Genomic DNA, 62,931 nt, shown 5'->3' with positions numbered 1-62,931 from the left:
TACAATACTAAATAAAGCGTATGTTGTCTTATTAAAAATTTAAAAATATTTAAAATTCTCATACATATTTGAACGTTATGGATGCGTATAAACTTGTAATGGAGATATGAGTATCACCAATAATCTAAGAGGACATAGGGACATCTAGATCGCTATATGAACCGCTTATGGAGGGTATATTCTATATTCTATTTTCCTATTAGATTGTGATAGGATTTAAGCATGAGACATATTTGTATTGGCTTAAACTTACATGAGATCATCAAATGGGAATGTCATGCACACATCTTAAAGTACACACAATATAAGATCTTAGAGGAGACATATCTCCATCCTATATATCCCTAACCCTCTATTTTCTAGGAGTTATATGAGACATTTATCTTTGAGGGGGTAAATTAATTTACCTATATCATTTTTTATGTTGTTCTTTGGGATAAAGGGATATACCATTCTAGTACCCTCATCATTAAGAGGGCTTCCCATTGCTACCTTAACCCCCGTAGTTTGTATGCTCGTTGTCTCTACCAAGGATATAATAACAAATGTACCCATCTCAAGAACTATGTCACTAGGCATGTGCTCCTCGTGTGGGATTGAAACCAGCATCAAGGCCAACGATACCATCGTCTTCTTCTACTTTGGTGGGTAAGGGTTCTTGAGCCTTTTTTGACTCAATTATTATTAGTTGTCCCTGATCCGATCCATAGGCTATGAAGGTGACATTCCTTAAATCAATTCTAATAATGGTCGATATTTCTTACTCTCACAAGTTACTTAGTCATTGAGGAACCATATCAGGGTTACCCCCCATCCAACTCCCCATCTTCCTCGGACACGAAGAAAGCTTGTTAGACATGATATCTAAATAGAATAAAACATAATTCGAGATAAATATTATAGTCAATTTAGAAATGTATTATCAAATAAATATTACAGTCAGATTAGAAACGTTTACTTGCTAATTAGACATGACAACTAAATAGAATATTTATTTTATCGAAATGTTTATTCTATTCTAAATTATCGAAACTCATTCTGAACTCTGAAGAAGATCTTTTCACCTGATGTAACATATTAAATTGAGCATTAGAGTTGAACATATTAAATTGAGCACCTACGCTATACGTTTTGTAAGGATCACTCTAATGAATATTGGACAATCAAATCTCTCTTAAACATGTGAGAATTTTACCATCAATCATGTCATCTCATGAGTTCGTGTCGAAGCTTCCTAAGATGACAATTTTTCTTGGTCAAACATAAGCTTCTGAATTAGTCTTGCACATCACAGTTCATTTAAAAATGAACATTAACTTCATAATTCCAAGCATGCCAAGGTTTCGAGAAATGAGTCAGATTAGATTAAATCTATCATGTCAAATTAATGTTTTGACATTTGATCGATAGTTAATGGATTTTGTCAATAAATTGTCAACTAACAAATGGTCCATGTAGCTTAGCTATTGAAGAAATTAACAATCAATAATAAGAGAAAATAATAGTAAGTCCTCACAATAGGATAAAAGAAAATACTAAATTCATCTCCTGAAAACAAGTGAACACTAGTTTTTATTTTTTTCATGGATAGTTCAACTATTTTTATTATTTTTTCCATAGCTTAACAAATGGATCGCAAACAATTCAAATAAAAAATATATATATACTGATACCACGTTTTTGAGCTCGAGTGTGATTATAAAAATGATTATCAGGGATAAAAAATCGTATCCTTAAATATATTATTTTTCTAGTGCTTAATGGCAATAAAAAATCGATCCTAAATTATGACTTATTATTGTCGTAAAGAAAATATATCCTATAGATATTTCCTTCCAACTAAGATGGGAATGAGCAATTTCTCTCTTCTCATCAACGTATATGACAATATATATATATATATATATATATATATATATATATATATATATAAACAAGAGTGTTTTAGAAAATCTAGTGCAACTTTCCTTAATTTTTGACCTATGATTTTGGATCAATTCAATGTATTATTACATTTGATAAAAGTATAAAAATATAATATTAAATAAACAATTAAAAATATAACAAAGTTTTATAAAATGAAATAAATAACACAGAATAATCATACAGATGATCATAATAATAATATAATGTGTATTTTAAAATCAATTTGATAAAATGTAAGATTAATTAAACACGAATGTGATTATAGTGATATATCAAATAATAAAATAATAATATTTTAGTCAATATATTTATAAAATAATTTAAAACTTTACATAGTAGAAATAAGAAATAATAGTATAAATATTTTAACTTAAAAAATATTAAAGAGCAATTTACCTTAGAAAGGCCTCCACCATGAAAACAAAGACGCTCGTCCTTTATTACTGATTTTAGCCATCCAATTTGAAGGAGTATGTCATAAGGAATCAAATCGAATTAGTTAAACTCAATCTTCTCCCTCATAGATCACTTTTTACCTTTTATTATTATTGTTGGTGTAAACAACTTCAAGCCGTGGTCTCGAGGCCGTCGTGGCTTGGTTCAGGTCTGGATGATAGAGAATCTTCCTGGGACGTTTCCCGAGACTACTAAGGTGGCCGATTGCGTTGGTCCGATCGGGATAGGGTCGTCGTTTCCATCGGGAGAGGACCCCCCGCCTGCGCCTTTAGTGGATGACCTCCGCCTTCGCACTTGCACAAAGATCAGGTCGGGGAGCTCGACCCGACCCCTCCGACGATCAAGTTAGTGGATAATCATAGGGGGTTTCTTTAGCTAAGTTCTGTGTGTTCCTCTCCTCCTCTCTCCCCTCGGAGCATAAGGGTTTTTATAGTGAGAATTATTGTTGCCTAATGTGCTGGCCCGTAGGGAGCAGGACCGTACTTTTGGTAGCGTCTGACGTTACCGTTGGCATGGCGTGAGGGATCGAACCTGAACAGGACGTTAATGTGCCTTGGTAGGCGTTTCGGTCCACGTTGACCAGGTGCCTCATAAAGTCAACAGAGGCGTGATGCGTCATCTTGTGCAGCAGCTGATGTCACGTGAGTCTTATCGTAATTATTATTATTATTATTATTATTATTATTATTATTATTAATTTTTGACTCATCCATACGTGAGGAGAAAGAACGATCGATTAAAAAAAAAATAAAATTAATAATTTAAATACGAAGAGAGAATTGAGATTAATAAAAAAAATCTACATTAATTTCTCAATTGAGAATGCCATCCGATATATAAAAAAACTAATTATGGAAGATTTTTTCGATAAATCGCAGAAGATTGAACAGAAGGAACATAATTAATGAGGCAACAATGCATGCATGTCATTGTCAGGCATCTCAATCGCCTTCACCGACCTGCGTGAGGATAATAAAAGCCTTTCCACAATGTCCATGATGTGGACTCGAATGGACTCCCGCGAATCAATTCCATTTATTCGCATCAAACGCCACCTTTCTCATCCCTCTTTGGGTTGTCAGAATTCGAGTTGGGATTTAAGTAGAGTCCGGCTCGCCTGTCTCGGACTCACCACCCACCAGGGAATTTAAGAGGGTGAACGAGTGGCCAATGAGAAGCCGAGGGCGGAAGCCTGTGGAGACTTTCCCTGTACCCTGAATCCCTCGACGCAGGAAATCCTACCCTCCGCACGCTACGAGGTTGGTACAGTGGACGGTCTATTTTTTATTCATCAATTTTCGTACGCCCTGCGGCATTATAATGTTATCATATTTCTTTATTGTTTCCGCCACTTCTCGCTCTTGTTTCGCTTCTTTCCCAATCTTTCGGCCACCCCCTTCTTAGGGCGTAAGCAACGAAAGGAAAGAAGATCCAAGCCTAGCCTATCTCTGCGGTTCCCCGGTCGCCCGATCCGCGTCCAAGGTGCCATTCGATGTTCAAACCCATGCTTTCTCTTTTGATCCGACCCGTCCTCGATCTCATCGGCTATTTCTATGTTATCTTTCGATCTTCGCATTCTGTATTGGGTTCGACCGTTGTTCTTGCTTCCTGCGGTGCCTGCTTTTGTAGGGATTGCGCAAGAGCTGGCAGCTTGGTTAATCACCTTTTCAAAATGTCATCTTGTTTCGAGTTTCTGGATTGTTTTATTATTGATGCGATCTGGTATATAGGTTGAATCTTTCTGTGCTAAATGGCAGATGGGATACATCGGCCACCATGGGGTGGCGACGTTGCACAAGTACAAGTACAGCGGCGTGGACCACTCGCTAGTCGCTAAGTACATCTTGCAGCCGTTCTGGAGCCGCAGCGTCACGCTTTTCCCTCTTTGGATGCCGTATGTTCTCTTCGCCAACTCTAATTAGTTCTCTCGGGCTGCTGCTCATTTTATTTATATGCATATACCTTAACTGGTCTGTGAGTGTTCCTCGGTTAGTATATCAAGAACTATGCATGTTTTCGTTGTATCTTTTGGAATTGTGTTGTCCATCCGATGTGTTAGGAGTTGTTATTGGATCGAACAGAAGTTTCCCTCTTTTGTGATGTGATGCCATTGCCATCAAGGTACCATTTTAAGTCTGCTTTACACCTTTAGTAACCTTGGGCCTGTCTTGCTAAACTTTATTTGCTTGGTAAGTTTTTATATCTTAAATACAAAATCCAGCAAGATAGATGCACTTTGTTGTGATATTCTGATGAAACCTCGTCTCTAGATGCCTTGGTTCGTTGGATATTATTCGATATTTTGTTCTATTACTGTTTGAATAGCAACTCCATCTTACTAGAACATCGGGTTAAAATATAAGCAACTAACTAAACAGCAGTAGCATGTGGAATGGATATTACTGGTAAAGAGCCAAAACCTGTGCATGCTTTGCAATAATATTCATATTGTTCAAACATATAGCAGAATATTGTCCAGTAGAGGTTGTTTCTCTTAGTTTAAAGGATGGCATGCATCTTACTAGATTATTGTACATTTCTTGCTAACTCACAAGTGACACATGTTATTGCATCGTTGCAATTGTTATGCATCTTTTCTAGGATACCACTGACACATTTTCTTTTATTTTTACCTTTGCATGTTGATATGCATTTCCAGACCAAACATGGTAAGAAGACAGTCACTCTGCTTTTTTTTGTCACCTTCTTTGTGATCGTCTCATCATTGTCGAAGGGCTGCAATGCTGTTGCTTGTTCTGCAGATCACTCTTACAGGATTTATGTTTCTGATGGTATCCGCATATCTTGGCTATGTAAGTAGTTGTATCGGAACTTGCCTCGGATTTTTCTGTGCTTTATGTTCCTTGAATCTTTTAGCTTCCACCAGCTGTTCTTATTCTTTTTCGACTTTGCTATGAGATATTGCCCTCAGTGGAATCTAGTAATCTAAACCATGACGTGTGATGTTGCAATGAAGAAATCAGGGTATGAACCGGTTACAACAGGACAAAGATTAAAGGTTTTTCTTTTTCTTACAGATACTGAATACCTAATTGGAATTTAGGTCGCTTTACTACTTGTTCAACACAGGTCTCTGTTATGCTTGTCTAAACAGGACTGAGGTTCAAAACACACCAACGAGTTCACGTTCACAGAGAGACTGTTTACTACGTGTTATTTGCAAAAGAATAAGATGGTGGTCATTTTGACAAGTTCAGATGTTTCATGAGTTGGAAAGAAACTAGAGAAATGACACATTGATTAGACCTGGAAAATCTTAGCATTTTGGCTCAGTTCGTTTCATTTTAGTTTGTTTTGCTTCTGAAAGTTCTCACTTGCTTCTTGAAATTTTGCAAATTTAGTTAATTGGATCAATGGTATCCACAACACTCGATCAAAATTCAGTCATGTTCATGTGTCATGTGAACACAGAAGAAAACTTAACCTATTATAGTACTCTTGTCAGATACTAAGACGATAAGTGTTTCTTTCTTTGCCATTCAACAAGACTGTTGAACATCAGTATGTTGTGTAATAAAAGTTGTGATCGATTTAGCACAACAAGTTTTCTGAAAAATGAGGTTGTTAATTGGACTATTCATTATCTCGTTACGTACTTCGGCAACTTTAAGATAAGGGTGAAACAGTTAGAACATTCTAGGTTCTAGCTTCAAGCTGACAGCAAAAGTTTGGATTTATATTGTTATTAAGATTTTCCATATGGAACTTCCGAGTGCTGATTTTGCATCTCATTTCTTATATTACTAGTTTGTCGATTGGTTTACCTTGCTGAGTAGAGAGAGTAGTTTTTCATTTGGGGATTCTAATTGGTTTCTTCTTAAATCTGTTCATCTTTATCACGGATGACATTTGGCTTTGTGCATTATCTGGTAGCTGCACTGTATATAGCCATTTATTGCTTACTAGCATCCGATTCTGTTGTCCACAGAAACATGCTTCAATATTGAATTATGCTATATGTTTTGCTTGTAACACATGCTCTGGATGTTAACATAGATCTTTTGCCTTATTCAGCTTACACATCGTTTATGATTGTTTGTAGATCAATATCTTTTCCTTTTAAATTTTGCATCTTTTACATGTTTGCGTCTATTCTTCACAGGTATATTCGCCCCATCTTGATACAGCTCCACCAAGATGGGTCCACCTTGCTCATGGATTGCTTCTCTTTTTATACCAGGTTTGTTCAAGAATTTCTCAACCTTTTTCTAAAATGTGTATGCATTTCTCGAATTCTGCTATTGCTTAGTAGAAAATAAGAAATGTCAGTTAATAAGCTGGTTTGAAGTATTTGGTCTTCAAATTTTACTGGTGATTCGATGAGTAGAATTGGATTAAAATGTTAGTGTGCCGAAATGTTTAACATACTCATCCTTGAATTCAACATATATGAATATGAATTTCTTTATTTTCCTTTTATATGAGACATCTTTCATATGAGACACATTGCATTAGGTGTGCCAGAGCAACCAAGCGAAAAAAATGGGGATGATTGAAAGTAGAATTATAATTGAGAAAAAGATGGATTTCTGTGACATCTCCATTGTATTCATCCAGAAACTATCCCATGGTCACATACGTTACATTTGGCTGGCTTGGTTTACCAATTTGCTTGATGGTTCGGCCCAAAAAATTGGATACAAGTTGGTTCCAAAAAACTGGTTGAGAATTTTCTATACTGGGCCTTGGGAAGGTTGAAAATTCAGATCTTTCGTGGAGTTTTCTCACTTTGATAATTGGAGGATTTCTTTTTCTTTTTTTACGAATGTTTCTTTTTCTGTGTTGTATCTTCATTTTGTATTGGATGTTGAATTTGTATGTGCCTGTACCCTTTATCTTGGGAAGGTTGTCACCTTTGATTGCACTTTTGGTTTTTTGAGATTTGTATAACTTGACAATCGCGAAGCTCCAGATATTGCCATATTGCTCATTGCAAAATGACTAATATATGTTTTTGAACTTTTCAATGTTGGAATGGTTTGCCACTTGATTGTACAGTCAATTAATAAATTAAGCACTTCTAAAAAATAATTGGTGGTAAAAGAAAAATTAAGCTTATCAGGTGCAGGTTTCCAACCCTTTCTCAGTTGATGCCAATTTGTTGGCCATCAGTAACTTATGAAAGGGGCCTGCAGTGAGAACTAAAATGCCACTTCAGGTATATAGGACTTTTATTATCAAAATATCTGCAATTAACATGCTTCAGTGAATTGTGAAACCCACCGTCTATGGTTGTCTGCAATAGTCATTTTTCAACTAGTGCCAATGGTCTTTTTTGGTTTCTGTCTGTTCATGCATTGGTTATAGTGGAAACTTGACGTCATATAGTATAAACAAGTTAGGTGAAACTTTTACATCTATAGGCAAATCTCTTTCTTAAAATAATAACTTACTTGATTTAACTAATGCCTCCTGATTCAATGATGTGTTCTCCAGACTTTTGATGCTGTTGATGGTAAACAAGCTAGGCGTACGAATTCATCCAGTCCTTTGGGTGAACTTTTCGATCATGGTAATTTTTTTTTCTTAAGAATCTACCTTTGTCCTTGTTTATAAGTTATACTCATCTCCTGATACCTGAGACTCTGTGATCACAGGATGCGATGCGCTTGCATGTGCTGTATGTCCACTCATCTTGTCCTCTTTTATTGCCTTGTTTTCCTGATACTTTGTTGTTACTTATGATATTGGTTTCCTACTTTTAATCAGTTCGAAGCCATGGCCTTTGGGAGCACTGCACTGTGTGGTAGGAACACTTTTTGGTTTTGGGTAATTGCAGCAATTCCATTTTACCTTGCAACGTGGGAACAGTAAGTTCTTCAAAGGTTCTCATATTCGTCATTGGACTTTAACTATTTCCTTTTGCTTTATATAATAAGTAAGCTTTTATATAGTACATTTGAGAAAAAAGGCTTCTAGCTTGATCCCCATCTGGATTCTTGTAATGTTTTTCCACGGTCAATTATTCCTATGGTGGGAGCATGCCTTAGAAAGCGGATCTAGATGTTGTTGCCAATGTTTTTCCCTCCCTCCTTTTTCTAGTACTTTCTGGGGCAGCTTATCATTTGATTCTCTATGCTTCTATTTACGGAAGGCTTTACCATGATATAGCAGCCATATTGAATGATGCACACCAGTCTGGTTATGGACTGCCAGGTTTTTAAGAGTATCGCTTAATATTAGTTGATTGATATAAACTATAGAGATTTTGGTCCGAACTGTATTAATATATCAACTAGTTTCAGTTGAAAACTGTGGTTCCTGGCTCTTAATGCATTGGACTGGTTCAAAGATTGGCTGATCCCTGCTCAATAATTTAAAGCCTGAGATAAGTAATCTTGTATCCCTAATTATTTGACCTTCCTTGTCTCAAGCTCGATGTGACAGCTGAAAAAAGCAGATGAATAGTAAGAGAAGGCTGGTGGCAATTTTTAAACAATTAATGGAAAAAAGGAAGCACAATAAGAAAAGGAAGAGGAAAATCACTATATTTTCTAACCATTTTCCCTCTTCAACCTGTTTCTAACAGCAGCCAGTATCATTCACCATAGAGAGAATACCAGCTTTGAATGTTTGTAACTTATAGATCAGGTATATAGGGGACCGATTTATCTGTTGTAATAAGTTACTGTTGGTCTTCGCTGACCATATTTAAACTAAAAGTTTTAATTCTTTATTTCTAACTACTTTTTGGAATGTTGTTCCCCATAACTGTTGATATTTTCTTCTATTCTTTACTGGAACAATAGTTTAATAGGTTTAACTTTGGTAGTTCTATTTGCATTTATTAACACTTCTTGTAACTTTTCCAGCTTCTTTACCAATACACTTATTCTTCCAATAATTAATGGACCTACAGAAGGCCTCATGCTAATCTATGTTTGTCACTGGCTGACATTCTTTTTGGGTATGTGAACTTTGAGTTCCTTTTACATATAATTGAAAGAAATGATTTTTCTTTTTTCCTTTTTTCAGTTTATTGTCAAATATTTTTAATATGGTGTACATATTTCTTTCTCTAAAGACTCTAAACTGATGTGTTTTTTGTGTTCTTTATCCAGGAGCTGAATGGTGGGCACAGGATTTCAGGAAGTCAATCCCTTTTTTAGGTTGGGTGCCATTAATTCCTGGTAATGTAGTCTGACACTAAGACTTCTTAAAAGCTGTTGTTTTTGGCATTTTGATAACAAAATGCCATGCCTTGAATCCTGCACTTTATAAACTGACATTGCCACTGTTGAACAATTGAGTTTATGGTTCTACTGCCATTTGGATACATCTTTCTATTTCTAGTTACCGTAATGCTTCATTGACTATTGTACATGTAATGGACCCTGTTGAGTTACTTCGAAGTTTTACTCCAGTTCTTTTCATTACTCAGTTTGTATAGACTGGAACAAGGGTTTACGTACACTGAATAATGATGCATTAAGGCAAAGATTGAGAATTGGATGGAGGAATAAATAAATGGCTTTTCATGAAAGGACCTATAGTTTCAGCAATCAATCAATAAAATTTGATTGTCATAGCTGAGGCTAAGGCCTTGCAGTAGCTGTGCTAAACTAATGTGATATAAACCAGAGTTAATAATCTCTCAGCTAATATTTGTGATAAATCATTTGAATTCAGCGATTATCCCATGATCACATAGATTGAGGATAAGACAAATGTATAATAGGTCTAGTCAGTTATACTTAAAATGACTGTTAAATAGGAATCGGTAACAAGAATAACTATAGTATCTAATGAAAAAAATGTCAGTGTCGGAAATTAGAGACAAACTGATATACAATCTGAGAGAACAAGACCTTTGTTTCTTCCTGTCTCCAGTTCTGTTCCATGTTTTCCATTTTTTTGTTAATTAATGCTGAGGCCTACTTGCTCCTTTTTGAGTCTTTGCAGTAGGATATCTACGCATACAATTTAGTCATTTGAAGATTCAACCACCAAATATTTCAACCTTCAATCAATTGAAGACTATGGCTGAAACAAAAATAAGCTACCATTGGGAAATATTCCCAACTATTCGGTATCCTTTGTGTTTGCAGCATTAGACACCTATAGAATGAACAACCATCAATAAGAGCAGGATGCTTTAGATTTGTCAACACCACCTTACTATTGGAAGGCGGGTAGAGCATGTGCTATCTTTAACATCTACTGATGTTTGCGAGCAGTTCGATGAGAAAAGGGTAACAAGGTTGAGATAGGAAACTCAATCTATCTCTTTATTCTAAGCATCTTAGTCTTTAATATCCACTTCATTCTTTTTTTCCAATCAATCCAGTCAATTTTTGGTGCTTTATGTATATATCATGGCATGCAGAATTGCCCAGTGTGAATTAATATTTTTTCGTTATTTATTGATTTTACCAGAGATCCCAGTATATAGTGTTGTGCTATTTATGATGATTGCTTTTGGTGTGATTCCAACTATTGCTTCCAAGTAAGTTTTCTTTTTATCATTCCTTTCTCAGTTTTTCAGTCTGGTTTTCTGCTTGTAGCTGAGTTTAGTTGCATGTACAAAAGCAGACTTAATTTAGGGTCTGTATTAAGGCTGATTTTAGCTGTTAGTGTGGTTTCTTGAGGTCTCTTAATTGAATCAGCTTATTCGTTTTACAGAAAATAATGCAGACGGGAACAGTTGCTTAACCTTCTTTTTTTTTAATCTAAATAAGAATCTAAATATGATAAGAAAACTCTTTTTTTTTCCTCTTCTTTTTTGTCCTTTTGTTTTTATTGTTGACAAAACCTACAGTCCATCAGATAATAACAGATCCTGTGTTGGAGATGAGCTTTCGGGCCTGTATGGGCCACTAACCTGGTGTCTTGAGAATTCTGGTGAAATAGCCCAATCCTAGAGTGCTGAATTGTGTCCTGAGCTGCAGCAGTTATCTGAGACCCTATGTCACAGTTGAATAGCACCATAAGTGAGATGTAAATTCGTGAAACAATAAAAGATATCTGCATTGTAATTTACCAAAAAGAAATGGTAAATTACTGGCTTGCGGCTGGGGTGTAATTTACCAAAAAGAAATGAAACAATAAATGTTTGCATTCATGAACATTAAGGTAGTTTAGATGGATTGAGGAAAATCTGTTTTAGATTCTTTGAACATGTCTAAAGGTGAATTTTAATTTAAATGCATCTTTAAGACAAGATGAGCCAATTTGGACCAGAGGTATAGGAGAGGTGAAGGAAGAGAGATACACTGACCTGTAAAACAAGATAAATCAATTTTCATTAGTGGTGTGAGGACAAAGCTTCATAAAACAATATAAGTATATATATGATGACTCTTAATTTCACTAGTAATATTGTCTTCAGCATAGCTCAAATGCCAAAAATGATTAACATGTAGCTGGTCCTATATAGTTGGTGGTTTTGAAGTCTTTTGGTTATCTGCTTGTATTTTCAATAGATAAATCTACTGAAAGAACTGTTTCTCAATTCTTTTATCTTTTTTCATGCTCCTTATTCCATACTTGGTGGAGGCCTTTTCTCTTCCAGTATCCCTCAAAATATTTTGCTAATATGATGTATTCTTGTGAATTTAAAATAAGCTGCTTTTGTACCTTGTGCTAATATGATGTATCCTTACTCCAAAGATTCTGCTTTTGTGGCCTCTTGTGCTGTTTAACGGCTGTAACATTAATAAGATGCCTCATTTGCAGCATCAGCAATGTCCACAAGGTTGTCAAAGCGAGAAGAGGAAGCATGATATTGGCATTAGCAATGGTAAGTCATATAATGTCAAATCTACATATATGTTGCAAGATTTCTCAAAACGAACATTCTCATTTTTGCAGCTATTTCCTTTTGGCGTGCTTTTGGCTGGAGTTCTTATCTGGTTTGTGTTTAAAAATAATTGCTTGCACACTTTGTTTTCATGATGTAGTAGTTGACTTGAAAAGAACATTTTTGTAAAGTATCATTCTATCGTTGCAGGTCATATCTATCTCCTTCAGACATTATGCACAGTCACCCTCATTTGCTTATAATTGGAACTGGATTTGCATTTGGGTTTCTTGTTGTAAGCTCGCTAACCTTTTGCATATCTAGAAGTGTCTTGTATTTTTGTTTCTGTACAAATATCAATAGATTATGAGCAGTTCGTTAATTATCTTTTATGATATTTATAAGTTCTATATTAGAGTTTTGTTTAATCAGTCGTTTTCTTTGTGACCCCTTTCTGATGAGTTCACATGGATGCTTGATTATCTCAGTCCAGCTTTTGTTGGTCGCTCTTTTTCTTAAAATAAAATTAGATATATAATCTTTGTTGCTTCTGAAATTTCCTAGAGAAAAAGTTTCACAGTAGGATTAGGTTCTTCTCTGAGCTGATTGCAACCTTTTTATGTTGATTCATGTGAGCTTTGGATCTTACTTTCTGATTGTATTCTTTCTTTGTCCATACGAATATGTCAAAAAAATATCATGTGTGCATCTAATCTGTGTAGTCTATTCTTAACAACATGGCTATGGTGAGTCATTTACTTGGTTCATTTATTGAAAAGCAGAACTATCAAAGCGGCATGCTTCTAGTTACTTTTTGCTTCATTTATCTATTCTCAACTTATCTTCAGAATAGTGATTACCAGGGTTTGTCTCTTTTTCTTCTTGAGGGAAGTGGCAATTGAGTGAAAACATCTTTTTCCTTGTTGGAACTTGTATTGTTAGTTTCTTTTTTTGGTTATTGTATTTTATTGGAGAAATGAGGATGATAGTTAGTCTCGTGTATTGCATGCAAATGAGATGACCAGTGTGCTTCAATTCTACAGGTGCAAATGTGTATATTCAGTTTCTTGTATGCCTGTCCCACTCAATGCAGAAGATTCAAGATAATTGGTGATTTTTTTGACATTTAGTTGCCATGGTCAATCAGTCATTAGGGAGAACCTCATCATGGTAAAAGATGGAAATGTGTGTTTCTAATGTGTCATTGGAGGACTATAGTTTCACAAGGGTACCTCGTGTTGACTGGTTGCTGGCACGATACCTTGTCAAGCAGTGGTGCACTTTCTGGCACTATGCAAGAAGAAAAACAAAGGAAATAAATATGAGATGAAGAGGGGAAGAAACAGAATGGTTAGCTTTAGCAACATGATGGAAAGAATTTACACAAATGTTGAAGTCTTTTTTTTTCTTAGGTGAAATTTCTATATGAATATAGAATTTGCAACAGGAAACAACATGGAACCATTTCATGACACAACGTTTTCCATTTTATAATAAAGTGATTTCTCTAGTGGTGCAACTGGTCAAGATAGTATTGTTATTTTCCCTTTAACCATCATATCTACTGCTCAATGCAAAGTGTTAGGACAATACAATTTCGATACAAATGCATCTCCACCATTTCTTTTTTCTATGTTAGTATAATTTGTGCTGTAGAAATTCTTGTTCATGTTTTAAATGGTTCTTGACTTGTGTCTTATACAGACTTCCATGAATTTTGCAATTTTTTTCCTCTGCAATTTCTGGTATCGCAAAGCTTTGCTCCTGTTTGTATTTAAAGCATGAAGTTCTAATAAATTCTTTGACAGGGAAGGATGATTCTCGCGCACCTCTGCGATGAACCCAAGGGTTTAAAAACTGGAATGTGCATGGTATTTATCTTACATGTGAATCGATGTTGCTGCATCTTAGCTATCATTTTGGTCTTCATTTTCCTGTTTCATATATCATGCACCTCATTTCTTCTATGATCGTTGTAATTCTGATAACAATTCCTGGAATTGTACTTAACTATCTGCAAGTAGATTTTTTTTAAAACTTATTTGCATGTGCTTGGAAAATATCATGGAAATATTGACATGGTATGTCTCTTTCAACAGTCTCTATTGTTTCTTCCCCTTGCCATTGCGAATGCTCTCACTGCCAGACTTAATGATGGGTATGTTTATCCTTGAGAAAATTTAAATTTTGAACATTTATTTGCTTGATGTTAGAAACAGCCAAATAGTTTCCTTCTGGCCTGAGATTATCATTCTGTCTTGTCTTTTGCTGCAGAGTTCCTCTTATTGATGAGCGTCTAATTCTCATTCTGTATTGTCTATTCACAGGTAATTTGGTTTGTGTTTTTCTTACTTGTTAATGACTTTTATAGAGTTGAGCAGCTGTTCATCTTCTCTTTGCTTCCTGCTTTGTTTCTTGGTTTATGAAGAAAAATGAAAAACTTCTTTTTTGCTGTGCTATTGAATATGTTTGTCTTCCATCAAGTGATGAGCATGTAATAACTGGGGTCTCTACTGTTACCGGTTACATATATGACTTTTTGTCTTATGTTCAGTTAATATTTTCAGATGTCGTAAATTGGTGCTATTTAATTCTTCTGACTATTCAGCCTCATGCATTTCTTTTTTGAACAGTGTTGCTTTATCTGCATTTTGCAACATCCGTCATCCATGAGATCACAAATGCACTGGGCATTTACTGCTTCAGGTTTGATACACTTCCCTCTTGATGATACTTGTGCATTAATAGTTCTCAAAACAGACTTTTTATTGTGTATCATTGGACAACAGGATAACCAGGAAAGAAGCTTAAAGAATTTCTCACATGCTGTTTGGGGTACATGTTCAACGTATTCGACAATGTTTTACTTTACATAATTTACATCATGATATTTCCCTTCTCACGTTTCATCTTCTTTGCTGGGATTTTAGGTGAAAGCAAAGCAATATGATTAGGTACAATTCAAAAACACTATCACTGTTATCAAGTTTGCCAACAGAACATGGAGTTTTATCAGATGATGATCACCAGCAATTGCACGCTCATCAATCGAGAATGCGGATGTTATTCTGACAACATTTGGAGTAGGAAAACAGATATATTGAAAGGGCAAAGAGATCTGATGCAGATGCAAAGCAAGATTTTTTGGTCAATGATGCCTTGCTGTACTTAAAGAATACATGGATTGAGTTTCTTGCTGATTGAACACAGATTGATGTGGCCCTATTGTTAAGGATTTGGTGTGAGAAGTTTTGTTGGTTAAAGTTGAAATATGGTCAAAATGGGCAATGTTGTTTACTTTGGCAGACATGTTATTTTTCCAGTGGAATTTTGACCATCTGAACTTATGCTGAATGGTGAATTGGTCGACAGCAGGCTTTGTTTAGGTATATTTCTTGTTTTCTAGAACTGGTAAAAAAAATATTCTATCATAATTTTGATAGTTGTAACAAAATGTTTTTTTTTTTGGGAATTTTGAACACTATCTTTAATGTCAAAAACTATTGTCGGATTCTATAAGTTCCCTAATGTTCTGAAAGCATGGCTTGTGGGTCCCACACAAAATCAAAGCTCATCGAGACAACACATCACCCCGGCAAGCTTCACGGGCGATCCGGTCGTGGACGATTGCGAACACTTCCACGTATGCGTAGTTCGACTTCGTCCTGTGCGGGTTGAGAGCACGGACCGGCGTCATTCGATCTCGTTTTGGTCACAGAAAGCGGGAGCGGAAAGAAAGAGGGGATGATCCAGAGACTAGCCTGTTACGACGACGAAGGTACTATCTATCCCCTCTTCTCCATGCTTTCCGCGTTTCTTCCTTGTCCTGCATCGATCTTGATTCCGTAACCTATATGACGATAAATGCCATCAACATCGGTCCTTTCTCGAGAAAACGAAGAGGAGAGTGCCCAATTAAAACTCGAATTGGGAGGAACGGGAAAGGGGCATCTGCGGCGGAATCGAGATCGAGGAGCACTTGCTTCGGGCGAAAGCTAGGGTTTTTGGAGGCCGAGCAGAGGAATGGGGGGCGGAGTCTTCTCGGAGACCGGGGAGACGCCGTCACGACCCCGCCAAAGCCTGGAGAATATATCGGAGCCGACATAGGATGATTATATAACGCTCGGACGGTTATTTCGGTTATATTATCAACCCTTTATTGAATTTTAGGAGTAAAATGCTGATAATTACGTGAACACAATTAATTCAATTTAACGGACCATAAAATTGATCGTTGGCCAAAAAAGACATACAATAACAAGTACTAATAGTTTTAAGCAATTTGGACTAGTTTGATAGGATCAGAGTCCGGATCGTATAAAGATGTTATCAATTATTCGATTTCATGAAAAAACCACCCAATAACTTTATATGAATATTTTTATATTATATAACATATAATTAAAGATATATGAGTAAATGTTGTATGTATTCTCAATATTTTTTCCCGTCGATTTTTTGTATTGATTATGACATTATCTTTCTTATCATTAGCACCATTTTATTATATTCGGAAAAAATGATTATTTAAATAGTGATGAAGCTGATTGGTCATAATTCTTATTTTTTAATCAAGGAATTGAATTTCACATTCCATCTCTGAACAATTCCTCTCAATTCCGTCTAATATATCAATCAGCTATAATATAAAAAAAAGTATAAAAAATAATTAAAATGTTAATGATATGCCTCAATATAATATGACTAAAATATGAGTATTGCGTGTTGGTAATCGATTGGACAGCTATAAAACATTGTATACATCATGATAATTATATCCATGATTCTTATAATGTCACAACTACCGTCATCACGACAGTTGGCTTACATACGATGTAACGATTTCAAACAACATTATATATATATTATATATTATATTATAGCAAACATCAAACTTTTTATTATGATTGAGAAAATAGTATGATGTTAGAAGAGAGAAAAATGGCTTGGTGGAATGACCCAAGATGGCTGGAGCAGATGAGTCGAGGTGTTACAAGTAGAGTCACATCAGGGGAGCCACATAAAGATGAACACAGCAACACAGTCAGATAAAAGTTCATTTCACATCTCCTCCCCTGTGGTAGTAGCACTCCCATCTTCTTGCGGAAGTGGGCATGTCCTTGTTTGGGTTGCTTCAGTTCTTGCAGAGGCAGTCACTGTGTGCATGAGAGCATCCATGGAAGCTTTGGAGTGCTGTGTGTCTGACTGAGAGATCTTGTTGTTGGGTTGAACTTTTGACTGCACAGACAGAAACATCCAAGTGGATGAGTCCAAAAGCTCTTTGTGATAGCATCCATCTGTGTTGCTTCCACCCTGTTTTAGTCTGCAGTGATTGATTGATACATGGTCTTTTATGAAGCATTGGAAGTGGACAACTGCGAGACTGATGTCAAGAAATCACATGAAAGACGAAGCTTCGCTTCAAATTTTGATATATTTTTTAACCTCAAATGAAGCCGGTCAAAGAAAGAAAAATGTTTGACTGATCAAATTCTTACAAATCAATTTGGATCTTTATAAGATTAAATTTGAGGGTATTAAGTTCAAAATTAGGTCAACTTTGATAAGAGACTTGTTAACTCGTTTTAGAACTAGACAGTATAAGGTTTTTAAGTTCAAATAAATTATGATTTACCATATACACCAAGTGTTACGAAATTTATTTGATTGGATTATAAGATATTTGAAAAAGTATAAATCATAGATGGTGTCTCACATATGGATTTAAATTTTTGGATACAATAGCGATGAAAAAAAAAAATAAAAGAATTATATATATATATATATATATATATATATATATATCCCCAATCAATTCAAATGAAAGCTGGAGGTTTCCACCGAGTCAACTCCAGTTCCCGCGAGTCAATGTATTCCACGTCAGCTGCGCCAGGTAAGCTGTTCCGTGGACCCACGGCCAGCCTCAAAAGGCCTTTCCTTTGACCTTCGCCTTGATGGTGCTATTCCGAGGCGAGATCTACTCAGTCGTATGAGTCAAACCTTCGTCTCCTCTAAGTAGTATCAGTCAAACCTGAATCGACTCTAATCTTCACCGTTGCTCGTCGCCTGTGACAGTCTCTCCCTCTCTCTCTCAGTCACATCGCCTTCCGTTGCGCGGAACAGCTTACCGCATGGTATCCCCTCACCGCCAATGCCTTCCTTTTTTAACGGCCGTCTCGTCTCACAAGCTCGCATCTTTTTATCCGCGTACAACAACAACAACAACGAATTAGCGAGGGGAGAAGCGCCGCGCCCCAACCCTAATCCAGGACTCTTCCGTTGCCGGAGCTTCGATTCACCCCCCGCCGATCCCGCCCGGGGTTCCCCTCCTATCTTCCCTCCGGGTGACGGCGGCGGCGGCGGCGGCGGCGGTGATGAGCTGAGCCATGGGCTGTATCCTCGCCAAAGAGGCCTCCCCCTCGCCCAACCGCTCCTCCCTCGGCCAGCGGCGGCGGGAGAAGGTGGGCACTGCCGCTCCCGTTGGATCCGGTAGCAAGTCCCAGGCCTCCCTCTCCAGGATAGAGACCGCCGTCGATGCCGCCCCGACCAACACCACCGCCACCGTCGCAGAGGTTCCCGATCGACAGGAGAACGCGAAACGGCCGGAGGGACAACCTCCGGGGCGGCGCAGGCGGCAGAGGCTCGAGCCCAGGCTTAGCAAACCTCCTGGCCACGTCCACGGCGAGCAGGTGGCCGCAGGGTGGCCCTCCTGGCTCTCCAATGTTGCCGGGGAGGCCATCAATGGATGGACGCCCCGCCGTGCTGATACCTTTGAGAAGATCGACAAGGCAAGCTTCCACCTTTAGTTCGGCATTCACCAGTTGCTGCCTGTTGTAGTGGCCTTTGCATCTATAACCGAGTTTGTTGTTATTGTTGTTGTTGGTGATTTAGATCGGTCAAGGGACCTACAGTAATGTTTACAAGGCTAGGGACATGTTGACGGGCAAAATCGTGGCTTTGAAGAAGGTCAGATTTGATAATATGGAGCCAGAGAGTGTGAAATTTATGGCAAGAGAGATCCTTATTCTACGGCGGTTGGATCACCCCAATGTGGTGAAACTGGAAGGTTTAGTGACATCCAGAATGTCTTGTAGCTTATATTTAGTGTTCGAGTATATGGAGCATGACCTTGCTGGTCTTGCTGCGAGTCCCACGATCAACTTTACCGAGCCTCAGGTTAGATTTTCATGACATATCCAGTTTATTCACCTCTTCAAAGTATGATCTTTCTTGAGATGTATATCTAACATTGTGTTTGAGCAGGTGAAGTGTTATATGCGGCAGTTATTGTTAGGATTGGAGCACTGTCACAATAATGGTGTGCTACATCGAGACATTAAGGGTTCTAATCTCCTAATTGATAATGAGGGGTTACTTAAGATTGCGGACTTTGGCTTGGCTACAACTTTTGATCCTGACCACAAGCAACCGATGACTAGCCGGGTGGTTACTCTTTGGTACCGAGCACCAGAGCTTCTCTTGGGAGCCACTGACTATGGTGTGGGTATAGATCTTTGGAGTGCAGGCTGCATTTTAGCAGAGTTGTTGGCCAGAAAGCCTATTATGCCTGGGAGGACCGAGGTAACATGTCTTGTTAACTCTATGGTGTACAATATCCAAAATTTCCACACTGTAAATAGACCCACAACCTCTGATGAAGTTGGAAACCATAAAATGTGTTGATTGTTTCCACCTTTCCTAACCTTTTGCTGAATATCATTGCTGCTACAGAAAGATAATTAATATTGGAAACATATAATATACTGTATCAGAAATTAAGTTGTATTATTCACACACATAACAATAAATGATTTAGCTCTATTGTGCTAAAAGATGCATGTATGGAAGTGATAATATACATCATGATGCTCGATGATGACAAATAATATAAAAGGAAGAAGACCACACAACAGATATCCTCATGAGAGTATATTTCTTGTATGGCATCTGCTGAAATCAGCTTTGTAATAGTTTTACTAAAAGAAGGTCTGATAATGATAAACAGATATGTGCTTGGGGAAAAAGTCCTGGAAAATTTAGAATGGTTGACATAAGAAAGGCACCAGGTGTAGGTGTTATGGAGGTGCTCAATGCAGTTTTGAAGGTAAGATTCTGAAAGTAGTTCAAGTTGATAATTGGTTTATATTTTGAGAAGAGGAAATGCAGACAACACAATTGATAAGGCATGCTGTAAGATTGAGGTCAGTTAGATACGTCTGATTGTTGCCCAAGCCTCTAAAATAGTTTAGGTTTAGGTTACAATAGAAAGGAGATTACACACACTTCATTGCAGCTTGACTAAGCTGCAATGAACATAGCATGAAATATGTGGACAGATGCTACAAGGATTTGTCAATATACAAGGCAATGAAAGACAAGGAATCAGTGGAAGTACATCCTCAAAGAATGATGTCTAGCTTATACTTGTGAACAATGGATTCAGTTTAAATATCACTTTATGCAAAATTGTTGTTCCTGCCAACTGATCCTTCGAAACAGTTTTTGCTTTTTATTTAGTGAAGAAGAAAGTGTTGATGTGACGTATCTGGTTCATTGTAACTCAATCGATTATTAGTTGGCATCACTCACATTTTAAAATATATTTCCCTTGTATGAAGTTGCAAGAGGGGGGGGGGGGGGGGCTTGGTACAACGTTAAGGTTGTTCCTTTGCGACATGGGAGACCAAGATTCGAGTCACAGAAAATTCATTTTTTAAGATTTTGCTATCATCAATGCCACATTTGTATGGTGTTATCTGGCTGTGCTGCACAGATTATTTTACATTTTGGAAGCAAACTCAGTCTCAGTAGGATTACATAGGCTTTCTTATCAATCTCAAGAGGAATATATTGGCTTCTAAGTTGGATTGGTTTCTAAAAGCATTTTTTTATTGTTTCTAGTGTAATGTTCTCTGTGAAAACCTCATTGACATTATTGATCTGTTAGAAAAAGTGAGCTTACAATTTTGGGCTTAACCTCAATATGTCTGTACATTTAATCAATCCTTTATTGGATTTTGCTTGAGCTTTCTCTTACTTCTATGTAACTTTAGTTGTAGGAAGATGGTATCAATAGTCTTTCAGATGCTATGGCTTGGTATACAATGTTCGAACAGAACCAAATGTGTCAGATCATCATGTCAAAGATTGAAGTGATAAGAGTTAAAACACTATCAACATGTGTACAATATACCTGACTGCTAAATGTTCCTTATTGTACTTGTTTGATTAGTATTTGAATTTATTCCACTAAGAGAGGCTTAGTGCACAAGGCTCTTGCCAATGCGAGGTTTAGGTTTGGGGATGGTCAATGTATGAAGTAGCGTGCCTTTGCAAGCAGAGAATCTGTTTTCATTACTCAATACTGGTCGCCCATAGCTCCACTTGTCCTTTAACGGCCAAGAATGTTTGAAGGTGATACATTGACCTAATTACTTTTTGTAAGTCCAACTCAAGGTGTTCATGCTGGTAAGTCCTACTCAAGGTATTCATGCATAGAGCAGATGCCGCATTATAAATTAATGTTGCTAGTTGAGGTAGTAACTGGACATTTTCAGGAGTCTAATTCGTTATACATATCCTACCACATTGGCACAACATTTTTGTTGTTTCTGAAAGGTTTCTATTTATCATGATTCATGAGTGCTGAGGTCTGAATGGTTTCATTTATCAGGTTGAGCAGCTGCATAAGATTTTCAAGCTTTGTGGCTCCCCTTCAGAGGATTACTGGAAGAAGTCAAAGTTGCCACATGCCACCATTTTTAAACCCCAGCAACCATACAAATGTTGCATAAAGGATACATTTAAGGATTTTCCACCATCATCAATGCCATTAGTCGAAACTCTTCTGGCAATTGATTCGGCTGAACGTTTAACTGCCACTGACGCACTAATAAGTGAAGTGAGTTTCGTATTATAAGCTTTTGATAAAAATGGATTTGTTAATACTAGTGATGGCCTGACCTTTTTTCTGTTATGAAGCACATTTCACATGTTATATATAATATTACAATTTTAGTTAGTTGCAACAACAAAGTTCCTTGAAAAGCATCTTCTCATGCTGTGGTTCAAATGTAAAATTTTAGTGTTGAAATTTGCAAATAAAACTATTTTATTTAAAGTCACATTCTCTTCAATGTTCTACTGTTTATGAATGTTTTGGAAGGAACATTTTGTGGCTTCTTGATTCCGTCCTGCTCATTCTTGATAGGTACGATTGTCTTATTCTGTTGTTGGTTGGTTGGACAAGAATAATTCATGCTTATGTAGAAATTTAATGAATCATGAATTATGCTTTACTTAAACTCTTAGTTCTACATGGTTTTTTGTCTTTAACTGTATTACACATAGTGGTAGTAGCTATAGGCAATGCTTCATGTTAAGGAAAACTGGACACTTGATTGCTAGATGATTGTGAAGATCATAAAGAAGACAGTATATTTACTGCAAATTTTGAACCTCTGCTCTAAAATTGTTCCATTGTGGGGATAAGGTTGGCATGTTCATTCATACATATGATATATGCAGCCTACTGCTTCCGTTATTTATTCATATTATGGATTATGATCAAGTTTATTACCTGTTTTGCCTTTTGTAGTTCTTTAATACTCCACCATATGCATGTGAGCCATCAAGCCTGCCAAAGTATCCTCCAAGCAAGGAGATGGATGCTAAACTGCGGGATGAAGAAACGAGAAGGTTTTTCGATCAACTTCCTGCCCTTGTTTTCAGTAAAATTGGTTCCATAAAGTTCCTGTTATAGCATTATTTTGGCTTAAGAATGATACGATCTTGTTTCTGATGCTTCAGAAATAATCTTATTTTGTAAATGTTTGAATATTCTTGTTCATAGTACATCAATGCACTAGGTAAGTAGTAGTCGACTTTTTAGATAATTCCTCTACCTTTTTCTTCGCATAGTCTGAAAATTAATTTTTTTACAAGTCATTTTTCACAAATTGCATCCTTTTAATGATGGATGCTTGTCTCCTCTGGTGGTTTTGGATGGACAGTTTGCAACTACATGGATGTTTGAGATGTAAATGGACTGTTAAGTGTTTTTTGGAATGATGAATTATCATTTCAAGTTTGTTCTATGTAATTAATGATCTCATTTTATGCAGGTTGAAAAATGGTGGTGGGAAAGCCAATGTCAATGGAACAAAGAAGACACGTGCACGTGATCGAACTACAAGGGCAGTTCCTGCCCCAGAGGCTAATGCTGAACTCCAAGTCAACATTGATGTATGTTCAACTGACTGTTACTTTTTACTACATCTTATTATAAAGTAAATGAAATTGATCTGCCATTTTGCTGAATATTTTGCTTGGCTATTGTTAGACCAATTTTTTCACTTGCAGAATATCATTACATATGGTCTGGAAATCCTTTTTCCATTATCGAGGACCATCTATTTTACTGATAGCAATGGACTCACTAACGTCCAGGATTTAAACAACTAGCATCCTACAGCCAAGGCAGGAGCTTCAGTGACCTCTTTTCTTTGGGGATACATGATATGGTGGGCTCTACAACAATTAGGAATTGATGAAAATAAGAAATAACTTGCATTGAAGTACTATTTTTAGAAGTTCAGCAATTTGAAAATAGTATATTGACAGAATGGAAGAGTTCAACAAGAATATATGAGAGTATGAGATGAGGTATAGGGTCTGAGGGATCCCAGATCAAAGAAAAAATTTCTCCTCACCAAAAGACGTGTAGATATTTTTGTTATATAAATGTTGAGAATAATCCAGACTCAGTCAGATGATTACTGATACTATTTATGTAGCACACTTTGAAAGTTATCAGCATGACTAATTTTTCTCTAGCAGATTTGTTTTTAAAGGAAATTGAAGAATCCTTTTTATACTCCAAATTTAGCAATTAAAATTTTTACTAAACATTGATACAAAAATTAAGTTTAAAACTATTTATTGCATCCTTAATCTTATCTTATTCGGTCTTAACCAAGGTTTGCAATTCTGCCTCATATGGTTTGCTTTGGGTGGTATTTACGTAGACCAGGATAAACTGGGTGGTTTGCTTGGTACAGGGTAGTATGGTCTCAGTACTGAACAGTTTATTTTTTTATTTTCACAATCTTTTTTCTAAAACTCTCTACATACTGGGTATGCTGATAGTCCGTAGGTACACTGGTATGACTGGTACGGTACTGTCCGAGCTTTAATCGTTACATGAAACTGGGAACATTGGTCTTAACTCTTAACCATTAATAAAGTCAAGCTAGTCTAATATTGTTTGAATAGATTAGCTTCTTAGTCATACCAAAAGCTATATTGATCTTGCTGGAGAACTATCCAGTTGATTTTCCATTTACACATTGAATCTTTAGATTTTTGCAGAGTGGGACAATAATCAAAATGAATATTTTGTATTTACTGCCTGTTATGTACTCAAATAATTTCACCAGTTATGTTCTTTAAACTGAACCTTAATGGAGCAAAATAGCAAGAAAAGATCCATGCCACTGACCTCAAATAATCGAGACATTACAGCTTGTTATTGTTGTGTTTTTATCATTTTGTTATATGTTTATAGGTAACTGATGAGCAAGTTCTGATGTTACAATGGTGCAAGGTTTCTGCTTAGAGGGGGCCACAGGGTATTTTCATTGTGTGTATATTGTGTAGTGTAGATATCTTTGTTGTTTCTGTTGTGTGCAGACTGTTAATCATGAACCCATAGGACATTCACAGAGATGATCCTCTTGTATGCTTATTTCTTTTGTTTCTTTTGCTTGTATGCATAATGTCTCCACCAATACTAGCTTTAGAGAGAACTAGTGTCTGCAAGCTTACCTTAAAATTGCAGATGTTGCATGACTCAAGCCCTTATCACCTAGACTGCAAAGAAAGAACGTTCCGTGACACCAAGACCCACCTTCTAGTTCTTTTACTTGTCAAGTATTACATAAGGCCAACATAAACAATACTAAGGTTATGAAAAATCTAGGTGCCTTTTGATCTCATAAAATATAACTGAAGGAAAAGGAAACATGAACAATAATAAGGGGATCCTGTTCAGTTCAAGAAGATGAACTTGTGGTCCTGACAGTTCTTCAAATAATAGGAATTTTTGTTCTCTGCCACTGGCATTTCATGCATTGTGAATGTCAACTAGTCCTCCTAAGGACTGCCAGTATTAATCTTAAATCATAGTATTGCGAACTTTCTCACTTGTTTTGGTAGTGGGATGTTTTTGTGTAGAAGAATCTATGTATGACTATCCTCCTAAGAGGCTGTTACTTATCATTAGTGTGTAGTTAGAGCTGTAACTTCTGTTGCCATGCAGCCTATGGGGATGTCTACTTAACATACATTCTTTTTGCAACTAGCAGAGGAGACGGCTGATCACGCATGCTAACGCAAAGAGTAAGAGTGAAAAGTTCCCACCACCACACCAGGATGGATCGCTTGGCTACCCATTAGAGTCCTCACATTATATGGATCCTGCATTTGATCCCCCAGAAGCTTCATTCAGCACTGTGTTTCCCTACCAGAAAGGGGGAATAACAGCATGGTCTGGACCACTGATCAATTCTGCTGCTGCAGGACACCCAAGAAGAAAGAAAAAATCTTCAGGCAATTCTCAGATGCCCACTAACTTAAAACAGCTTGCTGGTGCCAATGCTACCAAGGAAGCTCAGAAGGACAAGGACATTACTCAATTCAGATGAGACGTTGGTGTAGTTAGAAACCCTCTTATTTGGATGGAGAGGTAATGGTAGCTTCCTACACCTCCTTTCATTGTTTTTTCCTTCTCTATCTGTTAATTTTTTTGTATGGTGAGCCTTAAGACAGTGGGATGGAGAAGAGTCTGCCGATGGCGTGTATATTGTTTTTTTTTTTTTTTTTATGATTCCAGCACCAAGAAGAACTTAATTCTCTGGCTTAGGTTATTTGAGTCGAATAATTGTCTGGAGTCCTGGGATCCCAGCATCCATCTGTATTTTATTTATTCCATTGTGAATGGGCTTCTGCCCCATTGTCATTTTAGATTTCTGTTCAGTGTTGGTCAAAAAAATATGCTGTAAAATACACTGATTCATAAGCTGCAACAGCTTAGTTAGTATGAGTCTGAATCTAATTGCAAGGAAGTTAACATTTGAGCCTTTATTTGGATGACATCAAAGTCTCAAAATTCATAATTTTTGGATTCTTCATTACTAGTCAGTGAACATGTGGAATTTTAATGCATTTGTACTTTTCATCTTCTCTATAAATCACACAATCTTCATCAACTTCAGATGTGTGAGCTACACATGTATATTTTTCTCAACAAGGTTAGTAGAAACACTTTATGTATTTGCATTCCGGTGTTTGTGTGGCTCTGTGTGGCTCTCTCTCTCTCTCTCTCTCTCTCTCTCTCTCTTCTAATCCCAGGAATGTTCATCAGAATAATCTGTGAACAGAGGTTGATAGTAGATGATGACTGATGCTAAACACTAATTGGTTCCCATAACCACATCCTCATGCCTCTTCAGCAACACATCCTCAAGTCTTCTTCTCGCTCCCTTTTTCTCGGTTCGGTTCCATTTGGATGTGATGGAACAAGTAGCTATTCGTTCTGTTCCCCCTCTTTGATGAGATCAAAAGCAGCAGGAATCCTATCCTTCTGTTACCTGCAACAACTGCAAGTTTATTATTCGCTAGAATGGAAATCTAGAATAACAAGCTCGTCTGCAGATCACAAGAGCTAATCATTTCACAGAGAGAGAGAGAGAGAGAGAGAGAGAGTTCAGTGCTAGTAGCTCATGAACAACAGGACCAACACATGCAGTATGATCTCATCTGGCAAATAGTTTTCTAGTTAATACAAAATGTAGCTGCGAGGAGATGCAGTGAGCAAAAATGCTTTGAGAACTCATGAAGGTGGCATTCTAATATAGTGCTGTGTGAGACCTCAGAATGACCCTCTTTGGACTGTGAGCTTTCAGAATCACCTGAAGCAATGTTAATTAAACCCATCTGTTTCGGTTGAAGACAAGCTTCGAGCTTCTGTTTCTGGAATACTTGTCTCATCAACGCATGGCATGGATCACTTGTCAGAAACTGCGCATGTTGTTCCTCGACATGAATCTGCTTCACTCGCCATGCACACATGCGATGGAGCTCTGAACGATGGACACGTTCTCGACTTTGTTTCCTGCACAGATTCTGCATGGTCACTGAGTTCTGCAGGAAGGTGATTCCTGCACTACACATTTATCGTTTGACCAATTTGGATGGCATTCCATTTCCTTATATCCATCTAGATAAAACTTCCCACTTATTCACAGGAACACTATTCCATGACTCGGATTCCAAAGGATTAGATCATCCAAGCAACACAACCACATCGAAAGAGAGAATGAGAGTATCATATCTTCCAAAGGCAAAGGAGACAAGACAGAGGAAGAAGAGGAGGATAAGAGCATAATTATCCTTTTTCTTGAGAATTCCAGATGTATCCATGATGACACAATCTTCTCTATCCTTATCTCATTTAAACCCCAGTATAAATCATGTTGCACCAAGATATACCTTCACAGACTCTTAAAAGTAAAGATCCTCTCTTCTAAGGGCCATTCTTTTTGGCTCCTCATGTACTCAAAAGGTTACTAATCAGAACCTCTTGGAACAAACATTCTTATGCCTAATATCATATAATCAACATGTATTTATTTGTAGTCAATGAGCTGTGTGCTACAAAGCTATCTTCTTGTTCATCTCGGAAAACACACCATCCTAATGAAATCTCCAAACTGGGTTGTTTTTCTTGTCAAAGATATTAATTTAATCCAAAGATGAGTAGCGGGCAAATTTTAGAGATAGCAATGTAAACCAATGACCTGACGAGGTGAAGAATAATTTGTTTGCCATAATTGAATTATGAACCAGCTGATCTTGGAAGATCCCATATGGGAAGATGAATGAAATCACTTGGTCTAATGAGACTCTAGAATGCCAATGTATCGTCCTTTCCCTTGTCTGATCCCAATGCAACCTAAAACTGATTCCCCATTAATTGGATTGTAGAAGATCTATTTGTTTTGGTAAAACAAATGCAAGTTTCAATTGTTTTATCTCCATCTCCTCTTTTTCACTTTTATTTGGTTGGTGACTGGTGGCATAACAAAACTCAACTTCTTTCCTTTTTGTTTTTTTCATGGTCACTTTCTGCATGCATGTTAATTTACGAAGAGAATGTCTGTTTTCAGGCAAAGTAGATGAATGATCACTGAGCAAAGCATTGCTGATGAGGTGAGATGTTGCAGATGCACGCAGTCAGCCACAAGAATGGTGGCTCCTCATCGCCAAGGTTCATCCGGTTTCCTCTTTGCTGAGGCCATTCATCTCATGGATAAGGAGGAGGAGAAAGATCTGAGAGTTGTCCACGTTGCAACACCCACCCACAACCTGCTGTGCCCAACTCACCGCTGGAATCAACTGTCCCTTCATGTACAGGATGAGGATTCCACCAACGCGTATCTGATTCTGCCTGTCCCACGCTCTTCCAATCACCAACCATCGGATAATGTTACTCTGTGGGTTGACCTAAACAGATTATTATCGATCTCTAACAACAACATAAAACTTCTCCAGTGTTCTTTGGTTACGAAGTCAGCATAACAGTTGGTTGTCGGATGGCCTCCAAAAAATTCCCACAGCAGAAGAGGAACTTGGCGTTATCCAAACCACTACAGTACCGAGTGGCACAATGGTCACTGTCAATTCAATGATCAGAGGAGTCTTTTTGGAGTGCAAACGCTATACAAAGAACATTCTGGATTTTTTTTGGGCTCTATATAAGCAAATCTCTCTCTCTCTCTCTCTCAGACAGCCGCGCGCGCGCGTCTTCAGCAAACTACCACTATCGGAATGGAGAAGGTGATGAAGTTGGCATCTCAAAGAGCAGTTGTGGTCTTCAGTTTGAGCTCGTGCTGCATGTGCCACACCGTCAAGAGTCTCTTCCACGACCTCGGCGTCGACGCCGCCGTGCACGAGCTCGACGAGGATCCGAGGGGCAGAGAGATGGAGAAGGCTCTTGCCAAGCTTGTGGGGCGTAGTCCGCCGGTGCCGGTAGTGTTCATCGGCGGCAAACTGGTCGGATCTACGGACAGGATCATGTCACTGCACCTCGGTGGCAAATTGGTCCCTCTTCTTCGTGATGCAGGTGCTCTTTGGGTATAACCAGTGAACTCCTGCGCTCTGGTCTCATCAGACACACGTACACGACTCTTGTGATGCATCTCTCTCTCTCTCTTTACATTACCACATCATGTAAATCCAAAACATAAGACACTGTGTCTTCGTGTTGCTCAGGTGGATCGAACACCACTTTCTCAAGTATCACCCTACTCTTCTAATGCATCTATCTCTCTTTAGAATGTACCATGTAAATCCGAAACATAACACACTGTGTCTTCGTGTTGCTTAAGTGGATCGAACACCACTTTCTTAAGCAAAACCCTGTTCATCATTACCCATGTAAGAGGCTCCATTGCAGATCTTAATATGCTTACTATGTCATACTGAGATTGCTTTCTGGGGTTTGGTAGTGCTGTTCAAACCGGTTTGATTAAAGTAAGATAGGTCTAAAATTAGTTCAAAATCGATTCTATTGGGTATACTAAATTAATTGATTTTAAATAATTTAACAATTTATATATATTTTTAAATGAATCCCCGTATGGTTTGGTTTGGTTTGATTGAACTGTACCAAACTCTTGATTCTATGAAATTAAGCCTCTATCATTTATGAAATTATGATATTAAGATTGGATCAAATTAAACCTTTTGATTGATTTGATTAAACGATTTGAATTGATTAAGAGCTTAAGGTAATAGGAAGCAAACCGAATAATAGTTGAATCATTTATAATCTTCCAAATCAAACTATTAATGAATCGATTTGGTACCATTTGATTCAGTATAATTCGTTGGCTTCTTCGCCGTATGTTTGCGACCCATACGTCAGCTTGAGGGATATTAGACGAAAACGGCCCATCGTTTTAACCGGGTCGGGTTCATAGCAAGGATCCGGATCCGGAATGTTAAGCAGGCTATTCAACGCCGCTTATTCGTATACTCCGTACCGGGAGGTATCGCGTCATGGATCGGGAGTGGGGATCGAAGCCCGGCAGCGGCGGTGCCGCCTCCGCCCAGAATGAGGCGATCGACCGCCGGGAACGACTCCGGCGGCTCGCCCTCGAGACCATCGACCTCGCCAAGGACCCTTACTTCATGCGAAACCATCTCGGAAGGCAATACCACTGAACCCTAAACGTCTCCGAAAAAGTGGAGCGATCTCTTCTTGCTGTTTTCTTCTTTGAGGTAATCGCTGACTCGGTTTTCCTGCAGCTATGAGTGCAAGTTGTGCCTGACGCTTCACAACAACGAGGGGAATTACTTGGCCCACACCCAGGGGAAGCGCCATCAGACCAACCTCGCCAAGAGAGCCGCCCGCGAGGCCAAGGATGCGCCAGCTCAGCCTCAGCCGCACAAGCGCAAGGTCTCCCTCCGCAAGTCTGGTAATTCCCACCGCTCTCACAGTCAGATCATGTGTTCCCGTTACTCTTTTTCAATCTGTCATTTGCCTCTGTGGTATTGTTGTTCAATAACCAACTGGAAAGCTGTGGTCTATTATTGATGACTTGTAAATTTGGTGATAAAAACCTACAAGGGTTTTTTCCGTATACATGGCTAAAGTGGTTAGAATGCTCAATAGTTCTTGCATTTATACTGGCTCCTTGAATTAATCACTTGGTCAAGGAGATTTTTGGACACAATATTTCCTGCCCCTACATAACTTTGATTTGATTGATGTCAGAGTTTCTAAGACTTAACTATAGTCATATTATATATCATCAACATCTTTTATTACCTTATTTCTTTTTTTCGATTTATCAGCTACCATCAAAATGATGGTCTATAAGAACATGCTTGCCGTTTATTAGAGAAAGCCACTTGTAGAGTACTGATGTGCAAAATGGTAAAGAACTGGGCATTACATATTTATGAAGAATAAGCATTATACAGATCAATTCAACGTAAACAACGAAGAAAAAGGGAAGCGTGAGAGGAGTCTGTGGGATCATGAAAGAGGACATGAAATGGACTCAAAATCAAGAACTGTGGAGTTTAAAAATTTGATCGATTGTTTAGAAAGATGTCATTGGCTAATGAGCGGGCCCTGTTTGGTGTTTTTAGCTATTATAGGTTAGAGAGGCTAATCTGACTCGTTTGAGATAAATGTGCTAATGATCATGCTTATATTTTGTTGTTGGTGTGTAGTTTAGGTGGCATTGTAAAATACTCGATTCTTTTTGTTCTTGTTAGACTTTTTGGTTCCAGAGGTTGATGTCTGTGACCTGCAGATGCATAGAATGTAAGTTTGTTCAACTAAATTACATTATTCCTTTTTCTTTGTTTATGATAATGCACAATTTGAGGAGAAAAATGAAAACATGCCTGCCAGGGTCCCTTTTTTGCTCTTTTTTTTGTAGGTTCAGATCCTGATGTTCAATTTTTAACGATGACCTCAAGCAGTCTTTATTTTAGGATGGAACACAATCTTTAGGCTGCGAACTTGCTTTTTTATCTGACTGTTCGATATGAAATTCTTTATATAAACTTATGATTTTTAAGAAGTATACTTGGGCACAATGCTTGCCACCATTCATGCATCACAACTAAGGTCCTCTGTGCAATATCCGAACACATTGGATAGGACATGATGCTTTAGAGGCATCTCTTCAAATGCTTCACGCTACTGCAGTTGATTAAACAGAAAGGTTTGTGTGAATCTAGAATTTTGAGTGTCACGTCTCAATATGAACATGAATGTTACTTGTAATAAGTCAAGTATTTTTTGTAGGATTTATTTTGGTGTCTTTGGTTAGTTGTTATTGACACTATCTGAGTAAATTTTAATTGACAGTAGATTTTGTGAATTGTACAAGTTGTCTCTTCATGAACTGCATTTAATGCACACTTAGTTCATTTCTGGCAACTATTTAGGTATAAAGTAGTAATATTTATGTACCCTTTCATGTTCTTTTTCCTTAAGTAATTTGTATTTTTGCAGATTGTTATTTTCATTTGGACAATTTACAGCCATGCATTAGTTGTATCTACTTTTGAGGTGTATCTATCTTTGAGGAAGTACTGAGGAATTAGTCTTGTAGTTACTAGGCCTATATAAATTTCGTTACTGGTATTTGGTTGTGATAGTGTGCTCTATATACAGTTAAGATTGGGAGGCCTGGATACAGGGTAACAAAGCAATTTGATCCAGAGACAAAGCAGCGATCTCTACTGTTTCAGGTTCTCATCTACTATTATTATGATTTTGTAATTCAAAGATTGTTGTATGCTGGATTCTAATTATTTCTAAGTTTGGTTTGGCGTGAGAGCTTAAATATTTGGTTCAGAACATAAGCTTGATTTAGGTTGAGAATATCTCTTCATGTGTATACTTAACACTGTAAACATGAAAAACATTAATTATTAAATGGGATAATAGCTGTGGGGTTTTTGATGGAGAACCATCTAGCTTTACAAAGGATTTCTGAAAATTTTATTTTAGGCAAAGAAATCAACAAAAAGTCATCAATTAATTAGCCTAGAAATTCTACGAGTCATGTTGAAAATTAAAAAAAGGTCATTTGGTCTTTCTAGGGACTCCTTTTGTATTAAGTGCACTCTTGTATTAAATGCACTAATTTATTATTTAGATATCCTAGAAGTCACATTTTGGATTTCTAAAAGGCGTACTAATTCCTTAGGAGATTATTCTTGGGAACCATTATTTTCATTAATTGTACTAAGGCTCGTAAACCTCTATAAATAATGGAGCTTATCAATGGATCAAGCATTTTTCAGATTTGAATGAAAAAAATTGCATCTTCTCGAGTCTCTTACTTTTCTCTCTTATCTCACACTTCTCGTTTTTTGCTCTTCTTCTCTCTCTACTTTCTTGTTCTACATCAGTTTGGTATTAGAGCCCATCGAGAAACCTGCCCTGTACCTTATTGGGTTCCAACTAGTAGCAAAAACTTCGATCAACACTCAAGGATCTTTGCACCTCCAATGTCAACCTTTTTGCTTGTGGAGTTGGACTTTGGAGCAATTGTTCCTATGGAATTGGTTGACCACATAGTTCTTAGTATCGGGTAAATTTTTAAAAACTTTAATAATATTTTTTTGTCAGAAAGAAAGATTGTATATTTCATTGGATCATGATTGTCATCGTTTCTCCCTCATTTCTTTTTTTCTATTTATCACCCTCTCTCTCCCCTTTAGCTATAACTACAGTGCCACTAAAATTTGAACCTTTAAAAGTTATTAAAAAAATAAAACAAAAAGTGAAAAAAAAGAGAACCATTTGAGATATTGCATTTGTAGCTTATGCATTGCAACAATTAACAACCTCATTACCAAAAGGTAATTTGTCGATAGCATTAGAATCATGAGTCGGCGAGGTGAAGACCAAATCAATCCTGATGAATCCTTAAACCAACAGAGTGAGGTGGACACCCTTGGTACCGAGCTGGCAAATTATGACATAATGTTGAACAATTATGTGACAAAATGATCCAAGTCTTAAGAGCTCTCCAACATCTTGAAAAACAACCCATGAATGAGGAGGTTGATGAGTTGGTTAGACAACATGTCCATTCTCTACAATTCATAGCCTCAAATCAAGAAAGTTTTAAATTTTACCTACTCTCTAAGCCCCGGTTTGAACAAATCCTAGGTCCACCTATAGGGCACCTGTTCATAATCATGCTCTAATAATTCTTGATGACTAAGCCTTTGATCTTAACGATAAATTCCTAGAACTTGCTAAAAATCCACAAACCCGAGTAATGGGCCAACAAGTTCGGTTTGTTGACAATCTAGGGGAAATATCTAGAAGAGTTAAAGTAGATTTGTCGGATTGGCCCAATTTGTTGACTGGTTAGATAGCATGGAAGACTACTTTGAGTGGTATGGAATGATTGATATTGAATGTGTACGATTTGCAAAATTGAAACTGGTAGGATCCGCTAGGAAATATTGACAACATGTTCAATGTAGTCTCAAACACCGTCGAGAGCCTCCCATTACTCAATGGGAAGTCATGAAACAAAAACTTAAGGAAAAATATTTATCAACTTATTTTCGAATCCAATTGGTTGAACAATTGTTAAACCTTAAACAGTTGAATTCTAGTGTGACAGAGTATTTTGCCCAATTTGAGAAACTTTTACCTAAGTGTGAAATAGAAGAGGATCAAATCATCACTGTTCGAAGATTTGTTAATGGGTTGAGGTTTACATCTAATGGAAAGTTTCCTTGGTTTCCCCAGCACCATGGAGGAAGCTTCTCGTTGAGCCCTTGAGATTGAGAAGTACATCAAATTTTATCGAATTTGTCAAGCATCTTCTTCGTCTCTTGACAATAGAACAAAGGATTAAAATTTCGTACTGTACCAGAGTTTCGAGATTCGCTCAGTACGGCACGGTATTGTATACCTAGTGGTACATTTCGGTATACTGCTCGGTACACACACACACACACACACACACACACACACAGTACGGGGCGAATGCCTTGTCGCCCTTTTTGGCGCGGTTTCTTCTCCCTACGCGGGCAGAAAAATGAGGCGACCTCGCCTCTTTTTTGCCTTTTTGCCCGCACGAGGAGAAGGTGGGGAGAAGAAACCGTTTCCTTCTCCTCGCACAAAAAAGGGCGAGGAGGAACGTCGTCGCCTCTTTTCTTTTGCTTGCATGGGGAGAAGAAACGCCGCCTCGACGAAGCTCGGTTTCTTCTCCCCGCGATGTCGCCGAGGATTCTTCTCCCCGCGCGGATTAGGAGAAGTCGCCGACGACGCCAAGGCCTCGTCGCCTCAAACGAGGAGGGAGAGTGGCGTCGGATCTCCAGGTTATCTTCTTTCTTCTCCATTGGTTAATACCACTTGGTAGAGGGTGGTGACGACCGATTTAGGATGGTAACGGGGTGGAAACAACCCCAATCGACGGTATCATCTCGTAACAGGCGGTCCGCGTACCGGTCTGCTGATGAACCGGTATGTACCACCCGGTACGGACAATATTATTCGAAATTAAAATCCTTGAATAGAATTATTACCTAATCTACCCCAAGTAGTGGCCCTATCAAAGTGAAAAATCCTCACTACTAGCAACAATCTTGGCCCAACCATGAATTGTCCAACTCATTCAACCACTGATTCTCAAACTCGTTTGTCTTTAATCCAATGTCATTATTGCCATGATAGAGGTCACATTGCCTCTTATTGTCCTCGACGTACCCACCTTAAAACAAGAATCAAAGGATCAAATCGAAGAAGTTGATCAAGTAGTTGAATTTAAAGCCTACTTAGGTGATGAAAATGAACTACAAATTGAAGATGTCCATATTAATGTTATTTGTATTATTCTCTCTGCTACTAGTGATTCTAACGAATGGAAGAGGACAAGTATCTTCCATAATTTTATCCAAAGTGGGGAAAGAACTTACAAATTGGTTGTTGATGGGGGTAGCACCATGAACATAGTCTCAATTTGCTATCAAGAGACTAAATCTTAAGGTAGAGTCACATTTGACCCCTTTAAAGTAGCCTAGGTTAACAAAATCACTCTACCCGTGATCGAGAGATGTCTAGGACCAATCAAAATGGGCGATTTCCAAGATGAGATTTTTTGCGATGTCCTATCAATGGATATTGCCCATGTTTTTTTAGGTCGGCCTTGGTTGTATAACCTTAATGTTAACTATCATGGAAGAGAAAACACCTGTCTTTCCATACAAAGGCAAAAACATCATCGTGTGACAACAAAACCGTCATAAAAGGACAAATTAGGAACTCCCAAGTCTCCTCTATAAGCCTCAACTATCAAGGAACTCCACTTAATGGATCCTAAATCTTTTAAAATAGAGAGCTTAGATAACAAATTTTGTGTGACCATTGGTGCTAGAGAAATTCCTAGCCCTTACACTATTCTTGACCTAACTCTTGAGGTTAAGTCCTTAGATGAATTTTCAGATGTCATACCCTCGGAATTACCTAGTGTGCTGCCACTCTTATAGGAAATTCCATATGCCATTGACCTCCTAAATCTTTTAAAATAGAGAGCCCAGATAACAAATTTTATGTGACCATTGTTGCTAGAGAAATTCCTAGCCCTTATACTATTCCTGATCTAACTCTTGAGGTTAAGTCCTTAGATGAATTTTCAGATGTCATACCCTCGGAATTACCTAGTGTGCTGTCACCCTTATAGGAAATTCAACATGCCATTGGCCTTCTTACTAGGTCTAGTTGGTTTTCGAAAATTGACCTAAGAAATGGATACCATCAAATTCGCATTAGAATTGATGACGAATGAAAAACAACATGGCCTAGATGAATGGCGAGTCATGCCCTTTGGTCTATCTAATGCCCCAAGCACTTTCATGTGCTTCATGAACCAAGTTTTACAACCCTACAGAGGCAAATTTATTGTAGTCTACTTTGATGGCATCTTGATCTTTAGTAAGACCAAAGAGAATCATTTAGAACATTTTCGACAGGTTCTTACTACCATTCTAGTTGTAAGCTCTTTGTCAGTATGGAAGTTTTCGTTCATACAAATCCATGCCCTATTCTTAGGCTTCATTATTTCTGCCCAAGGTGTTGCCATTGATCTAGAAAAAATAATTGTCATTATATAATGGCCTGAGCCTAAAACCCTTTCTGAGGTTCATAGTTTCCATGGATTAGTCTTTTTTTATAAGAGATCCATTAGAGGGTCTAGTTCTATCATGTTACCTATCATTGATTGCCTAAAGAAAGGTGAGTTTTCTTGAACTCTGGCTGCTACCAAGCCTTTGCTGACATCAAAATGAAAATGACCACTACTCCTTTTCTTAGGCACCTTGACTTTACTAAACCCTTTGAGGCCGCTTGTGATGCCTCTAGTATAGGCATAGGAGGAATTCTTAGTCAAGAGGGTTAACCTATCGCCTTTTTCAGTAAGAAACTCAATCTCAATGATACAAAACGATATTATTCTACCTACGACAAAGAATTCTACACGATTGTGCCATATCTTAGGTATTGATGATATTACTTTTTGCCACAAAAGTTTGTCTTGTTGTTTGACCACCAGATCCTAATGTGCTTAAATGTGTAAAAGAAGTTAAATGCTCGACATGTCAAGTGGGTTGAGTTTCCCAACGAATACTCTTATAATTAAGCATTGTTCTGGCACTCAAAACAAAGCTGCTGATGTCCTTAGTAGAATTTCTACAATCCTATCCACCATGAGTCTCAAGGTCGTAGGATTCTAGCAATTAAAAGAAGAGTATACTAAATGTCCAGACTTTAATGGCATATATCGGGAAGTGAACGATGGAAACCATCGTGAGCATATGAACTTCATTCTCTAGGATAGTTACCGTTTTCGATCTACTAGATTGTGTGTTTCCCAATCCTCTCTTTGAGATTTGTTTGGAAAATACGTGTGGGTGGATTAGCAGGTCACCTAGGCTGAGACAAGACCATTGCATTAATCGAGGATAGATTTTACTAACCTTCCTTAAAGCGAGATGTTGCTCGAGTGGTGTCACAGTGTCACACTTGTCAAATTGGTGAAACTCATAAATACAATACTGGCCTATATACCCCATTACTTATTCCGCATTCACCATGGCAAGATGTGAGTGTAGATTTTGTCCTTGGACTTCTCAAAATAGCCGGTGGCCATTACTCTATTTTGATTGTTATTGATCAATTTTAAAAAACAACCCACTTTATCCGATGTAACAAGACAAACGATGCCTCACACATTGCTAAATTGTTTTTTTTCAAGAATTGGCTAAATTACGTGGCTTGCATTTAACAATGGTGTTTGATAGGGATGTAAAATTTGTTAGCTTCTTTTGAAAAACTTTGTGGAAACTGTTTGGCACAACATTGAAGTTCTCTTCAGCCTTTCACCCCCAGACTGATGGTTAAACTGAGTTTGTTAATTGTTCCTTGGGAAATCTTCTTAGATGCTTAATTGGGGAGAAATATGGAAACTGGGACTAACCTTATCCACTGCAGAATTTGCATACAATAACTCAGTCAATTACTCCACTGGAAAAAGCCCATTTTAAATTGTCCTCGGTTATACTCCTCACACCCTTATTGACCTTACACCTCTTTCACTTAACTATCGTGCCTCAGAACCAACCCACTCCTTCGCTCAACATATTTATGATTTGCATGCTGAGATTTAATATAAAATTATCTTAAATAATGAAAGTTGCAAACTTGTTACCAATGCACATCGTAGAAGTCAAGAGTCTTTAGTTGACGATTATGTCTTGGTTCACGTTCACCCTGAGAGATTCCTTAAAAACTCATACAAAAAGTTATATGCCTGAGTCATTTGCCCTTTCCCCATTATCCAAAAATTGGGAGCTAATGCATATGTGCTTGATTTGCCTTCCAACTTAAATATTAGTTCAGTTTTCAAAGTGGAGGATTTAATTCCATATCATGGTACTTTTGAGTTTCTTTTGTCTATCGGTGTTCTTGTAAGTGGCAATCCTCTTAAAGTACCGATTCTCCCACAACATAGCGATGACGTAGAGACCATTCTTGATGACCGCCTTGTTACGTCTGCTACCAGCATTAACACTTTTCGATGCCACTTCGATTACTTTTGAGGAACTTTATGACTTTGCACCAGACTTATTGGACCAGTACCTTGTAGATCATTTTTCGGGGTCGAGTTCTTTTCTATTGGAGGAGAATGATGGAGAACCATTTAACTTTACAAAGGATTTTACAAAAGTTTATTCTACGTAAAGAAATCAACAAAAAATTATCAATTAGTTGGCATAGAAATTCTAAGAGTTGTGTTGAAAATTAAATAAAATATTTTTTTGATCTTTCTAGGGACTTCTTTTGTATTAAGTGCACTCATTTACTATTTAGGGATCTTAGAAGTCACATTTTAGATTTCTAAAAGACATACTAATTCCTTAGGAGATTATTTTTGGGAATCATTATCTTCATCAATTGTGTCAAGGCTCCTAAACCCCATATATAGTGGAGCTTGTCGTTGGATCAAGCATTTTTTCAGATTTGAATGAAAAGAATTGCATCTTCTCTAGTCTCTTACTCTCTTATCTCACACTTCTCTTTCTTTCTCTTCCCCTCTTTTTCTCAACTTCCTTGTTCTACATCAGGGTTTCTCCATGATGCTTTGGCAGCCCTATCATTTTGGATTACTAATTGATTTTGTGTTGACTAAATGTTGACCCTAGGGTGGTAGAATAAGGTGCTATTCTGACCTATGATGATGCAACTCATGCTCAATCATGTGCGAAGACACAGTACAATAGGATCAGACTGGTACTGGTCTTGTTGGTGTGTGGGACGGGCATGGATGTTTGTGCACCAATTTCGGTGAGACAGGCAGTGTAAGGACACTAATCAACATATTGTACTCAAATATCAAACTATGGAGTATGCTCAGAAAAGAGTACAATATTTATTACAATCTTTTAACAGTATATTCTTCTTTTTTACTACATCGAAACTTCAGTTCCACCACTGGCGTCACTTGTATCATGCTTTCCAATCATTTAGCTTTATGAGGGAAACACCTTTTGATATTCCTGTGGACACATTATTATCATTCACCAGTGTTTTGGATGTGATCATCTTTGATCTACTCTTTCAGAGCTACCAAATGTATGAACTTATTTAATCCTTCTCATTGATGAACTTAATAGCTCACCATGGCATGTCCAAGAGCATCTCAATTTTTTCTGTTATTGTAAGCTGCTACAATTTCATCCAGTCAATGAGCATAGGCAATACATTTTATATCTAATCATTATGCAACTTTAATAAAATAATTTATGTATTTTTTGTGCAGGTGAATTTCATTGGAGAAGATATTAATTAGTGTAGTTTAGTTAGAGGAAAATTATAATAGATATCCTAAAGCATACCATATATCAAATGATAACATGTTGTAAAAAGGATTAAAATATCATACCGTATCGGAGTTTCGACATTCGCTCGGTATGGTACGGTACTGTATACCGAGCGGTATACCGTTTGGTGTTTATATATATATATATAATAAAATAAATATTTGGCAACGTCACTCCTCTCTCTTCTCCCCACGGGGCGACGTCACAGAAAAACGAGGCGACGTAGCCATATATATATATATATATATAAAAGATTTTTTTATATAAAAATATTTTTATAAAAGGCGACGTCACCTCGCCCCGTGTGGGAGAAGGGAAAGGCGACGTTGCTGAGGCAACACGACGTCGCCTTATATATATATATACCGCCTGGTAACGGGCGATCCGTGTACCGGTCTGCTGATGGACCGGTACGTACCACTCATATTGGGCGGTATTATTCGAAATTGAAAGCCTTGATTATAGTAAATGCAAGTGTCTAAACAATAGATTGTTGATCTTGAATAATAATAAAAGCAAACATCAAATATATCACCTAAAACACCATGCTCCTTTTGCTTATAATTATCTACATTGGTGGTTTCTTTTAATCTCTTGATTTGAAGCTTTTGGTCTGAATTTTCTGCAGATCGAGTATCCTGAAATTGAAGATAACAGTAAGCCAAGGCACAGGTTTATGTCATCCTTTGAGCAGGCAAGTGCTACCTAATATCAGTAGAAGCAGATGTTTGCTTACACTATATGGTTGCTAAATATTTATGCCTATCATTTTGTTTTTCCTTGATGTTTTTTTTTTCTCTTTTCACTTCAATTATATTCACTTCTTTTAGCAAGCGTGATTTAGGCTCATCAGTTTGTCATTGACAGAGGATTGAAGCATGTGATAAGCGATACCAGTATCTACTACTTGCAGCTGAACCATATGAGATCATTGCCTTCAAGGTTTCTTCTCCAGAACATTTCTCTCTATGTTCAACAACATTTTTCTTTTGTGTTTATTTGTTCCTCACCAGATTTATTTTGTGTGCTTATTTGTTCCTTATCAGGTCCCAAGCACAGAAATTGATAAATCAACACCAAAATTCTTCTCCCATTGGGATCCAGACCTAAAAATGTTTACGGTTAGATTAACAATCTGATATCCTTTGTGCTTGATTTTTGTCCATTTGTTTGAATAATCAACTGAAGATAATGTCCAACATCTTGATTCGTTCAACAGCTGCAACTATACTTCAAGATCAAGCCACCAGAAGCCAATAAACCACAACCTGCTCCTGTTGCCAATGGTACTGCACCTCCGGGTGTTCCTCCGCGGCCATTGCCACCTCCACCTCAAGCACCACCACTGCCACCGCTCCAAGCACCTCCACCTGCCGCCCCTCCTGCTCCAGTCATGAATCCTCCAAGGCCTCCACCACCTGCAATGGTGGGATCACAACCTCCCCCTCCACCACCAGTGGCAAATGGCCCTCCCGGGCCGATACCGCCCCCTATCGGTGGCAGCGCAATGGCTAACTTCACGCCCGGTCTTCAAGCCCCTCGACTTCCCCCGCCCCCTCCCCCTCCCCTGCAAGGTTTTCCTGGGCAGCAGATGCAAGGTCAAGCTCCTCGACCTCCACAGCCACCACCTAACATGGGTCACTGAACCATGGATGCTGTATGAGCCAATCTCTTTTTGCTGTCGGTAGTCTTATGTGAGCCTTGATGGACGTATTTGGGTATATGGTCAACGGACGGGCTACTGCTGTTGTAATGTTATTTCGTTATTACGGAACAAGATTTGATATTCCATACCAAATTGGTGAGTCAAATTCGATATTTGGGTTTGAGTAAATTTGACCACCAGTGGACTTGGTTTGGATTAACAGTTAAAACCTTTGTGAGTAACTACGGTTCAATGTTCGTCCGTGTAGTCCCGACGTCAGCCGGCTCAAGGCTGAACGGTAAACAGATCAAATATAACGGCTTATGACGTAACGTCAGACGGAAATTGCGATAACGGCGTCACGGCACGGGGTAACGCTCCCCAACTTTATATTACTCGCCCTTGTCCGATCGAGTAAATTACCGCAGTTCATAGTGAAGACGATCCAAGCATCGCACCGAAGGCAAGCAAGCAAATTGACTTTAGATCGAGACGACCTCTCTCCCACTCCTCGCTAAGAAATAGAGAGCGTGACTCCGCCCTTGGCTTCTCTATAAAGACTCCCACCCCGCCCTCGGTCGCCTCTTCTTTCGCTTCTTGAATTAAGCTCGCGTTTTCCTTTTGGGGAGGACGAATGGCTTCGGCCGGCCTTGCTTACCCCGATAGGTTCTACGCCGCCGCCGCCTACGCCGGGTTCGGCGGATCTCCCCAATCGTCAGCGGCGGGCGCCTCTAGGTTCCAGAATGACGTCGCTCTCTTGCTCTATGGCCTGTACCAGCAGGTGAGATCCACGGCTCCTTCCTTCGTTTCTTGAACCTCTCGTCGATCTGCATAACTTCTTTCGTGGGTTCGTCGGTCTTTCTTCCCTCGATATGTCTCAGGCCCGCGATTGCCCTTCTCTTTTCTGGAATTTCTAGTCGGTCCATTCTTCTTCGTTGATTGCGGTGGGTTTCTTGGTCTTCCTTCGGTTGGGAGGGCTCGGATCTGCTCCCCTGTTTCGTCCGTTCGACATGTTCTTTGTGCTAATCCTGATCGTGGAAGATCTGCCGTTAGGAGTCAAAATCTGTTCGATCCGTCAAATTTCTTTGGATCTGTGTCAGGGAATTGTTAGACCTACGTGACAAAGAGTTTTCCAAACCAGATCTTTGAATTGTTAACCTCCTAGTTCTTTTGGAATTTGTTTCCTGGCTGCAGGCAACCGTTGGACCTTGCACTGATCCAAAACCGAGAGCATGGAATCCTGTGGAGCACAGCAAATGGACGAGGTTGGTGTTATAGGATTTTTTTGTTATTTCAATATGTTGATAGGTCAAAGTTGTTATACTTTCTTAGAGCATGATCTGCAGGGTATTTGCTTGGTAAATTTTGATGAAAAGAAAATATTACAATTTCCTGCTACTAGATGTGACATTAAACGTACCTGTTAAACATCTATTTTGTTATTTATTTACCATCTTATGTTAGCATCTAGCGTGGCTAAATCCTTATTCTCCGATTCTGCATTGGAGATTGCTGTTCTAATCCATTTTCATGATGAAAAACTACTCCAGTATCAAAGACAGATGCTTTTGCTCTAAGCAAGATTTGAAGTACTGGTCCAGAATCTGTACTGGTCACTGGTCACTGGCTTGACTGGTTTGAGTCCAGTACACACCAACGTACCAACACATGGTACATCAGTGTACCTACCAGTCATAAGGATCATATAGAAAGAGGGAAAAAGGAGAGGAGCAGCAGAGAAGGAGAAGAGAGGAGGAGAGGGAGGAGAAGAAGAAAGTGAAACGATGAGGAGTACCAGTAGGGAGGAGAAGGCAACAATGCAACGGAGTGGCTACAGCCAGGCGGTAGGGAGGAGGAAGAAACAAAGGAGAGGAGAGCGGTATTGAGAGAGAGAGAGAGAAAGAGAGAGAAGAGGAGAATGGGAGGAAACCAAAGAATAAAAGAAGGCAGCTGCCGAAAGCTTTGAAAAATTAGAAAAGAGGATATCATTGATTGATTGATTCAAGGTAGCTTTTTTGTGTCTTGGGTAGTAAGCCTACCACCCAATACCCTCTAGTTTTGATGTTATAAGAGATGTGTACAATGGAGTTTGTCACTAGTGTTAGGACTTCGATGTATCAAGTTTTCTATAACCATAATTGTGTATCAAGAATTTAGTTTAAGTCCATAGGTTTTCAATTTAGTTATAAATGAGCTTACTAAACATATTTTATATAAATTTCCATGATGTATGTTATATGTTATTTGTATTTGTTTGATTGATTCTATACTTGAGTAACTAAGACAAATGATAGAAACTAGATGTTTTAGACAATGTGGGGCAAAAGTGAATATATGGTGTAATTTCAGCATTGAAGAGAGAAACTTTAAAAGTATAGTTTAGATGGGCTAAATGATCCTGTGCAAAAGAGTTTTAGTACTTTGGACTTTAATTGAGCAGGAATGGAAGATTATGAAGATACTATTTATAGAGTTAAACAAGAAAAAAGGGGTGTACCCAGTAAACCAAGGCTCCTGCTAATGACCCTTAGCTAAACATGATAACTAAACTAAAAGGGGCTCAACGTGCTCCGTGATCATCATCTCCCCGTTAGCTAAAGGAAAGTTTTATAAAGCAGTTGCAAGGAATAAGCAGTGCTTTATGGTTTAGAATGTTGATCAGTTAGATAATAATAGGTACAAAAGGTTACTGTTGCTGAGGTGAGAATATTGATAGGAAATGTTCATGTTTAGGAATAATTAGGTGTGAATCCAACAAAAGATAAGGTGAGGCGAAACTATTTAAAATGATCTGAATATCTCCAAAGAAGACATAGATGTCCTTGTTGGATGAGGTGAATTGATTGAGGAGGTATAGAGAGACCCAAGAAAAAAATACTAAAGTAATAAAAAGAGCTGGAATTGCTTTTAGCTTGACAAGTGATATTGCCCTAAATTGTGTCGAAATGTAGGAAAAAATCAATATTTCCAACTCCATATAGGTAGGATATCACTGCTTGTTGTATTCTTAGGTGCAAGATATGTACCTTTTTTATTCTTTCTATATATCTCAAACTCACTAGGTAACTCCTTTCACCTTTTTTTTTTCTTGATCAATTCCTTCATCTTTGTATGAGAAGTAGCATGTCAGGTTACTCTTGTACTACTACCTCTGAATTATAATCTTCCAATGATATAATTGAATGATCTATACATTACTTTTTGTTTATGTTGAATATCTAAGACTAATAACTTCTCTGCTATCAGTTGGCATGGACTTGGAAACATGGCTTCAACCGAAGCAATGCGTCTGTTCGTGAAAATTTTGGAGGTATGTGTATGCTTAGTATTGCAGTTGTCATACAAAGGTATGTTGATAATAATTTTTTTTCTCTATTAGGAAGAGGATCCTGCTTGGTATTCAAGGGTTCCTGAACTAGCAGCAGAATCTGTTGTAGATGTTGAAATGCTCGTAAGTATATTAGGAATTATTTCTTGTTTGCTAAAAGTTATAAGTCAATCATGCATTTTGGTCAAGTGATTAACAACTACTTAAGGATCATTTATTATGTGTAGCACATTTGTTGCTCATATCATGAGTGTTCATTGACATAAACAGTAAAAGAAAGGTAAAAATATCTTGTTGACAGAAGTGCAAAAAGTTGATAGGTTTCGAGTCTGGCATATTATATCTTTCGAATGCTATTTTGTTTTATATTAAGACATCTGTTTGTTATTGTTTAGTATTTTTAGACTATTTACATCCACTGTTTGAACTCCACTTGGATCATGTGATACTCTTGCATTGGATGATTGATTCAAGTACCTATGATTATGAAACCTTTGTTCTAATTAGGGATTTATTATTATTTTTCCATTTCTTTTTCACTGCTTTGAGCTCCTTGTCTGTAGTTCATTTATCACTTATGCTGGTTGTAACAAACGCTTTGTCCTGAATCCCCTAAATGAAAAAGCACACGCTCCAGAGTTTATCCCAGTCACCCAAGGATTCTTGCTACTTCGAATTGAGAATGTAACTATTTGGCTCTCCTTTTTGTGAACTTGATTATTCAGCCTTTGAGAAGCCTTGAAGTAAGCTTAATCATGAAAGAGGTTTATGGTAGGGCTTAGTAGTTTTTGATATATTCAGATGTTGTGTAGCCCTTTCACTTGGTAGCAAGTCCAAAACTTGTCAAAGTCTAACTGACAATATTTGGAGGATGCAAATCTCATGTATTATACATATCGATAGACATAATGAATTGTTAGCAAGGTCAGATTCCATAAATTAGTCAAATGGAGATAATATATCCTATCAAGATGTCTCAAATATCCAATGTTTTGGAACAATAAGAAAAAAATGATGAAGTAATCAGCTTAAAATGATTAAGGGCTTGAAGAAAGGCTTTCGAACAGTGAAGAAAGAAATATTTGGAATTGGGTGCAAGATTGGCCAAACTACGGTTGAATTGGATGCAAAAAATTTGACGACCGAACAAACACCATCACAGCTCATTTGCACTTGCCACAGAATGGGATCTCAAGGATGATTAGGTAAATAGTAAATACTTTATGTTTCTTTTTGTGACGGTGCATTGTTCTATGGCTTTAAATGCAATACTATGGAATCTGAGTCCACAATTATGATTTGGTAGTTTAGTCTTCCTGTTGATCTAGCTTGTTTAATTTCAAGCTCTAATATCATACAAGTGCTATCTTCACCAATATAGACATATATCTTTGTGTCCTTGCCTATTAAGGATAATTTAAATAACTATTTTGATCTAATTATGTTTGAGAATAAATATTTTCTTTGACTTGTATATGAATTATCATCATCCGTTCTTATCCTGTTAATTTACCTTCTTAGAAACCAAAAGTTGAGCCAGCTACTGTGTCAGCATCGGAAAATGGAGACTCCTTACCTGAGACAAAAACTATTTCAACAGAAAATGGACTTCTGTTGGAGACACAGGACAAGGATGTTGTAATGGAGGGTCTTGGCTTAGTCAGTATATATGATCAATGGGTTGCTCCATCAGTATCTGGACAACGCCCTAAGCCTCGTTATGCGGTGTTATCTCTATTCTTTGATTAATTTTATATTGAAGCAGTGAAATTATTCTTATTCCATTGACAACCAAATTGTGTCTGACATCTATTTGCAGCATGGAGCAGCTGTTCTACAAGAAAAAATGTATATCTTTGGTGGAAATCACAATGGTCGTTACCTTAGTGATGTCCAGGTATGTTGATAATGATGAAACAAGTAGGCACAATTGCGTTTGATCAGCTCCTAGTTACTTTTGTATTTCTTCTTCTGGAAGTGTTTTATTTTAATTAGTAGAACTGTTCTAACCTGTCCTGATTTTCACTTATGTTTACTAATTAAGTCTGAATTTAATGGCTATGTCTATATTTATTTACCGAAGGTTCTGGATTTGAAAAGCTTGACATGGTCAAGAATAGAAGCTAAGGCACTTGCAGGGTCCTTGGATTCCTCAATCACTGGTTCAGTTGCGCCCTCGGCTGGCCATTCCTTGGTAACATATTGCTCCGCTGCAAGAACTACAGTTGTTAATGGCTAATAGCTAAATCGTTGAGGGACTATGTAATAGGAATTTTCATGGTCGCTTGTTAATCATTGCAGATTCCTTGGGGTGACAAAATTTTATCTATCGGAGGGCACACCAAGGATCCATCTGAGACAATTACAGGTTCAAGTCATTTTGCTTACACGGACTTCCCTACCAACTTCTCAATTTTTTTTCCACTCAGAATGACAATTTAGTTACCATTATGCCAGTGAAGGAATTTGATCCTCAAACTTGTCTCTGGTCGAACTTAAAGACATATGGGAAACCACCGGTAAGTTTTATTTGATCTGTGTTCAGCATATATTCTAGACCATTAGATCTCATGAAGCTTGTTTGTGTTCTAATCTTCTTGAAGTCGATTTGTTTTGAAATTTTGAACTTTTATGTTTACAAAAACTGAAACTTTAAATAACTTATAGTTTGAGGAAGGAGCAACTGTTTGCCATGGAATATATTACCATTGCCCTTTTTCTTTCAATTACTATTTTTCTAATTGTGGTAAAACTTGCCTTGCAAGCATCTGATGATTAGTTTGTTACATTTTTTTTCATTATGTTATGGATGCGAAATAAGATTTTGATAAAATAGGATTGGACAGGTTAAGGAATTAATTATTGTTAGGATTATTTGGTTTTTCTAATTTAAACATCCAGTTTTTTTGAAACCTAGCTATCATTGCCTACATTTCATTTTTAATCTTCTTTCTCTTGTAGATTTCTCGAGGAGGCCAATCGGTCACCCTTGTTGGGAACACTTTGGTTATATTTGGAGGCGAAGATGCTAAGAGATCTCTTCTAAATGACTTGCACATTCTTGACTTGGAAACTATGACCTGGGATGATATTGATGCCATGTAAGAGTTACTTTTCTTTTATTAATAATTCAGTTTCTTTTTTGACACATTGGTAAAATAAATTCAAGTTCCCAGCAGGCCACATTTTATACACCTTAAAAATATATCATTTAAAGAACCTGACAATTACTTAATTCTACGTGGGTGTGATTGGTGAATGGTCATCAGATAAACCTAGCTAGAAGTTGTAAGGGGGAAAATGAGCTATTGGCTCTTCATTCTGGACCTATCTTCATCATTTTAATGTACTTTATGTCTACAAGGTCTTTAATGGAGACAATGGCATGCTCAGTTTGGGCATTTTGATAAGTACAGTGCAAATCAGAATGCCTTCATCTACAAATAACTTTTGGTTAGATAATTATCTACCCTCAGTAGAATCCGATAGGTGGATATTTCTGATCTTTCAGGAGTAGTTAGAAGTTAGAACAAGACATGCTATTCTTGGATCTGACATGAAAATACGCAGAAGTGAAAGATCTTTGCACAAATATGATAAGATTACAAAAGTGTACTTAATAAAGTGTTCTACATGAATCAGCTAAAAGCATACATTTAATGGGTGAAAAGACTTCCAACTTTACCTTCCTTTTCCTCCTTAACTTGATCCCATGGCCTTTCCAGAGTTAACTCTTCATTTTTGTATGCATGTTAAAACAAAAGAAAAAAGTAGAAAACTTGCATGAACATGAAATCCGACTATTTTCATTCTCATATATATATACTTAATATATTCATCATTGCTGGCAACTACTAATCAATGTCATCAGTGTTTCATCATTATCTTTAATTTATGACTGTAACAAATAAGGGTTGTAATTCATTTTGAATAGGAAATTCAATTGTTTATAAGAATGTTTTATGTGCCTAGCATGTTTAATCATGTATGAACTTTGAATGTTGAACCATGTTGTGCTTGCGTCAGCTTGTACCAGGTTCAAGTTAAGGCCTGTGACTCTGCTAGGTAAAAGATGGATGCATGCTCATCAATGCCTTGAACTAGCATGATGCATGTTACATCAATTTCCACTAGCAAGGCACCACAAAAGACATGCACCTTTGTGTCATGCTATGATTTCGTTGGTGTACAATATATATATAGCAGTAGTTTTGACATTTTAATTGTTTGGTGTTCACATAGACAACAAAATTCTATTGTAATATTTAAATTCCCTGCATCACGAGCATCTGGAACTTAGTCTTTCTTTAAATTTTTTTTATGTGCATACTTGCCCGAAGTTGTTTTCCCTATTAAGTGCTTGTTTCTTTTCCCTTTGTAAAATAATCTTAGCTCCAACACTAGTTGCAAGTTCTTTTGAGCTAGTTTTACAGAAGTACTACTTCAACTATTTGTGCATATATACATATATAATTTCTTTTGACATATGTTTAAAGTTCATGAATGTATTTCTCATTTGCTTTTAATTCCTGATGTATTCAAGTAATCTGCAAAGTTGACGTATTGTTGCTTCTTTCACCTTATATATACAGTTACATATAAGAGATTGTGTTGCTTATGTATTCATTATCACTAAAATTCGTAAATCATGTTAAAAGGGCAACTATTAATGAAATCAGTGGGGTTCTTTTTAAGTTCGATACATGTATTGAAGTGCCTGGATGCCAGTGTGTTTGTTGTATCAATATACAGGATGTAAAGACACTGTGTGCACAATGTGTACTAAACTCATGGTTCATACCTGTTATTGGCAGCTACAGTAGACAATCTTATCTTTGTTTATACATCAATTGAGATGCCTTTTAATCTGGCATCTATCTTGATAGTATTTAAATTAATGACTATCTTTATGTCTCTCTGAAGACCTCCAATACACCAACCATACTCCTAGTTAACTCTTGAGACCTTAGGGATATCATGTGTGATTTTCTTTTTCTTGTAATGTGTGAACCAGATCCTCACCAAGTCACTATGATTGATATTTAATGAATCTAATTGATGTACTTAAATCTTTTGTGATTCTTAACCTTTTCCAGAATCTTTATAAAAATGATGTGCATGCAGGGAACATCTGAAGGTCATTCTTTGCTTGTTAAGACCTTCATTAATTGCCTTCATCATATAGTACACCATATCTTGCTGACTGTATTTAATATAGCATTCTGCTTCACTGAGAATAGTTTTGACTTGTCTTCTGACATGTAACTTCTAGTGAAGGCATTTATTAATGACTATTAGTAAGAAATTTGTAGACCTAAATTACAAGGTAGTGGTAATAGTTTTTCTCCGTGTGGAAACATGTAATTTACGTGCATTTGACAGACATCGTGAGATCTTTACACAAGTTCATTGGTATAGGAAACATTTAGTTAGATGTGACTTCATCATATAACTTACCAGTTTTTAAGTTTGGAAAGGAGGAATGCTTCAAGATACACACAATCACATTTCATGTATTGTTCTCTCATTCTAAGTTTTGAACTCTTAATGCTAACATTAGGTCTGTTCAATGTTCATCTCTTTTAAGCACAAAGCTGTCTTGTGAATTTTGTTCTATTAGATTACCATCGTAATCATGTGATTATGAACAATCCAATTAAATGTTTCTCTGTTAATTCTCTCTTTATTGTGTTTTAGTGGTACACCTCCGGCCCCAAGATCGGACCATGCTGCTGCTTGCCATGCAGATCGGTACCTTTTAATTTTTGGTGGTGGATCTCATGCCACATGCTTTAATGATCTTCATGTCCTTGACTTGCAGACTGTAAGAGCAACTTCTTTTTTTAGATGTTATGACACAAAGATAATGGGTTAAAATCTTTGTTAACATTTATTTTTTAATTTGACCTTTTGCAGATGGAATGGTCAAGACCAAAGCAGCAGGGTGTGACTCCCGGCCCACGAGCTGGCCATGCTGGTGTAACCGTGGGGGAAAACTGGTTCATTGCTGGAGGTGGTAATAATATGAATGGTATGTTTGTAAAACTTCTATTTTGTTTCCTATATCATGCCTTTATTTGTTTTTAAAACGAACATTCTTGAAGTGATAGGTTGTGCACGCTTGCTCTATCCAAGACTTTGTTTCCGATCTAGTTGGCATATGAACTTTCTTTCTGAAGCTCCAGTTCAAACTTCAAACAACATGCTACATAGTTATAATTAGATAAAGCAATATGGTGAATGAAGCTAAAGTCATGAATAAGGTAGTCAAAAGGTTTTGGAAAATAGAAGGGCTAATTCTAAATAATTATTTGAGTATGAAAATATCAAAGATGAAAGCATCATAAAGAGTGCCAGGTTGTTCAGTCTGATTTAATCTACTTTCTAATGAGTGATTTGGTTGGTTTGGTCTTGTTAATGAGAAACTGAATGTTTGCAACATTGACCAAATAAATCGTATCAAACTGGATGTACCTATTTAGCTGTGTCAGTTTATCTAATTTTTCTTTCTAACACTGAACTTTAAAATGAATTGTCTACATGGAATCCTGATTCTGGTCCGGATAAGCATATTTTGGTCATTATTTAATTTTGCTTTCTAACACTGAACTTTAAAGCATTAATTTGACTAGAATTTGGTCATTATTTCCTTTTTTGGTTTTTCTTCCTGTTGTGTACAATTATGGATTTAATACATTACATTATTTTACATTATGAATGCAAAAAATCATGACTGTTAACAACTTAACACCATGTTGTTGTTTGATTGAATGGATTTTCACTGATTGTATATTTAAGTGAATGATAGAATAATGTTCACTTTTGAAGTAGAAAGATTGTGGGTTTTCTTTTTTCTGTTCTTCTAAATTTAGAGCTCATGCCTTCTTTTTCCAGGGATCTCTGAGACACTTGTTCTGAATATGGCCACATTAGTCTGGTCAGTTGTCACCACTGTTCAAGGACGTGTGCCCCTTGCTAGTGAGGTACACTCATCTTTTTGGCTAGTCAGTTTTCATAGGGTTGATAGATACTACACGTTTGTGGCTCTGAAATTCATATCTAGATGATAATAAAAACTGCTTCCAACTTAACGTTAACTTTGTTGTTACTAATAGCTGTATGAGATAAATGCAAAAATATGACAGACACAATCCATGCAATGCTATAACAGTATATATCATGACCATATGTACCTTTGGTGATTAATTAGACTTGCTTATACTTCATAATGGGTGAGAACAAAGATAAGATAAAAAATGCATGTATTGATTAAGGTAAACAATGTCTGATAACATGCATAAAAAATTATTTTATTTTATATATTTTTAGTGAATGTATTTTATGGAGATATTCTGGAGCATCAATTGTCAATAATTTGTTGTTTAAAATGGCCTAACCGCCTAAGCATGTAAATTTTATTTATTGATTGCATTTTACTGTGACTTCCTAGAATTGATAACCTTCTGGATTATGATAAAACAAACTGAAGGATATCATGTCATATAAGAAATGCAATAAAATTATTATTAATTAGACAAAGTATGGTTTAATTTTTTATTCTCTTGTGGAATAGTGTAGGAACTAATTTTAGTGAAATGTTTATATCTGTTAATCAACTCTCGATGTTTGTAATTGGATGTCAGCTGTTTAATTTCTCCACTGAGGTTATTGAAGCATACCAAAGAGGAAAGCGAAAAAAATGAGCTTGCTAAACAAGTCAATAATAAATTGCAGTGACCTCTGATATAACTCTTATTAGTTGATGGAACTGCAACAATACTGTTATTTTATTATAGCAGCTGAAATTCTGATATATAATAGTTTAATCATGAATGAGCTTTTCTGGAATAAGGTTTTGCACAATATGTTCACTGTCTTTACTTACTGAATGGTTGCACCTTATGATTGACTAAAAATTATATGTTCAGCGAATGCAAATGATTATAGGAACTCATTAACTGTGAGCTCACTTTATTTGTCAGTTAGCATCATATGACTGAGAAGAGGAACTGTTTCTTCTTTTTTTTATAAATTTAAATGTAGAAAGGCATCCTGTTGTACATGATTACAGTAGTGAATGTTTCTGAAGAGGAAATTACTAATGTTGAGAGTTACTTTTTTAGGGTTTAAGCTTGGTAACAAGCACCTACAAGGGAGAAGATTTTCTTGTGTCATTTGGAGGTTATAATGGGCGTTATAGCAATGAGGTAAACCTAAGTTTCAATTTATGTTTGTTTTGTCTATTCTGGTGTTTTGGCTGCTTGAGTTGTATTCATGCAAATTTTCTGGTTGGTTAGGTCTATGTTCTTAAACCAAGCCACATCTCAGATCTGCAGTCGAGGATGATAGATGGGCCTGTGTCAGACACCATTGCTGCAGTGCTTCCAACAACAAATACAAGTAGGGATATGGAACCTGAGATTGAAGGAGCTCGAGATAAAAAGATAAAGGAAATTGAGATGGACAATGGTGATTCAGAGCTGGTAGGGATGTAACATGAAAAGTTTCCTGTCTGTGAACTTTTTAATTGATTAGCATCAGCTTATACATAAAAACTGAAACTAATTGCCAAATTTATAGAATAGCTAAATTTTTTTCCATTCCTTGCTGGATTCCTTAATCAAATTTATAGCATAGCTAAATTATTTTCATATATGGTGGTAGGCTGGTAGCATTGTATATGTATAACTGTTTTCTGGGTGAATAATAAAATTTGAAAGTCATTTAGAATTGTGAAATAAGATTTTTATTAATTTCTCTTTTATATGATGTTTTCAACATAGTTATCGTCTAACTTCCCTTGAACTTTTCAGAATATTAGAAATGAAGAAACAATAGAAAGAATTGTGGAAAGCCTGAAGGCAGAGAAAGAAGAACTAGAATCAACATTTAACAAAGAGCAATTGCAGAATCTCCAAATTAAGCAAGAACTAGCTGAAGCTGAGTCTAGAAACACTGAACTCACAAAGGCAAGCTTCATATCTGTTCTTTATCAAAATAGATATTTATCTGAAGATAAAATGATTAGCATAAATAAATTATATATTATTTCTGGACTATGCAGGAGCTTCAGTCCGTTCGTAGTCAGCTTGCTGCTGAACAGTCAAGGTGCTTTAAACTTGAGGTATGCATGCGAATTAACTGATAACTTATCAGTTTGGATGTTTTGATCCACTTTTGTTCCTATGTAAGTTCCAGAACCTATCACACTTTTGCCTTAACCTATCACACTTGCATGAGCTAAGTGGTAAATCACATCTAGAATTGGTATGCACATGCATATCTTAAATTTTATCAACTTCGAGGAAGTAATATCTTCAAAATGCATAGGCAGCAGTTTGTGGTGTTAGTCAATGTATTTGCATGATAACTTGCAAATATACTGCTTCAAGCTATAAACCATCATGATGTACAATTGTGGTAAATGATAATAGATTAGGGATTTAAATTTCTTGTTATTGTACTCGCATTCACTTCGTTGAAAATTTTAGAATAGTGAATGTGATTGGAATTATTATCTCCATCTTAGGAGTCTATCTTGGATCATATGATTAGTGAATAAGTAACTATAGTTTATGCATTTAAGAATCCAGATAATGTCTAAGCCCTTTGTAGGAGTTCCTTTTTTTGTTTAAACACCTTGAAAATTTCCATGAATTTAAAAGAATGATGTTTAGCTTCTCTAGTATTCTTTCTTTATGTAGATATTGTATTCTCACCGTTACTCTTAAACCTTGCTTTAACATCTTCAATATTTACCTATGCTTTGGTTACTTCACTTAAAAATTTATTTCTTGCTCCTAAAAAAGATAAACTAAAGATACGACTTCAGTTGACCAGATTTACCTACTTGCATCCTCTTTCTTATCTAGATTTTTTTTTACTACTTGTTCCTTGTTTGTAATTGACTCTTTGTATTCTTTGGAATATGGACTAGTAATGTATGATTTCTTTCTAGATTTTTGTACATAAGCTGTATATTTTCTTTGTTTTCTATGTTAGGATGGCAACCAGTGAATCCTTTAAAAACCAATCTCTAAAACATAATTTTGGAGCAGATGCTTATTAAGAATTCTTACCTGCTTCAAATCCTTGATTTGATTTCATTATCGCCATGTTTAAAATGATAAAAAGATAATATTTTTTTCATTGCTATTGAGTACAGAAGCTGAGATAAGATGATTGTTATTTTGAATATATATGGCAGGTCGGGGGTTGGGCGGGTGGGGGCGGTGGGGAACATGAGTTCATAAGATCGAAAATTTATGCCTTAGATAAATTTATGCATACAATAAAGAGCTGAACAACGAACAAAGGTTATGTTGGCATTGTTGATCAATAGGATGAATCAACAGCCTGTTAAAGTAAAGCCATAGCAAAGAATGACACCAAGGCAAATGCACAGACAGCAATGAAGGCAATGAAGCAATAGTCAAGCAATGAAGTCCTATGAACAATCATCCATCATTTTTTTTGTTCAAACCATAGTTGTGAAACAGCCTAGGCAATGGGCCAATCCTATAGCCAGGCAAAAGATGCCTATGTGATAGCCCAAGTGGCAAACTTTTAGTGCAATCGTCCCAATTATCTTTTGGGTCACCCAGAACATTTTGTGTTGTAGAAGTTAAATACTGTTCATGAGAAATTAGCATTTCAATATGCCTCAAAATTTCCATAGCAATGACAATATAATTTGGAGGCATTTTCAAGCAGTGATTTAAATAGGCGCTCGGGTGAGGCGAGGCCCCAGCAGCTCATGTGTGGACTAGGCGACGCCCTTCAATGAGGCGCTGCTTGGGCGCTTGCCCGAGCCTAGCTACCGAGCGCTTCGAGCGAGCGCCCGGTTCATATAAGGTAATCAAACCAGACTTTTAAGTCTAGTTCGGTTCAATAGTAATTAGTTGGTTTGATTGAACCAACTAACGCAGTTTCTTACCTCAAAAGTTGCCCTTCACGCTCGCACGACCCTGAGCCAACCCTAGCGTTTTCTCCTGCTGCCTCTGACGCAATCTTCCTCTATCGCTGATCGAGTCTTCCTTTGTCACCGATCTTTCTCCCGCTGCTTCTGCTGCAACTGTTGTTCGCTGCTTCCGCCATTGTTGCTATTGTCGTTCACAACACTGCCATAGCTATCTTAGACTAATCCTCCACCGCTGCTACTGTCAACTTCTCACCGTTACTTCTCTTCCCACTTTCCATTGTTGGTGATATTTTTTATCCTTTTGTTAATTATATTATATATTTTTTTATATTTTAATATTTTAGAGTGTCTTGTTTCGTTTGAGCGAGTGCCTCAAGTGTTTTGCGACCTTGGTGCCTTTTGGCGCCTAGCGTTTTTTAAATCACAATTTTCAAGAACAATCCTCGTTAATAGAAGCAATTAGTTTAAAAAAAATGACTCCTACAGAGTATCTTAGCTCAAACAACAATAGATGTGTGTACTGCACATGTAGATATATTTGGTTTTCATATTTGAATATACATATTGCAAATCTTTAAATATGTAGGTATGTGTCATTATGATGGTGCAGGTGACAAATCATAGATGTGCTCTAGGGCTTGTTTGCTGTGCAGGTGACTCATCTATTGTGAGATTGGTTTAAACCAAGGACATGGTATTAAATTAAGATTTTTTTGGGCCTGCATCAGTATATTGGATATTTGCGTGTAGATGAAGTTATACCAGTAATACTTGGTACGTATCATGGGGTCAAACTTGATGTTGAGATCCATGTGATTGATGTATTTGATGAAGGATTACATGTCAAGGGATCTAGATGTGTAATAGAAGGCACGAATGCATGAGTCTACTTCAGCAAGCAGACAGATTACTTCTGTGGTTGTACCATCGACACTTAGGACACAAGGTGCAATTAGTTTTGAGTAATCCATTGAATTAAAGAAAATTCATGTTAGTGTTATCTTTTACAGCTCAAGGAAACATAAGATGGAAGTTTCTTTTTCTTCTTTCCCTTTTGGAAACCATTTCTTCCACTATATACTGTGCAAAATAGTTGATGTTGTAGTCTTGTTTTTTCCTTTTTTTATGTGTTCTACTTGTTAACTGAAATCCATACGTATGAAATACATTGCTTCTCTCTTTTGTTACTGCATTGTAAACTATAATATTTCATTCGGGAGTGTTAAGTCTACAAAGGCTGCAAGTACCTAATGGTTGGAATATTATTGCCGACAGGTTGATGTCGCAGAACTACGACAGAAGTTACAAGCGATGGAAGCGCTAGAGAAGGAAGTTGAGTTGCTTCGACGGCAAAAGGCAGCTTCTGAACAGGAAGCTCTGAGTGCTAAGCAGAGGCAAGATTCGGGTGGATTATGGGGTTGGCTTGCTGGAAGCCCACCACCGGAGAAATAAATCTCAACTCCACCTAAAAGCCATAACCGTCCATAATAGCTATTCGTTATCATCATCTGTTGCTTACAAGTCAATGCGATCTTCACTAAGCCTGTAGAATCCCTCAGTTCAGTCATTTCTTTTCTTCCTTTTTTTTTTTTCTAATCTCTTTCTATTTTTCTTTCTCGTGTTCATTCCAAAGTGATCACAATAATTGATGAGATTTTATCTTATACCAAATTTGTTCTTCTTGTGCTCCAGCACCGGCCTCTCTAGCGACATCAGACCATCTGCACTCTCGTTCCATTTTCTTTTCTCCCCTGTTCCGTTGTTGCTCAAGATTTACTATTTGGAGTTAGTAAAATGAAGTTTGAAAGTGTTTTTCGTACATTAATTGATATTTGAATTTAAAAATAGTATCACGATTTAAAAAGAGAACTCAACATAAGCACACAAAAAAAAAAGCACCGGCTATATATATATATATCACTTTTTATCTTTTTTGTATTTTAGATGCATGAATAAAATAGGATGTTATATTTTTATTTTCATTGCTGTTATCAATAGGAGTGTAACAAAAAATAGATAATTTTAAAATTGAAACATGCTAATATACTAAACAAGAGTTTTTCCTATACATAGTGATTTTGACACCTGTATATAACTATAACCCTTAACCAAAAGAAAAACATAATATAATTTTTTCAAAATTTATACACAAAATACCCGTAGGTATCGTTCATATATGCGCTAGCATAAGTTTCACATGTTCAGTTTCCTACCTAATCACTTGAATGAGGTTCTAGTATTTTTATCTACAAAATAGGGTCAATAGTGAGTAATCATTATATATATATATATATATATATATATATATATATATATATATATATAAACATTTTAAAATCATGGGCATAAAATATTTAATGGTAAATATCTCATCCTACAACTTTTTTAGCAAGCGTAACCCTACTACACAGTATATGCACAATAAGGATGTAAAATTATACGATAAAATAATTTAAAATACTTATATGTACATGTAGGAAATATAACAAATTCATGAACTTCTATACTGCATATTATAACATATATGTGTATTCTCATATTGCACTTCATCGTAATATATATGTGCACTCCCAAATCGTATGTTATAATATATACATGTACTCCTACACCACACATTATAATATATACGTACACTTACACATACGTTATAATATATACGTGTACTCTCACACTATACATCATAATACATATGTGCATTTCTATACTATACATTATAATATATATGTGTACTTTCATATTAGACATTATAATACATACGTGTACTCCCACACTGTACGTCATAACATATACATGCATTGCATATTATAACATATCCATACACTCCCACATTGCATGTCATAGCATATACATACATTATATGTTGTAATATATTTGTGCACTCTCACACCGCACGTTATAGAAAACACATGCACTCCTACATTGCACACCATTATATATATATATATATATACATGCATATAAGATATTTTTATTATAATTTATATATTTTTATGCTTACAAATTATATACATTTACATTTAGCTCATGACAATCATATCATTCAAAATATGCTTTTCGAAATATATTATGCATATGACTATTTATACGATAATTATTTTATAGTGAATTAAACTTATTCTTACCTGATTTAACTTAAAAAATAAAGATATTTGTGAAAGACCATGTTCTTTAATGATTAAGTGTGCTAAGGAATAGTAAACCTTCTTCTTTCTTAGCCTTGGTGGGAAAAATTAAAAGAATAGCTTGAGGTATATATATATATATATATATATATATATATATACATAGGCTTCTAAGAGGAAAAAAAAGAACAAAAACTTAAGAGAAGGTCTAATAGGATTAAACCATAGACCTCAAGCTATGGTATAAAATATTCTACCCCCGACGTGAAACATTTCATGGAGTATTCCCTCAACGTGAAACATTTCATAAAATATTCTACCCCCCCTCGACTAGGTATAAAAATAATCGTTAACATAATGAGAATGAGATTTATCTTTTTTAGATCACTCGTTCTAGCACTCGGAGGTTGGAGGTTACTAACTTGGGTGTCGATGAGACCAAATCGGGAAATCTCCCCCAACCTTATTCTTCGTGTAGGTAGCATCTCGGGATCTCATTGTTTCCACCTCAAAGGCACCTTGAACAACTCTACACATACGAGACCGGACTATGTTAGGCTGACACAAATATCAACAACTTTTTTTCTCATCATTTTGGTGATAGAAAGATGGTCTGATTTCGTAGGAACGTCTGCCTACCAACCTTCTTGATAAATGTTTAAGCGAGGAGGTTCAGTCCCTAACCCATAATACTTTCACTCAGGGGAGGTAACAACTACCCTTTCTACATGTGAATCTATCCACCTCGGTGCAAACACCGATGCGATACTGGTGTTTGTTTAATAACTCAGGCCTCTCGCCCTCAAGGGTGACCCTAAGTTACCTGCTCGTTCTCATAGAGGTGTTCTTAAACCCCACTTAAAAGGTGTAGATGTTTTGTATTATACAAGTCATTGCTTCGCTCTTGCCTTAGCTAGCCCAATAGGCGATGCCACCATCTCAATCACGGTCAGCAACTCAACCGCCACCAGCATCGGTGCTCGTTGGGGTTCCCCCACCTGATGCAATGCTAATATCTCAAGAGCATATGAGACCCATCGAACTGGCAACTGAGGGAGTATCCCGCTCTCCAACCATGGAGTTCAGCAGATTGTCACACCACTCTACTCCACTTGAATCCCAGACCTAGTCGGTAGATTCGATGGATGATTTCTTGAGGATCTAGCTATGGTAAATGGATCAACATTTCGAGGAGATGTGATAAAAATTTCAACCATTCAGAGGGGAAGGGGTCATCCATCCCTACCTTGGGATAATCACCGTTCACCAGGACATCCAAGAGAAACTAATCTCGACCAATTTCTACCTCCCACCATCGGAGGCCTTTAATGGTAGTATTGATCCGTTAGAGCACATCATTACTTTTCACACCCAAATAGTATTGTATAGTACTTTAGACACTCCGATGTGTCGTGTATTCCCAACCACATTATAAGGCTTGATATGAGAATGGTACACCCATCTGAAGTCATTCTCTATCAATTTTTTCGCTCAACTCATAAAGGAGTTCAAGCTTCACTTCCTCAGGAATGTGCACCTGAGACCATCGGCAACAATGCTTTTTGAACTTAAGGGGAGGAGGAAACACTCTCAAACTTCATCGCTCGATTTACCAACAAAATCTGAGGCATACAAGATGCTCATTTGTTACTCATAATATTGGCATTTATGATAGGACTTAAGCCCTCTTGCCCTTTTTGGTCAGTAGTGAAGGTTAGTAGTGATGATACTTAAGGTACTCCAGAGGTCTAGTCAATACATTGCCACTGATGCAATGGTCTCAGGTAAGTGTGAAAAGACATGCAAAAGGTCGAGACATGAGTAGTTACAATCCATCTCGACCCGAGTTACCTCACTTAAGATCTGAGTTGACCTATCCCTGAATATGATTAGAATAGAAGTATTTTTACAGATAAAAGAGAAGGGACTTTTAAAAGATCCTTAAGATTGTCATAACTTAAAAGAACAAATTAAAGAACTCACTCGTCGAAGAGACCTCGGGCAATTCGTTCGGAGGCACCGAGAACTTTCACCCTGACCTCAAGGACTAGTAGAGAGATAGATTAACATCATCATTAGTAGACCCACCTTAGGAGGAGATAGCTCCTCGGGTCATAAAGCTTAGCTCGAGCTATCATTGAAAAACACTTATGAATGGGAGATGACTCAAAAATAACCTTTAAAGAGGAAGAGATGAAGTACCTTAATCCAAACTATGATGATGCCTTAGTAGTCTCCGTGAGGATGATCAATTCTCGAGTAAAGAGGGTCATGATTGATATAGGTAGCTCTGTTGATATCCTCTACTTTGATGCTTTCCATAAACTCGGGCTCTCGACTAATGATCTCACCCCATGACTTCTTCGCTAATGGGGTTTACTAGCGACTCGATCTCTCCTCTCAGGACTGTGAACCTACATGTCATGTTTGGAGATGAGCCATTCTTTAAAATGATGATGGTTAGATTCATGGTGGTTAATATCCTCTCGGCATATAATATAATCATAGGTCGGCCCATGCTGAACAGGCTTAGGGCAATGGTATTGACCTACCATATAGTGATAAAGTTGCCGATGAGGATTGGCATTGGAGAGTCAAGGAGGAACCCAAGGGAGTCATGCTAGTGCTACCTTACAATGGTCTCCCTGTCGAAGAAGGCCCAATCCGAGGTGTCACCTATGGAACTCTAAAGTTTTGCTAAGTCCCTCTTGTATCTGGAGCTGATGGAATCGCTGATTGAAGCATCCCTAGACAAAGCCCATCCTAATCAAGTTGTCAAGGTAGAGGCAACACTTTCTATGGAGAAACAAGTAAAACTCATCAATTTCTTTAGTAAAAATATCAATGTGTTCGTATGATCTCCAAGAGACATGTCAGGAATTGACCCATATATAGCCCAGTATCACTTGAATATTTTTCTCAAGACACATTTAGTGAAATAAAAGCCTCATAAGTTTGCTCATGATTGCCAACAAGCAATAAGCAATGAGGTAGATAAGCTATTAAGAGTATGATTTATTGCCTAGATGTTGTACCCCTAATGGCTTGCTAATATTATAATTATTAAAAAGTCTAATGTAAATTGGAAGATATGTATTGATTATACCAATCTCAATAATGCATATCCGAAGGACAACTATCCTCTTCCCTATATTGATTAGTTGGTTAATGTTATCTCGAGTCATGAGCTCATCACATTTATAGACGCATCCTTGAGATATAACCAAATAAGGATAACACCAAAGGATTAGGAATACACTTTATCATCAATCGAGGCATGCATTGCTACCAAGTCATATTATTCAGGTTGAAAAATTCAAGGGCAACATCCCAAAGGATGGTAAACGAGATGTTCAAGCATTAATGATAAAGGAAGATGATAGTTGCCTGTGGCTGACTCACATTTGGCGAACTTGGCCGAGGCATTTCAAATGCTAAAGAAGTTCAACGTGTGCTTTAATCTGGCCAAATGTGCTTTTAGAGTCAGCTTGGAAAAGTTTATTAGATTAATCATGCACTTGAAGGGGAATAGATGCAAACCATGAGAAAGTACAAGCCATATGGAGATGCACCCATCTCCATCAGTAAGGAAAGTCTAACAAGTAACTAGGCATGTAGCAACACTCAATTGATTCCTATCTCAATCAAGTGATAATTGCCTATCCTTCTTTCGGGTATTAAAAAACCCAAAGGGCTTTCTATTGACCGAGGAGTGTTAGGAGACTTTCAGTAGGCTAAAGCACCACCTCGACCAATTACCACAACTCTCCTCTACCTTGGGTG

The 62,931-nt window shown here is 37.2% G+C and overlaps 5 protein-coding genes across 8 annotated transcripts; all 5 read left to right on the top strand.

Moving 5' to 3' along the window:
* Positions 1-3,871: 3,871 nt before the first annotated feature.
* Positions 3,872-15,531, top strand: LOC135605306 (choline/ethanolaminephosphotransferase 1-like). 2 transcript variants are annotated; one of them, XM_065095235.1, is made up of 20 exons: positions 3,872-4,036; positions 4,140-4,276; positions 5,042-5,051; positions 5,145-5,195; positions 6,506-6,583; positions 7,840-7,915; positions 8,001-8,023; positions 8,113-8,213; positions 9,216-9,310; positions 9,465-9,533; positions 10,780-10,849; positions 12,079-12,142; positions 12,214-12,254; positions 12,353-12,437; positions 13,951-14,013; positions 14,242-14,300; positions 14,417-14,469; positions 14,776-14,848; positions 14,932-14,977; positions 15,073-15,531. In XM_065095235.1, the coding sequence occupies exons 1-19, from the start codon at positions 3,875-3,877 to the stop codon at positions 14,951-14,953; spliced, it is 1,332 nt and encodes a 443-aa protein (XP_064951307.1). In that variant the 5' UTR covers positions 3,872-3,874; the 3' UTR covers positions 14,954-14,977; positions 15,073-15,531. The 2 variants fall into 2 exon arrangements, with proteins under 2 accessions (XP_064951307.1, XP_064951308.1); XM_065095236.1 differs by lacking the exons at positions 3,872-4,036; positions 5,042-5,051 and having other exon boundaries at positions 4,147-4,276.
* A 2,800-nt stretch (positions 15,532-18,331) lies between these two features.
* On the top strand, positions 18,332-26,290 carry LOC103970062 (probable serine/threonine-protein kinase At1g54610). Of its 3 annotated transcripts, none has more exons than XM_065095225.1 (7): positions 18,332-18,930; positions 19,034-19,318; positions 19,406-19,723; positions 21,816-22,043; positions 22,740-22,840; positions 23,266-23,386; positions 23,504-25,478. In XM_065095225.1, the coding sequence occupies exons 1-7, from the start codon at positions 18,529-18,531 to the stop codon at positions 23,603-23,605; spliced, it is 1,557 nt and encodes a 518-aa protein (XP_064951297.1). In that variant the 5' UTR covers positions 18,332-18,528; the 3' UTR covers positions 23,606-25,478. The 3 variants fall into 3 exon arrangements, with proteins under 3 accessions (XP_064951297.1, XP_009381974.2, XP_009381981.2); XM_009383699.3 differs by lacking the exon at positions 23,504-25,478 and adding an exon at positions 25,504-26,290 and having other exon boundaries at positions 18,333-18,930; XM_009383706.3 differs by lacking the exon at positions 23,504-25,478 and adding an exon at positions 25,507-26,290 and having other exon boundaries at positions 18,334-18,930.
* Positions 26,291-28,959: 2,669 nt separating this feature from the next.
* On the top strand, positions 28,960-29,615 carry LOC103970051 (putative glutaredoxin-C14). The gene has a single exon (XM_009383688.3). It carries the CDS (start codon positions 29,030-29,032, stop codon positions 29,339-29,341), a length of 312 nt encoding a protein of 103 aa, XP_009381963.1. The 5' UTR covers positions 28,960-29,029; the 3' UTR covers positions 29,342-29,615.
* A 613-nt stretch (positions 29,616-30,228) lies between these two features.
* On the top strand, positions 30,229-41,943 carry LOC103970042 (uncharacterized). The gene is made up of 7 exons (XM_009383677.3): positions 30,229-30,414; positions 30,512-30,681; positions 32,400-32,476; positions 40,761-40,826; positions 41,000-41,074; positions 41,179-41,253; positions 41,352-41,943. Exons 1-7 carry the CDS (start codon positions 30,263-30,265, stop codon positions 41,775-41,777), a joined length of 1,041 nt encoding a protein of 346 aa, XP_009381952.2. The 5' UTR covers positions 30,229-30,262; the 3' UTR covers positions 41,778-41,943.
* A 296-nt stretch (positions 41,944-42,239) lies between these two features.
* Positions 42,240-57,717, top strand: LOC135605303 (acyl-CoA-binding domain-containing protein 6-like). The gene is made up of 18 exons (XM_065095224.1): positions 42,240-42,558; positions 42,972-43,042; positions 45,024-45,087; positions 45,157-45,228; positions 46,627-46,830; positions 46,925-47,002; positions 47,189-47,299; positions 47,407-47,473; positions 47,563-47,624; positions 48,067-48,206; positions 50,803-50,929; positions 51,022-51,136; positions 52,000-52,088; positions 53,229-53,312; positions 53,403-53,588; positions 53,919-54,074; positions 54,170-54,229; positions 57,302-57,717. Exons 1-18 carry the CDS (start codon positions 42,412-42,414, stop codon positions 57,476-57,478), a joined length of 2,010 nt encoding a protein of 669 aa, XP_064951296.1. The 5' UTR covers positions 42,240-42,411; the 3' UTR covers positions 57,479-57,717.
* Positions 57,718-62,931: the final 5,214 nt, after the last annotated feature.

This window comes from Musa acuminata, chromosome BXJ2-2 (assembly GCF_036884655.1).
Source record: "Musa acuminata AAA Group cultivar baxijiao chromosome BXJ2-2, Cavendish_Baxijiao_AAA, whole genome shotgun sequence".
Classification (NCBI taxonomy): domain Eukaryota; kingdom Viridiplantae; phylum Streptophyta; class Magnoliopsida; order Zingiberales; family Musaceae; genus Musa; species Musa acuminata.
This window is presented reverse-complemented; position numbering and strand designations above follow the sequence as displayed.

Coding starts and splice junctions, on each gene's coding strand:
- LOC103970051 (XM_009383688.3), top strand. CDS start 29,030: ATGGAGAAGGTGATGAAGTTGGCATCTCAAAGAGCAGTTGTGGTCTTC.
- LOC103970062 (XM_009383699.3), top strand. CDS start 18,529: ATGGGCTGTATCCTCGCCAAAGAGGCCTCCCCCTCGCCCAACCGCTCC. Junction 18,931..19,033: donor CCTTTGAGAAGATCGACAAG/GCAAGCTTCCAC, acceptor TTGGTGATTTAG/ATCGGTCAAGGGACCTACAG. Junction 19,724..21,815: donor TTATGCCTGGGAGGACCGAG/GTAACATGTCTT, acceptor TTCATTTATCAG/GTTGAGCAGCTGCATAAGAT.
- LOC135605306 (XM_065095235.1), top strand. CDS start 3,875: ATGTTCAAACCCATGCTTTCTCTTTTGATCCGACCCGTCCTCGATCTC. Junction 5,196..6,505: donor TATCCGCATATCTTGGCTAT/GTAAGTAGTTGT, acceptor TATTCTTCACAG/GTATATTCGCCCCATCTTGA. Junction 12,143..12,213: donor TGATATTGGCATTAGCAATG/GTAAGTCATATA, acceptor TCATTTTTGCAG/CTATTTCCTTTTGGCGTGCT.
- LOC103970042 (XM_009383677.3), top strand. CDS start 30,263: ATGGATCGGGAGTGGGGATCGAAGCCCGGCAGCGGCGGTGCCGCCTCC. Junction 30,415..30,511: donor ATGCGAAACCATCTCGGAAG/GCAATACCACTG, acceptor GTTTTCCTGCAG/CTATGAGTGCAAGTTGTGCC. Junction 40,827..40,999: donor TTATGTCATCCTTTGAGCAG/GCAAGTGCTACC, acceptor TGTCATTGACAG/AGGATTGAAGCATGTGATAA.
- LOC135605303 (XM_065095224.1), top strand. CDS start 42,412: ATGGCTTCGGCCGGCCTTGCTTACCCCGATAGGTTCTACGCCGCCGCC. Junction 47,625..48,066: donor AGACATATGGGAAACCACCG/GTAAGTTTTATT, acceptor TTTCTCTTGTAG/ATTTCTCGAGGAGGCCAATC. Junction 52,089..53,228: donor GTGTGCCCCTTGCTAGTGAG/GTACACTCATCT, acceptor TTACTTTTTTAG/GGTTTAAGCTTGGTAACAAG.